The 62,112-nt window shown below is 39.4% G+C and overlaps 3 protein-coding genes across 10 annotated transcripts; 1 reads left to right on the plus strand and 2 right to left on the minus strand.

Annotated features, from left to right (window-relative positions):
- Positions 1 to 1,102: 1,102 nt before the first annotated feature.
- Positions 1,103 to 14,628, minus strand: NEK3 (NIMA related kinase 3). 4 transcript variants are annotated; one of them, XM_072850281.1, is made up of 16 exons: positions 14,467 to 14,628; positions 13,144 to 13,373; positions 12,246 to 12,339; positions 11,932 to 12,029; positions 10,839 to 10,922; positions 10,114 to 10,181; positions 9,908 to 9,994; positions 8,731 to 8,785; positions 6,753 to 6,953; positions 6,333 to 6,402; positions 5,690 to 5,736; positions 4,693 to 4,792; positions 4,184 to 4,327; positions 3,009 to 3,143; positions 2,224 to 2,350; positions 1,103 to 1,242 (listed from the first exon to the last, which is right to left on the minus strand). In XM_072850281.1, the coding sequence occupies exons 2-16, from the start codon at positions 13,258 to 13,260 to the stop codon at positions 1,176 to 1,178; spliced, it is 1,494 nt and encodes a 497-aa protein (XP_072706382.1). In that variant the 5' UTR covers positions 13,261 to 13,373; positions 14,467 to 14,628; the 3' UTR covers positions 1,103 to 1,175. The 4 variants fall into 4 exon arrangements, with proteins under 4 accessions (XP_072706382.1, XP_072706381.1, XP_072706383.1 ...); XM_072850280.1 differs by having other exon boundaries at positions 4,184 to 4,330; XM_072850282.1 differs by lacking the exon at positions 9,908 to 9,994 and having other exon boundaries at positions 4,184 to 4,330.
- Positions 14,629 to 15,843: 1,215 nt separating this feature from the next.
- Positions 15,844 to 35,370, minus strand: CKAP2 (cytoskeleton associated protein 2). Of its 4 annotated transcripts, none has more exons than XM_072850287.1 (9): positions 35,231 to 35,370; positions 33,007 to 33,094; positions 24,518 to 24,593; positions 21,943 to 22,763; positions 20,726 to 20,912; positions 19,372 to 19,539; positions 18,747 to 18,819; positions 17,628 to 18,018; positions 15,844 to 16,750 (listed from the first exon to the last, which is right to left on the minus strand). In XM_072850287.1, the coding sequence occupies exons 1-9, from the start codon at positions 35,289 to 35,291 to the stop codon at positions 16,513 to 16,515; spliced, it is 2,103 nt and encodes a 700-aa protein (XP_072706388.1). In that variant the 5' UTR covers positions 35,292 to 35,370; the 3' UTR covers positions 15,844 to 16,512. The 4 variants fall into 4 exon arrangements, with proteins under 4 accessions (XP_072706388.1, XP_072706386.1, XP_072706387.1 ...); XM_072850285.1 differs by having other exon boundaries at positions 17,628 to 18,024; XM_072850286.1 differs by having other exon boundaries at positions 24,518 to 24,596.
- Positions 35,371 to 35,525: 155 nt separating this feature from the next.
- VPS36 (vacuolar protein sorting 36 homolog) lies at positions 35,526 to 54,467 on the plus strand. Of its 2 annotated transcripts, XM_072850288.1 has the most exons (14): positions 35,527 to 35,737; positions 37,004 to 37,072; positions 40,597 to 40,667; positions 41,959 to 42,073; positions 43,535 to 43,624; positions 45,006 to 45,092; positions 48,695 to 48,727; positions 48,838 to 48,915; positions 49,329 to 49,463; positions 50,406 to 50,471; positions 51,038 to 51,102; positions 51,564 to 51,648; positions 54,147 to 54,223; positions 54,307 to 54,467. In XM_072850288.1, exons 1-14 carry the CDS (start codon positions 35,642 to 35,644, stop codon positions 54,398 to 54,400), a joined length of 1,161 nt encoding a protein of 386 aa, XP_072706389.1. In that variant the 5' UTR covers positions 35,527 to 35,641; the 3' UTR covers positions 54,401 to 54,467. The 2 variants fall into 2 exon arrangements, with proteins under 2 accessions (XP_072706390.1, XP_072706389.1); XM_072850289.1 differs by lacking the exon at positions 48,695 to 48,727 and having other exon boundaries at positions 35,526 to 35,737.
- Positions 54,468 to 62,112: the final 7,645 nt, after the last annotated feature.

Raw genomic sequence — 62,112 nt, forward strand, 5'->3', positions numbered from 1 at the left:
ATACCTGCGTGCGCCCAGTCGCCTCCGGAGCCCCCGCGGCCAGGAGGAGAAGCCCCCCGCGCTCCGCGCCGCGCCAGCGGAGGTGTGGCGTTTGAAGCGCTGCGCCGGCAGCGCCCGCGGCCAGTCCCGGGGCGGCGGGGGCCCGTCGGGAGCAGCGGGAGCCTTATTTCCCGCACGCAAACCGCACCTTCTTCCCGTGACGAGCGTCTTTCGCTTTGGGTGGTCAGTAACGTGCCCAAAAGAAAATCTAACCAAAAGTAACAGGTGGCCCAAAAGAAAATCTCGACTGTCTCAAGTTCTTGAATCCTTGGCAGAGCCTCGAGTACCAGCCTATGTGCAACACGGGAGGTGCGGTATGAAATAGCTCCGTACCAAATCTACAGATTTCCTAGAGCTTTTCGTATTTATTATTCTCCAATAGTATTTATTACATGGACACAGTCCAGAACAGCTTCTCCAGAACTCTGCTGAGAGCATTTCCGCGCTCCCCTGCCATGCTTCTTTCGTAAAACGACTAGTACCCACTAGCCAGCACAGAGGCCAAACATGACATTGCCCATAACACTTTCTGCAGCAGAAGTGTGTCTCCTTACCAAAATCGGAACATTCGTCCTTATTTATGAACAAATTAACACACAAATGGCATATATAAAAACCTTTTCGTGGAGGTAATTAAGGCAAAAGCTCAGACTCGGGAGTTTTCGGAGGATTAATAATTGCATTAACTAAAGCCTCACATATTCAGCATAGCTAAATGTTTTCCATAATATGCCCTTCCGACTAGCTCAGTTATTCCTACTATGTAGTATTTCAGTATGTAGTCAGGAAGAAAAACTTGACACGCTCTCATAGCGTTAACCATCTCTTTGAAATGTGACAAGGGGGCAATGTGAACAATGCTATTAGCACTAATGCTTTTGGATGAACATTTCTACAAAGCTATTACCAACTCCAAATATATTTAGTATCTAGACTTGTTTAGTTATTTGCAAGTGTTCTAGCTAAAAAAGTTTGTCATGCATTTTTCACACTCAGTTTCGTGATACAGAAAACATGCACACTGAGAATTTTTTGACTTAAATAATTTTATTAGTAACTACAACTATTAACAACAATTATTTGGATTATAAATATTGGTAAGCCTAACTTCAGTTATTGTAGGTAAATTCAAGTTTTCAGTTGCTGTGTTTCAATACCATTTTCAGTTCCGACACCCAGTCTGGGTCATCTTCCTCGAAGTCCCTAAAAATAGATTTCAAAATGTTATTTTGCAAAGCAAAATACAACTTTATAAATCTTTGTTTGTTTTTGTTTCCCTAAGATTACTCTACAGCTAGGAGAAATTATATTAAAAATATCAACATGAGAGACTTATTTCCTGCACCATTGTGATTAAGGAACTAATAGGGTTTCTCTTTTGAATTTACCCAAATAAGTTTTATCAAAAGCAAAACCGGATGCATATACTAAGATACTGCAGATGTATTGATATTAACAGCTTGCAGCTGAACTGCAGTAATACATGCCTAAGTAGTTAATCTCCAAGTCCCACAAAAATAAACAGTGACATAAACTGAGATTCTGAGACTCCAAGAAAACCTCCCAAAACATACACACATCTGTAAAACACAGTATTTCTGTTCCAAATGTGTTGATGCACACTCTGCTCTTTCAAAACCAGGAAAAGTGTGTCACTAACGTAAACAGAACATGGAAGTTAAAAAGTTTCTACAACTGTATCTCAATAAGTAGGTACCAAAGTGATTTCATTGCGCTGTGCATGAAAGGGTAGTAAGAATAGTAGACAAATACAGCAAACATACCACTAGCAAGCAGTTTTACCACTGGTTATCTGATTTCAAGGTCGGAGTACAAAGATGTTTCATGCAAGAAAGTTTTGCACTTTACTGTGGCTCTAAGTTCATCTCATGCTTTCATTTTTGCAAAGTCATCAGCAAAAACATTCTGCTGATAACAAGCAACCTGTTTAATCTCAACACCATCAATAACTATAAATACAGCAAAGAAAACTTGATATCAAACCAGATATCAGATATCAAATAAGATACCAAATGTTACTAAATTTTAATATCATTATGTAAGAGAGGGATGGATTTAGATGCTGAGAAAAATACTGATTTTTCTTCAGAGGAATGTCTTTTTGGAAAAATCACTTTAAGGAACCAAAGAAAACAAAAATACAAGGATGTCATTTGGACATACGTGTCATCTTCATCAGATCTAGGCTCAAGTCTCTCAGAATCTATGACAATAGCTTCATGTTCACCATCTACTTCATCAGATGCTTCAGTTTCACTGGAAAGTGGACCTCTAAATATATTTTCAGAAGCTTTGAAAGTATAAAAATGAAAATGTCACCAAAATCCTTTCATTTTAAAAATACAATTATTAAGAATATAAATACAATATAGTCTTTCTAATTTGTCCCCAGTTCGAAGCAGATTCCAGTACAAGCTGTTACCTATTTTAAGTGGGGAGATAAACTAATAACGCAACTGAATTGCAGAACAAGTATTTATGACTGTAGCTGTGCACATCTACGGACTACGGTTATCTTTTGCCGTGCCATCTTACCATCCTGTCTTCAAAATAGGGCGCTACTGATTTAGTGAAGGTGGATTTACCTGATGGGGCTACAGCCTATTTATTGCACCTCCCTAACGCATACACCAGGCCGCTTAGCAGGATGGAGACTGCACGGCTCGGCAGTCGCTGCATTTATGTCACAACCTCATTCAGCTATTGAGCTGCAAGGGAAAGTTCTTCATAAAGAGATGTAGTGGAGATGTACAATCACTCATGAATTCTCAGATTGGATTTTTGTAATCCCACATTTCATTTAGCAAACTAAAAAAACCGAAACAGCCTGTTATGACATGAACTCAAGTGCACAAGCTCTATACATAGGGGCTATGTATGTAAAAAAAAAAAAGGCTTTATTGATAAACCTGTTTGCAAAGATGTTTGCCTGCAAACTGGGGATTTACCTGGTTTATAAATTGTGTATGTTTTAAATGCTAAACTGACGTCTGCATTACTGAGAATGTCCATCAGGGTCTGAGGAGTTTCCTTGTTCCACTGCTTACGTGGCTTATTTTCACTGTAGTTTATAACACAGCCACCTAGGTATAAAATCATTAATAGATACTACTTAGACAAAATTGCATTAGCAGTGTAGATTACAAAGATCACATTCAAGAGAGAAATCGGGAAGAGTCTTTATGTTTCCATCTGCAGCACTGCTGACCTCTCAACATGCTGAGGTTGACACTATCAGCATTAAAAGGAAAGAAAATTATAGAAGGCCACAGTGGAGCCTTCTGCTAGCAGGGAGCCAGCAGAAACTGGCTGAGGGGTGTGAGGAGTCAGTCTCCGCAAGCTCATTTGGTGGCTCTATAAATCTCACAAAATGGAGCCTGTGGCCACTTTTGTGCCTTTTGGTAGCCGAACACCTAAATACATGCATTCTTCTGTCCTCTTGCCTTGCCCTGCATATAATTATCATGTCACGTTCCTACCACAGCTTGGGCATTTTCTGACTACTCATATCTTGATTATTTATTTCAATAGCATCTATTCACGTTTACTTAGAATATATGTCCATAATCACATGAAATAATTATAACAATCACATACAGCGTGGGGCATTTTAAAATTGAAACATTTTTCAGAAGAAACCCCATGTTAAGTGATCTAGTTGATATGGAAGAAGAACCTCTGCCTCACATCTGAGGTACATCATTAATAGTTCTTGTCACTGGCATTACCTGTATGTTAAATGACAACAGAAGTAAAGGTACGGTTCTTATATGCTCCCAATAGTATGCCATACTTGAAAGACAGGCAGCTGCATTCTGCATCAAATTAATTCCTTGGTGTTACCCCCACAAACAGCATATTAAGAGGAGGGCTGGTAGGATAATTTCTTAGTGATGACTATAATTTTAGGGTTGCTAACATTATCTGTGGCTTTCATCACTCTTTGCACAAGACCACTAAGAAATTCTCTTCAGCACAGTGGACTTTCTGAGTGTTTGTTAATAAAATATTTTAAAATTATTGTTACATCATTTTAAATATGCTCTGTAAAGTTTTGGCTTTTCAAATCTGTAAAGAACCACTGATATTACTTGAATTAAAACCACGTTTAATTAAATCTTACTTTTAGCCTCTTCAGATGTAAAACTGGAAGAAAGCAAGGATGCATTTTCCAGGACATCCACTACAGTACTGGATATCCTCTTTTCCCATTGCCTCCTATGGGGATGTGGCAAATCAGTAATTCCTGGGAGGACGTTGTAAGTTTCTGCTGTAATTGCAACAAAAAAGATGATAACCAGCATCTAACTTGATTCTCTGTCCATGCAAACTAGTTCTAAGCGTACAGCACTTCACTAACAGTGACATTTGATTCTGTGGGTACAAGTCTGAAGGTAAAAGTTCCCCATACCTTTACTGTATGCCAAATGTTTTCAAACAGTCATTTTTTAACACTTTGCCCAAGATTTGTTTTTTATCAATAATCAGTATAATTGCAGAAGTAACAGATAGTGGCATGGTTTTCTACAGGTGCAGACTTGTATGCTCTACCTGTTGAAATGGCCGGATCATTGACATTTAGATATCACTACACAGAAGGAAATACATCAGCCTTAAAACTACAGAACTTACCCTCTTCATCAGATTTCCTTTCTTCCTTTGTGCTTTCACTCAAATGCTTAGTAATATTTTTCCTTTCTAAGGGGCTATGCTTGCTTTCATCTTTACTTTGCTTTAAAAGAATAAAGACTGTATTAATCATTATCCTTGCTGTCGAGAAAAACAAAGCAGTAATATTAACATGGCATTAATTATTTTAGTTTTGCTATTAAATGGCTGGCCTAAAGATCTGAAAACTACTGACACCATGAAGCCAACTGCAATTGCACTGCATCTATTATTGCACTGCAATTCACACTGCGTGCCCTTTTTTGACAGACAATCTCAATTTTTGAAGCGAAGCACATATGTAGGAACTTGATGCAATTTGTGGTTTTATTTTTTTACATTTAAGAACAGTAGCGGTGTAAAGATAAATGAGTCATATTTCCAGGCAAAACAAGATGCACCCAAATATTAAGCTTCTCAGTTTGACAGGTCTATTAAAAGAAAAAAAATAAGCCCTACTGGCAGCATGTTTTGAAAAATATACTCAATACAGCTGAGCACGCTGTGCTATAATGTGCCCATAGGTGACTTCTTGGCCACCTGTGACTTAATTCTCCTCACCTGAAATCTCAACATGGGCCCTAAAACCTAGTGAGAATTATGTCCAGACTAGACTGTTTCCACAGCAGCCTGTTCAAAATGTGTCCCTAAAGCAAAGAAAATGCATCAATTTTTGCAGTATCCCAAAACTCAGAAAAACAGGAGGCGGGGGGGTTGGGGTTTTTCTTTGACAGGGCTATAAGGAAATCCACTTTGGAACTAAACTAAATGTGGGAAGCATCGAAAAGTTACAGTGGTGGGAAATGCAAAGGAAAAGTCTCCAATTTGAACACAGATGACAGCTGACCTAGTAGGCTGATCTATGGTTTAGCATACTAATATTTCCATATGAACCTTTCTATAATACAGAACATTCTAAATTACTAAAATACAAATATTATATTTATATTTGAGTACTTACCCTATTTTCTTTCTTATTATTTGAGCTTCCACCAGCCATGACATTACCTGATACATTAAGGAACAGGTTCAAGAGTTAATACCTTTAGCAAACATTTGTGGTAAAGTGGTATTCCAGAGGTAAGGCAGCAACACCACTGAACCAAGCAATGAAAATTATGTGAAAGCATCTTCACACTTCTGTCAACATAGCTCATTCTCAACAGGGAGTCCCTCTACCATTCAGTTCCAAATGTGTACAAATTTTGGTGTAGCTAAATTTATGCAGAAGAAAAAATCCAACATTCTCTCTAAAAATTAAACAATGAAAATAACTTGCTTCACCATATTCTGGGAAAGAAAGCACTGTCATATTTAAAATATATGCAACAGCTAAAACTTTTGCTTATTTTAAAATTGAAAGGTTTAATTCTAGCACAAGTCTTAAGACTTACAACGTATGTATTGCAGCTCTGCACTGTACTTCTGGAATATAATTTACGCCCTTCAAGCATTTTTCCATACAAGTTCAATAATACTAGATTTTGAAATAATTAAAAGTAGATTTGAACATATAATACTAATGTTTTATAGCTGTATTTAAGATCTTAGAATTCCTAGTCATTTTGTTATTACTTACATCAAGAAAAATGTTGCTGACTTACCCTTTGGTCTTGCTGCATTGCCTTCATGTTTCTTGGTTTCCTTTAATACCTGCTCAAACTCATTTGTCATCTGGAAGTGTGTATGAAGAGATGCCAGTACTGTACCATTTTAAACTTTCTCAAATTATTGTATATGCTATTTGTTAAAAATAGACTTACTATACAAAAGCACTGTTACAGCTAACAGCTAACAATATCTAATTTTAGCAGCATCATCTCAATATTCAACTTTTATTTTCAAAACAAACCTAAAACTCAGTTTTCTCAGAAGTCTACAAATGTATTTATGGCTTTTAGAGTAGGACCTACACAACACTACATTTTGTATCATTATACACTGACAAACTACAAAAGAAACTGATTTATTATCTAAAATGTAGATACTATTGTTTAAATCTAGAGACAAAGAATATACTGTACCTCAGAAGGCAAATGATTTTTTATAAGTTTGGTTAAGCAGCCTCTTGCAAGAATGGTACTGGCTGATGGACGATTCTGGGGATTTCTCTTAAACATCTGTTTTATTAAGTAATGAAGTTCATAGGAATAGTGAGATGGTAGTGGATTGTAGGACCCTTTGCATATCTTAAGGATGAGATGCTTCCAGCTATTGGCTTGAAACTGCATTAAAAATAAATTAACAGTAGAGCATGGAGTTTAAGCATATGGTAAAGAGAAGCTGACATAATTTAAGAGCAACTTTAACATTTATTATATAAAAATGCATGGTATGTGTCTATGTAGGCCCCCTATTACCATACTGATTTGGTGCCCAGTTTGACATTTTCAGAGCTCTGATTCAGAGGTGTGGAATAATGACCTTGAGTGAACACATCAGTAACTTTCCTTTACATTTTGTAGGGCTATTACATAGGCATTTAATTATGTTAACAATGACAGAAATATAATTTGCTGAGAATGAAAACATCACAGTTTGCATACAAAGTTTGACTAAAACCAGATCATAACGGACATTGCAAACAATAACTGTACAATTGGAAACCAGGTGGGAGTTACTCCTATAAATTTAGGATTGTTCAAATTTTATTTTTGTAGGAATATAGCATTAAGAAAATTTGGATCATCTTAAGTGTCCTTTACTTCATATACTTGAGGTCAGAACTTAACTGTTAATCAATCTTCAGCCAGGAATTACTGCTTCAAGTACAAGTCATCGGAGACTGCAATGTCAGCGGGGACAACTATAACCACAGATGGAAACAGCCTGAGCTAAAATGGCTGAGAACTTCTATCTCCATGCAAAACCAGCTTTCTTTTGGAACACACCACTGGCTTGGCTGCAGAGTAACAAGCATCCGCGGCATGTGGCATACTTTTATATCACCTCTGATAGATTATGCAAGAACATATGTGACCATCACATAAAAACAGATTCATAACATTTCACTGCCGCTAAAAAGGGAAGAATGCTCCACTCCTTGGTATCCCAGCTCTGAGTACTGCTGGAATAGTTGTGACACTGCCAAAGCCTTGCTGCAGACCTACTTAGGCTAACGCGCCTATGCACACACGCCTTTATCACTCAGTCACGTACAGTATAAACTTCTTAACTCATGTACTGCTAGCAGTTGCAGCTGTACCTTGCATTAGCTCAATGAAATGAAACTGCTGCTTATAAAAAACTAAGACAAAATGACCTTAAATTAGGATGATCTCATTTTCTTGCAAAACAAACATATCCTGATAAGGGCTCTCGTGTTAGCCACGTATCTGTATATAGAAGCCAGAGGAAGTAAACACATAGGAAGTATAGCATCAACACTGTAAAAGACGGTGTCCTAGAAATAACAGAGAGACAGAACCATCCATCAAGGTTCCCACTGTCCCAGTGCTTGGACTTTGATTTGAAGAATAAGCAAACAGGTGTATCACTGATGCGAGGTACAAAACTGCTTATCGCTTACTATATTTTGCTATACTTCCATACAATATATGCTCTTTAGCAAAGATTTTGCGTGTCTTTGCCTCCACCTTTAGTGATCATCTTGATCCTGTAAAACACAATGCTCGTTGCAACATCCCTGCAACTACTTGGAACCAGACTGGCACCTGCTGGACTCCTTAATAAGCCCCAGATCACCTCACTGATATTGAGGAAAATGAACTAAGAAACAAATAAAAGATTTTTTTCCTAATAATTTAGAAAATTGAGTGTTTCAGTGAAGGGTCCAATAGGTCCAAGAGCTGCTGAAAAAACAGAAGGCATGTAGTGGAGGAGAGGTGGAAAGGGTGGAACAATACTTCCCTCTTTCAGAAGCAGCAGCAAACACATCAGTCAAATAAATAATTGGCTGTAAATCTATCAAACTACAGCTAACTGCTAATTAAATTTTAAGGAATTCCAAAACTTTTCTCATAGCAATAAAGCTATACTTACTGGATGTCTGAGAGTGCACAGCTCATATAGAATACATCCCAGAGACCATATATCACTGTAGGTATAGAGAAAGATGAGAAATTTTCAGCCAAAAATTACAATTTAATATCCTGCCTAGAAAAAGTGAAATTCATTATGTGTACATAACTGAACTGAATAAACTAAAAATAAATGTAAGTAACCATAAAAGACAATACAAATATGTGTTTAACCTCTCCAGTGGAAATGATCTTGCTTATTTTATCCCACCCTGATATAAAAAAGGATGACTGTCATACAGTTGTAGTTGGCTTTTTATTCCCAGAATGACTCCTAAGCAGTTTGCTGAAATAATATTTATCCTTCCACACTTCAAAGCCTTTGTATTCCACGGCCCTTAACATCAGATGGCAGACACACGATCCTCTTTCTGAGAGTTGGAATTCTGGCCTTGTCTATGAGAATTCTCCTACTGAGAAAAAACCCATCATCTTCCACCCAAAGTGAGTACTGTCACCTGCACAAGAAGCAACTGATGCCTTTCTTGCAAGAGGAGCAGAAAAAACTTAAGCACTAGAAGGTTTCTTCCTTCCTGTGGAAAATGAGTCCCTTTTGGTTCAGGTACAACTAGGGTCACAGAACAGATCTAGGGGAGGGGATATAAAATGACTTAGTATTCTGGAGCCTGGCAGGAAGCCGTAAACATCATACTATCAAGATGTTCTCAGAAGTTCTTGCATAAGGACCAGAATAACTGGGCTATATAAATCTAAGTCACCAGTTCTGTAGCCATTATCCCTACATTATCAGGACTGGCAAGAAGAGCTTAAAAAGAAAGACCAGCCAAAAAAATAAGACCAGCCAAAAGACACAAACACATACATATGTATGTCCATACATAAATACAAACATACATGTATGTTTGTATTTATATATTTACTCTCCCAAATGCACAGAGAGGTCTGCACACCAGTTTTCAAACTTCTAAGATTAAAGATATTGTACACTCAGTTACCTAAGTAAAGAGGAATTTGGGCCTTTTCATCTTAAAAAAACTGTAATTACCTCTTTCTAAATATTCCTCAACTCAATATCTTCTCCAAACCAAACATGGATAAACCACAAAGCCAGATTGAGACAACAATAAAAAGACGTACATCAGTCAGGCATTATTTGTGACCACTGAAAACACAAATACCTTTTGTTGTTGTATGGCATGCTTTCCCATATTTCTGGAGGTAAGTAATAAGGAGTTCCCACATATGTGCAAGCATATGACATTGGACTATTGAAATGACAAAGGAGAAACGCCAGATGAAAAGTAATTATTTAAGAGATCTGCACTATTTATCAACGGTAAAATAAAACTTTACACCACTGAGATCAGTGGAGATATCCACATACTGTGCAAGAAGGCGCGCAGATCCAAAATCTCCCAATTTGACTTTTCCATTTTGAGTGAGGAAGACGTTCTGCATTTCAAGAGAAGGACATTTACATACTTAAATATTCTTCTAGGAAACGTTTCTGTAGTTTGTATATAGAGAAAACACAGTGACAATCACTTCTGATATTTTAATCTTTATATTGTCATTTACTTGCTTCTCCTAATACTTCTATCAAAAAAGTTAAGAACTATGTTGTGTTTAAAGAGAGATGGAAAGGTTATATGGGCCTAAAGCCCCAGCATCAGTAGCAGAGGAAGAATCAGAGCTTAGAAATGCCTTAATCTCTGTGCTGTACTCAAACTACTAAGGTCACATTTTCTTCTGAATTTCTATCTTTCTGCTAGGAAAGAGTAAAAAGCAAAAATGAGAGGCAAGATACTTACAAAGAGCATACTCCATACATGTTTTATACTTCTGTTATTGTTTTAAATTATATGCAGCCTGTCACAAGAAATTGGTGCCATCAGCAGCGTGGATATGAAGGGTATAGCTATACTTAGATCATGTTTACGCCCACAATATTACATCATCCCATACACTCAACATTTTCATTTACCTAATATTCTTAAGCCTAAATGAAAAACATAGCATGTAGCAGTAACAGGAAATTATGAAAGAGGGAGCTGAACTTTTGCATGCAGAAGAGAGTTTATTAATAGCAACAAAACTTGCTCTGTTCACCTTGGATTTGATATCCCTGTGCAACACACGTTTATCATGAATGTGCTTCACACCCAGGCACATCTGCACAAACCAGTGAAGGATCTGAAAAGAGTAACTCAGAGTTATAACAGCTCAATGTTGTATATAATGAATACTTAAGTAATAGATAAAAAAAGTCAGGAAAGAAAAAAAAAAAGCATGTTCAGAATATCTGGGAGTTAAAAGTAACTCTAGCATGATGGCCTCCAGTCAGCATGAAGGACTGAATTCCTTAAGGTATTTTAACATGGCAGAAGGAATGTTTGCTACTTGTATCTAGAAAACACTAACAATAAATAATAATGAAGCTAGGCAGTCACTACATGGCACTTTATCTGATGGTCATTTTATAAACATATCAATTACAATTTCATAGTAAATTATCAAATTAAAAAACAAAAAAACCACACTGAGATAACACACTGTTTCTATAAGGAAACATATTCTTTTTAAAAGTACAAAATAAAGTTCTTAGAGATGCTTGGCCAATCTAAATATTAGATTAGGTGAGGATTCTGGTCCTTTCATTTTAACTAAGATGATGCTTCTAACTGTGGCAAGAAGTAGTTTGGACCTTCTCCTAAGTAATTTTATAGCCTCTGTGATAAAAGGAGTTAATGCCTGCTGAATGGCTTAAACATTTAATTGCTACACAAAATGCAAGAATTTAGTCTCCTGGCTAGTTTCATTTATCTTACCAGAGTGCTTTATTTACCTTTCATTTGCAGTACCTCTTACTGTGCTTTAAATTCTGGCTGAAGTTTGTGCTAAATTCTTACTTAATTGCATAAATTTATGCAGGCAAACTTGACTCTGTTTTTCACACTGCCTGCACAATTCTCAGATACAGACAGCAATTTCTTTTTTATTCCTTTCAGTCCAATTCTCATCTTGTTCTGGTGGAAATTATCAAAGAAATAATGCTTCTATTCTATCTATAAGTGTCTTTGTTTCATTTAAGGTATTTCAAGGTGTTTGTGTATCTATAATTTGTTTTATGCGATGCAGGGTGCTTCAGTTTACATGAAAAAGGATTCCTAGGTCCTTAGTTCAAAACAAGATCTTTTCTTACCGTATCTTCAGGGAATAACTTTCCTCTTTGGTGTTTAATCTTTTGCATTAGATCTCCATCATCACAATATTCCATCACTATATACAGATGTCCATCAGCTAAATTTTATGTAATTTAAGAATAATTAGTATTTTCATTAGCAGGGTAAGTATATTATTTTTACTATAAAGCTCCAGCTACATGCTATGTATTATATATTACAACAAACATGGTTTTTGTTTATAACGCATTATAAACAAAAAAAAAAGTAATCTTGATCCCTCAGGAGTATGCAACTTTAAACAAATAAAGATATTTTAAGATTTTATATTTACCTTCAAATGATTCTTTATAGGCAACAATATTTGGATGTTTCATTTTAGCCAAAAGAACTGCTTCCTTCCTAGAGTTCTCTACATCAGATGAAGACTGAAAATGTAAGTACGCTTATATAAATGTCACGCTAACAGATTTTCATATATGCACACAATGCATCTCACTTTCCAAAAGGAAAATATGTTTAAGAATTGTTCTTCAGTTAAGAAGTCATTTAGAAACTTGAAAACCCCATCATTTTTTAATCTATGGTTTATTACTAGCTGAAGACTTCTTCGTTTTTTGGGAGCTTTGTTTTTTTTTTTTAATTTGAGAGGATATTTTCCTACTTCAGTTAATGACTGTTTCTATTTAAAAAATGCAGAACTATGTAACAAAGCAGCACATACTGACTCTGGAACAGCTGACAGTCTACACTACATGAACTTGGTATAAGCCAACTGCCCAGGTATTAACTGAGCTTCAGCCCCGATAAAGCCAGTGTCTCCCATTTTGTGATTTTTTTATTAGCTAAGTGCAGACAAGGTAACCAGAGTATCAGCAATAATATGAGGCTAATTTCCTCATTAGATATCGCAGATGAAATCTGTGTTCTACTGAAATCAACAGGAATCCAGCCAAGGGCATCAGGGGATCAGGGGTTTCATTCTAAGTGGCTTCCTATGTGCTACACTTCCCAAAATGTAATCACAGACTTTCTGAAACAGATCAGATTTTGCTACTTTACTTATTATCAACAACAGACTCAGACACAGTTATAAAGCAAGCATACTGTGCAACTGTCTAATACACAAAACTGTCAGCAAATGTTCAGCGTTTCAAAAATATATCCAGAATTATGATTTTTAAAATATTTTATTTAAGTGGTGGGGGAGGTGATGTATGTGTCACGCTTACCATAGGAAGTCTTATTTCTTTCATTGCATACTTCTGGTCACTGATTCTGTGATGAACTAGGAGAGCTCTGCCAAAGGATCCCTCTCCTAGTACTTTCAACACTTTGTATTCTTCCATGCTTTATAAGCCTAGGTCCAACACCTCTCTTCAAACACGCTCTTTCACAGGATGATCTTCTAAACTTTGTCATGACCTTGATTCATTTTTTTGAAATTTATTGTTAATATAATCTGCATGAGAAAAAAAACCCCACAAAATAACAAGAACGGGTGATAAATGTGGGTACCTACGAATGTTCAACATTACCATAAATACAATTCCAACCACTGTTACTGTGATTTTCCTGAAAATGAGGCCTTCAGAAAGTTCAACTCAAAGTATTGTACAGTGTATCTCTGCAACTTTTTTATTTTGAATGCTAAAGCTCTTTGAAAATGTAAATTATAGTCCTACAACTTAGCATCTTCTTTTTGTTACTTTAACTTCTGTAGGTGGTTTCATAACGCTAAACAAAACTCACAGGCACAATAATATAATCAATAAGCTTCAAGCTTCCAGTGACAGTTCTCACCTAAAACAGCGTAAGGATCAAACTGGAAAAAGTTACTGGTGCTCACACGCAAAGACTTCAATGACTGACAGATTTAGAATAGAATAGTTCAGTTGGAAGGAATCTACAATGATCATCTAGGCCAACTGCCTGACCACTTCAGGGCTGACCAAAAGTTAAAACATGTTAAGGCATTGTCCACATGCCTCTTAAACACTGACAGCCTTGGGGCATCGACCACCTCTCTAGGAAACCTGTTTCAGTGTTTGACCACCCTCTCTGTAAAGAAATGCTTCCTAATGCCTAGTCTAAACCTCCCTCGGCGCAGCTTTGAATGATTCCCACGCATCCTAACACTGGATTTACAGACTATGCGCTTTCTTTAAAACGTTGGTACTTTTAAGTTAGTTATCCACGATTCAAACATCACTTTATGTATAAACCTGTGTGCACTCGGTGTTTTAATGGGCTGATAAGTTATTTTTAGAAGGCATCTCAGGGCTTGTTTCTGAAAGGATAAAATGCCGATTTACTCAGAGGCTGAAAAATAAACACGTTTATTAATTTACTTGAAAACTCTGAAAGCACCTAACTCATTACTAAAGATGGCGTTTTTCAGGAGAACGGGCACATTCGGTGTGTGCTTCACGTTAATACCAGTTACACCTGGTAGCTACGGCTCTGTTTCCCTGAAGAGAGGAAGCCGAAGCCCGCCCCGAGCCCCTCAAGCCCTGCCGGGCCCTCAACGCGTGAGGCGCGGAGGCGGTACTCACCTCAGAGTGCCGCGCAAACAGCGCAGGCCTCCGCCCGGCGCCTGACGAAAGGCCCTCGGGAAGACCCGGCGCTTGCTCCACGGCCGACCCGGGGAGCACGGCCAGCCTCCCCACGGCGGGCTGGGCTGGGGGCGGAGGGTCGGGAAGGAGGACGGCGCTGCCTCAGAGGCCGGGCGGGAGCGGGGGCGCGGGCGGGGCGAACGCCCCGCCCGCGCCCCCGCTCCCGCCCGGCCTCTGAGGCAGCGCCGCGTGGGGTCATGGCGGCCACGTCGTCCATGGAGGCTTTCCCGCTTTTGTTCCCGAGAACAAGCAAACGGCGCTTATACCCGGTATTTATTAACAATAAACACTACCCTCCCCACCCCGCCCCGCACCTCAGCACCGTTAATACGTTAAGAGTCTCTTCAGACTCCATGTTGCACAAAAGTCGGGGTACAAATCCCTATTGATAGTTTCACAATCGGTTTCTCTACTGTAGCGGGAGACTGATTTGTGCCAGAGGTTAGCACTAGTGACTGAAGTAAATGAAGCCTCAGGCCACATGAATTGTACTTTAGCCTTGGTTTTTACATATAGAAATGTAAGTGGTAGGTAAGGAAGTGTAAGTAAAATTTTAACTACAGGATATTCTGTAACAGAAATGTCTCAAGACAGACAAAAACAGCTAAAGCTGCTTGCAAAGCATAGAAGTCAGGCAGTTCAGTTAGCAGAATGATTTCCACCATTTTGTTTTCCATGCTGGAAAAAGCATTTCCACTTCACGGACTTTCAGATTAAAAAAAAAAAAAAAGTCACCCTGAGCCCGACTCCATGCAGTTCCAGTCATGACAGAGCAGAACTGGCATGACAACGATGCCCTGGTCAGCACATGAACCACAAAATGCAGCAGAGTTAAATCCTCCACAACAGAGAACCAGAAGTGCCTGCCTAGACCATGTCCTGACTGGGACATGTTTGATCCTGTGTTACTCCTTGTAGTACTACAAATGGATGCTTGGACTTGCTTATCAGTGATCAGAAGGGTTCCCTGAAACGCAGTGCAATAGTACACTTAAAGCTTGGTTTCTTGTTAGATGCAAAGAGCACATCCCTTCTGCAACCAGAAGATTCTAGCTAGCCATAAGGACACCAAGGTGTGTTTAACACTGAAATCTGAATGCTCAGCTAAGTTTTAAGTTACAGTTCACGTAAACTCTGCATACTGAAGATATGGAAACACTCAGCTTCTACTGAATGTGAAAAATTTCACGATGTTCTGCTCTGACAGTTCACTTCCAAGAACAGACTAAAATAATTTTCATAATTCCAGTCTCAGGCCTATAGCCATGTTCTACAATTAGTTTCCAGCCTAAAGCCCTAAATAAAGAACAAATACAACTCAGTTAATTAGTTTAATACGTCTACCATATTACATAGTAATGCAAACCAACATTAGAACAGTCACATAGTAATTAGTGTATCAAACATCATCTAAGGGAGATTACTTGGTCATGAATAATCCCGGTAACTAAAGGGATTAAACTCAGTTTTGTTGAAATACTCCCTAAAAAAGGATACAACAGTTTAAACTTAGTGTATACCTTACTAGCTGGTTTCAGTTTTCAAAACTAAATGTTGCTGTAGTAGACACTGCCTTATTGGAATGCTTATGTTATTTTTGTTTCTTAAACTAAAAGTTAGATTGTGCAATTCTAAAGAACTTAAAGGAATTACAACAGGAAAACAGTAGATATTAGCAATATACTACAATCAAACTGTTATATAAAGTGTTAAACCTAGTCCTTAATTAAATATTTAAGGAATCATATTTAACATGCAGACACTGATGCTTACAAGTACTAAAACAGACCAGATTTACCACAATTTTGAAAAGGCAGAAACTTATAAATTCAAAAGTTTAGTGACCGAGGCAGTCAAATTTCATCTTAAGCCATCCACGCAAGTTTTAGATAGCTCCTCTCTCAAAGCTTCTAAAAACAAACACCCCCCTAAGTCTCCCTAAAAAGGATCCAATCTTTAACCCCCATGTAGCATTAATGCTACTTTTTACTCTTCTACTTCAGCACTTTTTTCTTTGAGCGCATTGCTCTGTTTGTGGATAAATGCAGTGGCTTTTGATTCCAATTCTCCCAGCTGTTCAAATGAAGAGACACATGGATCTTGATCTTTAACAGCACCCGGCAGCTTGCACATCTTCTCCCGAATGCGTTGAGAATATCGCAAAGGGGTTACAATTGTCAGGTCTTTAGCACTGGCATCATCTGCCTCATGGTGCAGTTTCACACTTAGGAAAGAAAAAAAAAAATAAAAAAATCACTAAACATAGGCACACCATCATACAAGTTACCTCTGTAGCATCTAGCAGAAACAGCAAGTCATTATTCCTATTCAACTCTTTCCCATTCCCATAGCCAAAAGAAATGGGAAACAGGCCCTTTTCGCATTCATACAGTTAAAGCCAGAGGTACAACTCTTTTATTGGGCAAAATATTTTAATCTGGAAAACCTCCTGAAAAGAGTTTCCAAAGGAGGATTCCCCCTCATTCCATCAGAGGGAAACTGTTCTTCCTGGGACAGTGGACAGCTGCCAGGAGTCCAGCTTCATCAGATGCCAAAGCTGAGCACAGCTTTCCTAAGTCTGCTATCTTAGAAGAAACCTTGTAGCAAAAAATAATTTAAATGTTATCTGTTTTGTCCTGAGATTACTACCCAGATTTTTGCCTCAAGATACAAATAAGTTAGTCTTTACAGGACAGTTACATCTTGTCCACTTCTTCTGTGTTATATGACATACAACTACATCTACATTTGGAAAGGGGAGTACTGGAGACACCTACTTTCTCTTTACCTAGCTCAGTGTAGAACTGCTACTGCCATGTGGGCTGTGGGAGAGGATCTTAAACCCGAATTTATGTCTCTGCCACAAAGAAGTTTGATTACTCTGTAGTGAGGCATTCAAAAAGCAAAACAGTTTGAGTAAATAGAGTTTATTTAAAAAGACTTCCTTCTGAAGGAAGAGGAAGCAATCCTAAAAAACTAAGTTCTCGAGAGCTTTTAACTAGGTAGTCACAGATGCAGAGCTTCCTTATTTCAACAGGACACAAACATTACTGTTGTCCCAGACACTGCAAACTTTCCATAGTTAGCTGAAGTAATCTTACCTTTCTGAGTATGATGTGGTAGAAGGATCATATCTCATTAAATAAGATGTGTCATTCTTCTCAGGAGAATTAACTGCTGGGGCTATATCTTTCACCCCATCCCCATTCTGCTCTTCTGTTTCACATTTTCCTTTCTTTTTTGTACGTTCTTTAGTCTTGTGCTTTTTATTCTTTTTTGGCAAAATCTCTTCTTTTGGTTTCAAGTCTAAATCCATTTCTTCTTTTTTGATCACTTCACTGCTAGTCTCTACCTTCTTGTCATCACACTCTGCTTTTTGGTCATCATCAGAGCCAAGATCCTTGAAGGGCTCCTGAACTTGCTCTACAGATGAATTTGGTTCCTTGCTGACTTCCACTACCTCACTTAAATGAGGTTCTATCACAGTTCCCCCTACAATTGAAATAATGAAGAAGGTACAGCTGTGATTAGTTACAATTAAAGAGAAGTTAATGTTTTAAAGAGATCTCTGAAATCTTAAAGCTTCACATGAGAATGAAAGTTAAGTATGTGTTGCATCTGAGCCACAGCAATTTAAGTTACTAATAATTTTAGTCACCTTCAAGAACGTGCAACCTGAAAACTCAGGCTAAGTACATCCTGAGAAGTCATTCTCCTCCTTCCCAAGCACAGCAGCTCTGAACAAGTATTTCGGTCAGTTTCTGGGATCAAATACTTGCCAGGTTATGTTATATTGAGCAGGAATGTATATGGCTACTTTGCTTCCAAAATTGGAATATTTACCACCTTTAATTGACACTATGCCATAACACGACCATGCATCTGCCAGTGAAGGAGTTTGTGTCTGAGGCAACTGATTTTTAGCTCACATGAATGTTTTTATTTACTCTTTGATTATCAGGCTAAAATAGCTGGACAACATTGCTTTGATAGAGTTTAAGTAGAAAGTTTGAACATGAAAGCATCTCCACTACTCATTTTAACATACCCACAATTAAAAAGTATTAGTTTAGTCAAGGTTCTTTTCAAAGACAATTGAGTACAAAATGATCACAGAGAAGTTTCCATGAAACAGAATTTAATATAGGCACAAATAGTTTAAATAGTTAGCTGGTGTTGCCTGTCAAGGCATTTAACTAGAATAGAGTACTCAGACTTACCATCCTCAGACTTAAAAAGGCTTTCAGTATTTTTCAGAGTATCTATTAGTGTGTGGCGTAGTTCATCTTTAGGCTGGAAAAAAGTTGTATTGTTTTAGAAAAACAATTCAAAAATTAATCATCATTTCAGCTTATTTGGTATAACAGTTACAGGGAAAGTGGTACAGACTACATGATGTTCATGTTACAAACCCTTTATTTAATACTATTCAGACATAAGTCAGAACACAAGTGAATCCTGTGTTTTTTGTATTTGGTGCACTAAGGCTGTATTTGATGCCCTGAAGTCTTGCTGATATTAAAGCGCAGGAATTAATTCCATCAGTAAATGTAAAATTAAGTTCTGTTTTGGGTTTCTAGTGATACTAGAAGTCTCAGTCCTTACTTTCTTGTAGGCGGAACATCATATGGTATTTTGATGATCCTAAACCTTTCTTCTTGAAAGTAGTAAGTATCTACAATGGTTACAGAGTAAACCAAATCCAAGTTTTTATGTTCAAGTAGGTCAGATGGCTCTCTTAGTACTATAAAAGGATTTATTAAAATCAGAAGTAGTTGTATTTTATATACTATACTTCCATGCCTTTATATTTGTTAATCTCAAACTTCAAGACAAGCTGCTTACCATGGCTCCTGACAAAATGGCCTCCTCATAGACAGCAATAAGCTTTTCAAGAGGGCCCATCTGTTCAAGACGCATACAGCAGATCCAGTATTTTGCAAGCTTTTTAGCCCCAGGAATGCTCTGTGTCAGATCTTCCAACATGGCACGTACTTCATCGCCTTGACATCCCTAAAATCAACACAAGAGCAGAGATTTAAATGCAGTGAACACTTCGAGGTGCTGTATTTTAGCTGGTTTTGAACTAGAAAGCAAGTATTTTTTTCTTTCTTTGGAGAGTAACCCTGAAAGTTGAAGATGGCAAGTATTTCCAAGACTGAACTATGAACTTGAACAGAAGAACTGTCATTCACCTATTCTTCCAAATGAGAATTATTTATACAGTATTTTAAGTGTCGTGGTTTAGCCCCAGCTGGCAACTAAGCACCACGCAGCCGCTCGCTCACTCCCCCCACACTGGGATGGGGAGAGAATCAGAAGAGCAAAAGTAAGAAAACTCATGGGTTGAGATAAAAACAGTTTAATAGGGAAAGCAAAAGCCGCGCACGCAAGCAAAGCAAAGCAAGGAGTTCATTCACTACTTCCCACGGGCAGGCAGGTGTTCAGCCATCTCCAGGAAAGCAGGGCTCCATCACGCGTAATGGTTACTTGGGAAGACAAACGCCATCACTCCAAATGTCCCCCCTTCCTTCTTCTTCCCCAGCTTTATATACTGAGCATGACGTCATATGGTATGGAATAGCCCTTTGGTCAGTTTGGATCAACTATCCTGGCTGTGTCCCCTCCCAGCTTCTTGTGCACCTGGCAGAGCATGGGAAGCTGAAAAGTCCTTGAATAGTGCAGCAACAACTAAAACATCTCTGTATTATCAACACTGTTTTCAGCACAAATCCAAAACATAGCCCCATACCAGCCACTATAAAGAAAATTAACTCTATCTCAGCTGAAACCAGGACAGTAAGTAAAGGGATAGAAGGTATAGTAGAATACATAGACATCCTCAGAACTACTTAAAACAGACTTTTTCAGAAGTCCAGGCAAGTTTCTGCAAATGCAAACTTGTTTTAGATTAATTACTTCATAGCTACTCTGATTACATTATAGCTTTTCTACTTTATTATCTTACCATTATTGCCTAATCTTATTGGGTAGTTCTGTAAGTTAGTGAAGCTTAAATGAGAATTTAATTTTCTTCAGGTGTCTTAAATTTCTTCAGGTGTCATCAAAAAGCTATGATATTTCTTAACTTGGGGAGCCATTAGTCCCTGCATCTGATTCACAGGTCCAGCACGCCTGTAGGACTTGCATGTTGTAGGGACCTATATGATTAGAACTTGGTAGGCAAGGGACTGAATACCTGTTCGGTTAACTGCAGACATTCTGCGAGAGTCTTGTTGACCTTTTCACTATGTAATACATGCTCTAAAGAATCACCAGAAGAGAATTCTTGTTCTTCGCTTTTAGACTGGCGTCCCAGATGCACAGATATAGGAGGTCTCCTCATCACTTTTCCTCTAGAGGCCCTCCATTCATCCAGGCGAGCTCTGCATTTAAAATATTATTAGCTGAAGTGACAGATGTTTTATCATTTTTTACATTTACTACACTAACTAGGGTAAGTCACATAAAGATGTACTTTCCAGACAGTCCTCAAATCCTCTCCCTTTAATCCTAAAAGGAGTACAGCTGCCATTTAGACCTGCATGGAAATTTCAGAACCATGCATATCACTACCTGCTTTAGGTATCCATCAGGTCAGAACACCTTAATCTCTCCCTTTCCAGCAGCAACAAGAGACTTGGGCTACAGACCCTTTTTTTCAAGGGAGGGTGAAAAATGCTTCTGATTTATTAATCCATGCCACCTCTTTTCCCTAATCCCACTTCAAACCAGAAAACTAGAAACGATCTCTAAAGACACAAAGCAGAGAGCAGCCCAGAACAACCCTATCACACAGCTTTTAAAATCTGAAACTGATGTACATGAAGACTGAATTACACTTATATATTTCATTTCAACCCCATCCGCCTAGACCACCAATTTTTAGTAAATGTGACTTTCTACAAGGAGCTCTACCAAGAATACTAAATAACTTTTAGATTATGAATCTTCATCCCATTGTCTAAGCTGCACTCACCAAGCTGAAAAATGCCATTGACATATTCAGTCCATAAACATGCTCACTTCTATATACATCCTGCATCAGGCAACTTTTTTTTTTTTTTAAAAGCAGTGGCATGCATGTGCAATTCTTTTACAGGATTATCTGTCATGCTTAAGGCTGTTCACAACACTTAGCCTAAAAACCAGAGAGCTCGAGCAATATACATTTTCTATTTATAACCGCACAGAACAAGCTGTAAGCCTGAAGAGCTGCTGCAATTAGTCTGAATCCTGATTTATCAGTATTAAGTCTACAGTTTTAGTCTGCTGCCCTTGGGAATCAAGTTCAAACACTCAGTTCTCTTGTTTTTCAGCACATCTACAACAAGAAATAGATCAAAATAGGTATTCTTAGAAAGAAGGTCTAAATGCCTCCCAGGACCAAGCTATGACAGCGAGTAATTCAGTTACCTTCTCTCTTCTGCTGACTCTTTTGGCAGAACAGATTTTCTGTTGCCATTAGTTTTAGAATCCTGTCCCGACTTTGTACCAGGAACAACAGAAATTGGTTTTGCTGGAGCTTCTGATCTTGCATCTTCACAAAAATCTGCACATTTCTTCACTCCTAGTGCTCTGCGGTCAGAATTGTTAGAAGCAGCCTTCGATGGCTGTGGTCCCCTTCCACCGATCGTTTTTTGGACTGTTACTTTCTTTGGTGCTACAGCAGATGTCGGTTGCCGTTTCTTCAGACTGGACTGTGAGTTAATAGCAGCTTTGTCAGATGGTTTGCTCTGGGACTGGAGGACACCATTTGGTTTTACAGAATTAGGGTAGTTTGTGACTTTGATGGTCTTCAGAACTACACTACAACTGCTTGTGGACAAAGAACTTGCTGCTGGTTTGGTGGCAAAAGGAAGAAGCTTCTTGTCTGGCAAAGAACTCTTTTCCCCCTCACTTTTTGGTGCTTTTCGGAAGGAGTTTATCTTGGATTGGATAACTTTGCCACGATATGTACCAAGCACTGGTTTCTTTGGTAGGCTGACACTCGAATTTTGTTTTTCTGCAATCAATTGCTTCTCTTTTATGCTTTTTATTTGCAAGAAGGACTTGCTAAGTGACACATGCCGAGATTTTATTTCAGTGACTTCATCCTTGGAAGCATGATCTTCAGGATTATAGTTTGTGCCTGATATGGAATTTGTCAGTGTGATTGTGGAAGAGTTAACAACATTTTTTTCTGAGGTTCCACTTGATTGGTCCCATGACAGTTTATTAGCATTCTCTTTATTTTCCTGAAATCAAAAGCATATCCATGGAGACATTAGCAGTACATTCATGCTGCACATTAGAGGCTTTCACTCACTTACAGGACTAAAGTGATTAACAGTAAATGACACTTTAAAAATATCTACAAAAGTAGTGTATATATACTGAGTAGAATATTTGTCGACAATTATTGCAGAATTCACATAAAAAAAATCTGATAAGGTTTATTTAAACTCTGCCTTGGAAGTGAGAAGGCCTAACCTGAGGGCTACACTCTTCTTACAGAAACAACTCTCTTAAAGCAACTGCTGGGTTTTAACCGCCAAAATCACCTTCTAAGAAGAGCCATAAAGTAGGAACTTGCTTTAGGCTGTATATAGTCAAAAGCAGTATCTCAGTTTGCATACCCCATTACTTAATGGCAGCACCATTCCCCCCGCATAATGTGGATAGCCTACTAATGCAAGGTAGTGAGTAAAGCCTTTAATTATAGCATTAGGATATGTTACCAGAAGAGGAAGAATTTCTCTTACTAATGAGCTGTAGGATGCTGTAGTTAAGAATAGACTACTCCCTGAAACTCTCAACTGTATGTTCTCCGTATAACCCTAGCCCAGAGGCCATGAGAAGTGGGACCTAGTCTTTTCCTCCAAAGAAGATGCTCTACAGCAACTAATTCAGCATTGTCCAAGTAGCAGCTTATGGATGAGTAAAAGATCTAGAGGCAGGGAAAAAAAAAGAAGTGAATGACACATGGAAGTCTGCAGAAACTGATACTCTTCTCCTTTAAGGAAGATGCCCTCGAATTGTAAGAAAACTACACTGCATCTCATTTCCTGATGTGTCATTCAGGCTTAGAAGTTAGATTTGACCAAGCCAGTAACTACAGCTTGAGTACAAGGGCTTCTGTTTAAGGAAGCTATGTAGTTTAACTCAACTTTAAAATCACACAAGACATTTAACACAGACCAAAATATCTCCCTTCACGAAATTTCTAAAAAACCTTTGTTCTCACTTTTGGAATTTTTCCCCGCAACACTCAGTTTTGAAGTTTTAAGGTTTTTGCTTTCCTCCTGCAGGTCTCTCAAATCTTTTGGAACCCAAACTCAAAACCATCTAATATGAACATGGGTTTTGTGTCTATTTTTTTCCTCACCTTTCCCTGAGAACAGGTCTGGAGAAGAACCTGTATTTTGCTATTTCTAAGCAGCACAACCATGTGCATCTTAATTCTGGAAAAGTGACACAAAATTATATAGGGAAAGCATTCCCTTGAACTCTGATTAGGTACTAGCATCTACTTCTGATTACATTAGATTTGCCAGCATCACCACACATTCAAAGTTAGTTTTGTTAGTAGTTTGTTTTTTTCCCAAGTAGCAGAGTGCAATAGAAGAATTCTCTACTCTGACAGAAGACCTTGCTCAGATTTTAAATAACTTCCCTGAAGACTGAAAACATATCCAAAAAGTTCTGAGAGTCTCAAGAAAAGTTGTTAAATTTTGATCATTATTTCAGCAATAATAGTATCCTCTTTAACCCCCTCTCCAGTCAGGTACAAACAGTACCAATATGCACCATTACATACAGTAATGCGACAGCTCTGTAAAAAGCATATATTAAACAGTCGCTGAATGAAGTTTTAACAAACTGTGCCTCTGCACCTGCAAACTTCTCATGCTCTGGAAGTTGTATAACTTAAATACAGTTTAAGTGAGTGGAATGTTGTAGTCACAGAAACAGAGTGCCATTGGTATTTGAATATCAGTCAAAAACTTACCATTTCTGGCTTTGGAGATGTTGAGAGCTGTATTTTGTCTTGCAGTTTATTGCTAGTTGCTCTCCTAGTTCTGCTGCTGCTTAAAAAAAAGAAAAGACGACATCTTAAATCATCCTGCAACATAACAAAGGAATGTATTTTTAGAGTAAGTTCACATGGTTCAGGTGGCAGTCTGCAGGCTGAATTCATGCTGAAGCATTTCTGTTCAGCTTGTACTCTTCCTCCAGAAAAAATAAATGGCTAAGCAACCACTGATCAGTGCCCAGGCTGCAAAACATCCCTGCTTGCACCATAAAGAGCCAGCTAACAGGGAGGAAGAAAAGAGAACAGACCCTATTTACTGCAGTGCCATTCTCATGTTTAAGCATGAGCACCAACCTGTCTGGCCTGATGCATCTGCTACAGAAGGCCAAGTTTCTAAATGCTGCAGTTGAGGGGGAAGGGGGAGCAGCACAAGGAGTTGAAGCTCAGCTACTGCAGTCATCAGAGGCCAGGCCATTTGAGGCGGGCCTGAACAAGGATACATAGTTCCTACCATACTGACAGGTTCCAAAACCTGCAGTCAGGCACCAGAAGCTGGCATCAGACTAGGCAGTGAGTAACAAAACCACCAAGACCAGTATTGTCTCCTAGCAACTATGGAAATGTATTGACAGCTCAGAAGAAAAACATCTTGCTTTAAAGTTACAAATGCAAATTCTTCCTCAAATGCTTCATGATGCACTCACATATGAAACATGTGGCACTATTGCACATGACTGAAAATTAACATTCCCAGTTAGCAACTGGTATCTGCATCAGATGATCTTCTGGAAGCTAGCTGAGTTAAAAATGAAGGTATGGTAGTGAAAATGATAAAGATACATTAGTGACTTTGAAAAGCTGGAGAAAGCAGTCTGCATCACGCTATCACCTCCGTGTCACCTATGATAGAGAATACATGTTAAGGGATCTGATCAGAAGTCAACAGTGTGGAACAGTGATAGCTTCACAAAAGGGAAGTACCTGCAAAATAAAAGCATTAGTCATACCCACATACATGATGGCTCTAAACAATGAGTTAACTGAAGACTATGAAAAGCCCTGGAATTTAATAGCCAGAGAAGAAACAGAAAGCAAGGAAAAGTAAAGTAGATCAAATGCTAAATTAAGAGTATTTCTACAATGAAAGTAGTTGCCACTGATTTTTTTAACACAAGATAGCTTTCGACAACATGAAAGCACTTGCCTTTTCGTGCTACACAGAGCAAATCTTTGACAGATTATATTTACCCTTGTCATTTATGCACATTTTATATTCAAAGGTCATTGTTCACTTAGATTTGTACTACCAAGTAGTTCTGTGCTGTTAGACATGGGACCATGCCACCTCAAGTATAAAAAATGGTAAGCAAGACTTCCCATTTAGATGGGAACAAATTTCAGACAAATTTACCATTTGCAAAAACATTAAAATAAGTGACAAAGCTACACCATGAACTAATGTTAGAGCTAGAACTCTGTACTCCTTCACACCACTGTCTTCTCTAGAGAAACTTCTGTTGCTTATTGGAAGGTGTCCTAGTTTTGTCTGGGATAGAGTTAATTTTCTTCCTAGTAGCTGGTATAATGCTGTGTTTTGGATTTAGGTTGAGAATAATGTTGATAACACACTGATGTTTTAGTTGTTGCTGAGCAGTGCTTACACAGAGTCAAGGACTTTTCAGTTTCTCATACTGCCCTGCCAGTGAGGAGGCTGGAGGTGCACAAGAAGCTGGGAGGGGGCACAGCCAGGACAGCTGACCCAAACCGGCCAAAGGGATATTCCATACCACATGATGTCATGCTGGACAAAAAACTGGGGGGACTTGGCCGGGGGGCATGGCTGCTGCTCGGGAACTGTCTGGGCATCAGTCAGCAGTTGGTGAGCAATTGCATTGTGTGTTACTTGTTTTGTGTATTCTTTTATAATTATTTTCCCTTCCTTTTCTGTCCTATTAAATTGTCTTTATCTCAACCCACGAGTTTTACTTTTTTTCTGATTCTCTCCCCCACTCCACTGGGGAGGAGTGAGCTAGCAGCTGTGTGGTGTTTAGCTGCCTGCCAGGTTAAGCCACAACAGTCCTTTTTGACACCCAATGTGGGGCTCGAAGGGTTGAGATAATGACAGATCTGACCAGAGCATGTTAAAACAAATTTGTTATAAGCATTCATTATTAGGTTAATAGTCGCTGGTTGCATTGTTGATTTATTTGCTCTCAGAGTTCTTGTGCTTGTTCTCAGAGTTGTGTTATGTAGCACCTTACTTGCTGTATATGCTTCCTGTTGTGCTGTTTATCACCTCTTGGGACTAGATTAAGGTTATCCTTTTGCTGTACTGTGTAACGCTGGCTTATGATATGATAAAATTACCAGTGGTGAGACTAATCTGGTATTTCTTCTCAGCATTGCCATCATCTCTGTGCTTTGGGAACCATCTCTTGGAAACTTAATAATTACACTCTTTACCTTTTCTCCTCGGAGAGCCAATTTATGGGTGACACAAGGGAGGATACTTTCCCCCACTCCATCACCTTCCCCTTCTCCTCCAGGCTAACTACAATAGCTCTTGAGAATTTTGAATATCCTTGGGATGTTCAAACCAGCATGTTCCTATTGCTATGTCTCCTGAATGTGGCTCAGGTCTTGTTTAAGGTTAAACAACTATTTAAGAATACCACCCAGAGACATGCCCCAAGGCTGGATAGTTATGAGTGGCAGGGTGTGTGGGATAGTATGGGCAAGTACCTAGGACAGTGGGCACCTCCAATGTTTTGGAACTTCACCCCTGAACAAGTGCAGGATCCTGAAAAACTAGTAAAATATTTGGAAAAAGTATGTTGTCACCCTGGCAATTCCAGAGACACACAAATCACTGCAACGTGCTTGGGCCTGGCCCATGCCTACCGAGCCCTGTTCAACACTATTCAGTACCCTCAAGGGGAAGAGAAGGTCTCTGGATCTGACGACAAAAGGACAGGCACTGCGGCTACTCCAACGCCCGCAACAGGCACTGCAGGCTGAACCAGAGAACCAACTCGTGCTGGTATCAGTCACCCCTATACACAAGAAGAAATCTTGGAAGTGAAAGTCAGCTTGTTTAGTAAGGGAAGAAACTCCTACTAAGAAGGGGAAGGAGGAAGGAGTGGACAAGGCAGGCTACTCTGAAGCAGGGCCATCACAAGAAGAGGAGGAATAAGAGGCAGAACTCATAAATGAGGCAGTAGCACCCAATCCCTATGCCTGAGTGAGCTGCGAGATATGTGAAAAGGTTTCAGCTGTCGTCCAGGCGAGCACATTGTCACTTGGCTGCTCTGATGCTGGGATAACAGGACAAGTAACCTGGAATTGGAGGGTAGGTAAGCCAAGCAGCTGAGATCCCTTTCTAGGGAAGCGGGCATTGACAGAGCGATTGGAAAAGGGACACAAGTCCTCAGCCTCTGGAGGTGACACCTGTCAGGCATGAAGGAAAGGTATCCCTTCAAGTCAGATGTTGTATGTCACCCAGGCAAGTGGACCACCAGTACCTGAGGGGATTAGCTGTGCTGGAGGTGATTTATGATGACCTGGACAACAAGCAGTTATCCAAAGATCCAGATGAAGTCAAGTGCACACGACACACGTGGCAGAAGTTTGTACAGAGCACACCATCATCGTATGCCAACTTGTTGGCAGTAATGACCTGGAAAGACAGAGAGGGGCAAACAGTGGATGAATTGGCTGGTCAACTCCAGCAATATGAAGAAAGTCCCTCTTCCTCCCTACGGGCCTGCATCTCAGCTGTGGAGAAGCTGTCCTGGGAGTTCCAGCAATTCAAAGAGGATATGCCCTACTCCCCACCTGTATGGACCAGTATCTCAGCTATTAGGAGTAAGCATTCCTCTGCTCAAGAGAGACGATATAGTGCATACACACCATGGGTCACCCTATGGTTTTACCTGTGTGACCACAGAGAGGACATGAGGAAGTGGGATGGAAAAACCTGCCTCGACCCTAGAGGGACAGGTAATGTGAGGAAAAACAACCACACAACAGGATTCTTCCAGGAAAACTGCTGTTCCAGTTTCCAGTGGGCAGTTCCCCAGAGTAGAAGGGCTGATCTTACTTCTGATCTTAATGAAGGGACTCCTGACTCATATCTACAAGTAGTGCGTAATGACTAGTATGCCCTGGAGTAGGGGGACCCTGCCTCCAGCCAGGTGGAGGAAAGGGGACAGCCAAGTTTATTGGACTGTATGGATTCGATGGCCTGGCACATCAGACCCACAGGAGTATAAGTCTCTACTAGACACCAGTGCACAGTGTACCAAAATGCCATCAAGCTGTACAGGGGCAGAATCCATTTGTATTTCTGGAGTGACAGGGGGATCCCAACAGCTAACTGTACTGGAAGCCAAAGTGAGCCCAACTGGGAAAGAGTAGCAAAAGCACCCCATTGTGACTGGCCCAGAGGCTCCATGCATCCTTGGCATAGACTACCTCAGGAGAGGGTATTTCAAGGACCCAAAAGGGTACCAGTGGGCTTTTGGTATAGCTGCCTTGGAGGCAGAGGAAATTAAACAGCTGACTACCTTGCCCGGTCTCTTGGGGGACCCTTCTGTTGTGGGGTTGCTGAGGGTCAAAGGACACCAGATGCCAATTGCTACCACAACGTTGCACTGGTGGCAATATCACACCAACCGAGACTCCCCGATTCCCATCCATAAGCTGATTCATCTACTGGAGAGCCAAGGAGTGATCAGCAAGACTCGCTCACCCTTCAACAGTCCTATATGGCCAGTGCGAAAGTCTAATGGAGAGTGGAGACTAACGGTAGACTATCATGGCCTGAATGAAGTCACGCCGTTGCTGAGTGCTGCCGTGCCGGACATGCTAGAACTTCAGTACGAACTGGAGTCAAAGGCAGCTAAGTGGCATGCCACAATTGGTATCGCTAATGTGTTTTTCGCAGTCCCTTTGGCAGTGGAGTGCAGGCCACAGTTTGCTTTCACTTGGAGGGGTGTCCAGTACACCTGGAATTGACTGCCCCAGGGGTGGAAACACAGCCCTGCCATTTGCCATGGACTGAGCCAGACGGCACTGGAACAGGGTGAGGCTCCGGAACACCTGCCATACATTGATGACATCATCATGTGGGGCAACACAGCAGAAGAGGTTTTTGGGAAAGGGAAGAAAATAGTCCAAATCCTTCTGAAAGCCAGTTGTGCCATAAAACAAAGTAAGGTCAAGGGACCTGCACAGGAGATTGTTTTTAGCAATAAAATGGCAAGATGGACTTCGTCAGATCCCAATGGATGTGATCAACAAAACACCTATGTCCCCACCAACTAGCAAAAAGGAAACACAAGGGTTTTTTTAGGTGTTGTGGATTTTTGGAGAATGCATATTCCAAATTACAGTCTGATTGTAAGCCCTCTCCATCAAGTGATCTGGAAGAAGAACGATTTCAAATGGGGCCCTGAGCAACGACAAGCCTTTGAACAAATTAAACAAGAGATAGTTCATGCAGTAGCCCTCGGGCCAAGATGTAAAAAATGTGCCCTACACCACAGCTGGGGAGAATGGCCCTACCTGGAACCTCTGGCAGAAAGGACCAGGGGAGACTCAAGGTTGACTCCTAGGATTTTGGAGTCAGAGATACAGAGGATCTGAGGCCTGCTATATTCCAGCTGAAAAAGAGAGATTGGCAGCATATGAAGGGGTTTGAGCTGCTTCAGGAGTGATTGGTACTGAAGCACAGCTCCTCCTGGCACCCCAAGTGCTGGTGCTGGGCTGGATGTTCAAAGGGAGGGTCCCCTCTATACATCGTGCAACTGATGCTACGTGGAGTAAGTGGGTTGCACTGATCACACAACGGGCTTGAATAGGAAACCCCAGTCACCCAGGAACCTTGGAAGTGATCCTGGACTGGCCAGAAGGCAAAGATTTTGGAATATCACCAGAGGAGGTGGTGACGCATGCTGAAGAGGCCCCACTGTATAATAAACTACCAGAAAATGGGAAGAAATATGCCCTGTTCACTGATGGGTCCTGTCATATTGTAGGAAAGCATCAGAAGTGGAAGGCTGCTGTATGGAGCCCTATATAACAAGTTGCAGAAACTGCTGAAGAAGGTGAATTGAGCCAATTTGCAGAAGTAAAGGCCACACAGTTGGCTTTAGACATTGCTGAATGAGAAAAGTGGCCAGTGCTCTATCTCTATACTGACTCAGGGATGATGGCAAATGCCCTGTGGGGGTGGTTACAGCAATGGAAGCAGAGCAACTGGCAGTGCAGAGGCAAACCCATCTGGGCTGCCGCATTATGGCAAGATATTATTATTATTTATAGCTTGGTGGGCCCATGACAACTCAGGCCATCAAGGAAGAGATGCATATAGATGGACTCATGATCGAGGGGTGGACTTGACCATGGACACTATAGCACAGGTTGTCCATGAATGTGAAACATGCGCTGCAGTCAAGCAAGCCAAGCGGTTAAAGACTCTCTGGTATGGAGGACGATGGCTGAAATAAATATGGGGAGGCCTGGCAGGTTGATTATATCACACTCCCACAAACCCGACAAGGCAAGCACCACGTGCTTACAATGGTGGAAGCAACCACCAGATGCCTGGAAACATATCCCATGCCCCACGCCACTGCCTGGAACACTATCCTGGGCCTTGAAAAGCAAGTCCTATGTCAACATGGCACCCCAGAAAGAATTGAGTCAGACAACAAGGTTCATTTCCGAAACAACCTCAAAGAGACCTGGGCCAAAGAGCATGGCATTGAGTGGGTATATCACATCCCCTGTCATGCACCAGCCTCTGGGAAAATCAAACAATACAATGTGGAAGGATGGGGAAGTCCTATGTGTACTTCAAGGGGATTTGATTTTGGGCAAGAATAGCCAATGATTTGAATTGTGTGATGTTAGTTGCTATATAATACTGTATGTCATCACTACTATGGTTGCTATATGCCATATCAACAGTATCCCAGTAAGAATCACCCAAATGAATGAAGAATGAATTTTGATGAAACCAAGAAAAGTGTGGTGATGATAGAACCAGACAAGCACAGCAGTAATGGAACCAGAACTGGCTTCAGCATGCAACAATCCAACACCACACACCATCTCTCCTGCCCTGAAGCACTGTTATGACAGATGGACCCCAAAGTCATGGACTAAATGAACTCAATGGACATTTTAGAGGGATGGCCCATAGACTTAGGGAATGATATCTGTGTGTATGTATCAAAAGACAGGAAAAGTGGTGGTGAGTAATTGGGATGTATTGGAAAGCAGGCATGATGTAGATGGTATAGAATAAGGGGTGGATATTGTCCTGGTTTTGGCTGGAATAGAGTTAATTTTCTTCCTAGTAGCTGGTATAATGCTGTGTTTTGGATTTAGGATGAGAATAATGTTGATAACACACTGATGTTTTAGTTGTTGCTGAGCAGTGCTTACACAGAGTCAAGGACTTTTCAGTTTCTCATACTGCCCTGCCAGTGAGGAGGCTGGAGGTGCACAAGAAGCTGGGAGGGGGCACAGCCAGGACAGCTGACCCAAACCGGCCAAAGGGATATTCCATACCACATGATGTCATGCTGGACAAAAAACTGGGGGGACTTGGCCAGAGAGGGGCATGGCCACTGCTCAGGAACTGGCTGGGCATCAGTCTTCAGGTGGTAAGCAATTGTGCATCACTTGTTTTGTATATCCTTTTATCATTATTATTTTCTCTTCCTTTTCTGCCCTATTAAATTGTCTTTATCTCAACCCACAAGTTTTACCTTTTTTCTGATTTCTCTCCCCCATCCTGTTAGACAGGAAATAAGTGAACAGCTGTGTGGTGTTTAACTGCCTGCTGGGTTAAACCACAACAGAAGGTCTTATACTAAATGTCCAGACTTTAGACAACAGCAAGAAGATTTAAGTAAAAGTCCATAAAAAGATGCACTACTAATTGGTGATAGGTGCCTACATTCTGTTTACAGAACATTATGCCTACCTGCTGGCCATCACACAGGCTGGGTTTTATTACAGTATATTTGCTTTTAGCAGAAAATAGCAAATTAATAACTATAAAAATACAATTAAGCTAGATTGAGTGGATTGTGAACACATGTAGCACAGCCTGAGTAGAAAGAGCGGAAAAAATGTTATTTGCAGAAGGAGGTTAGAGGCAAACAGCTAAGTGGCATCTGAAATAACAGCTCCGCCATGAAGGTATCCTGTCCTGTCTGAGCCTCTAGAGGGGCAGATAATATACTTCATGAATTGCATCCATTATGCATTTGCTTAACAAAAACTTTTAGTATTTGCTGACAATAAAAGGACTTTAGGAAATACATATGGTCACCAGTCTCATTGCATAGTCTCACCTTTTGGTTGAGGTTCTCTGCAAGAGCTGCTATTTATATCTTTCCCACCAAACATGGATCTTTCTAAAGGAATGTAAGCCATAGCAGAAATACTACCTGATCGATGCCTGGTTTTCTTGAATGGGCACACCAGAAAAGGTCTTTTTTCTTGATAGATATTCTTCAACTTTTTGTCGTCTTTGTTCTAGTGGGTTTAAAAAAACCAGACATTACGTTTTCAGCTAAACTAGTAATGCCAGACAAACTTTGTCTCTGAGAAAAAAGGAAGTGCAATTAGAAAAGCATCAAGACATTATAAAACAATATAGACACTGTACATTAAGAAAGTCTTTAGTTTAATATTCACATCTTATGATGTCTTAAACATTCATTTCTTGAGAAAGGCTATATTCAAGAGATAGTTGAATGCAGTTTCACAGCTATACAAGATGGTTGTTTTGCTGCATTAAGCTAAAAGAAACATGATTTTGTGATCTGAAGAAATCAGGCTCTTTCTTTTACATTTTAGATGCCTGTCCAGTATTTCACATACTTACTGTTGGTTCAGCAAGCACACTTTTCACTTGTGACAGTAGCAAGGTAAGTATAGCACACATGAAAAACACCACACACGTGAACCCAACTGACCCTCTGTAAAATTATTTGCTTCTCTTCCATTGTCGTCTGGACATCTGTACAAATGTTGGACCGATGGGAGTGTTAATAACAGCACAAAATGATCCTGAAAAGGTCTTAAGCCAGCTGTCACTGTCTTAATACTGAAAGTTGTTCCCAAACAGAATACTGTTTCCCATGTTTTCGCTGGTTGACTGCACCCCAGAGACTTATGTCCTTCATAGGACTACATTGTTGATCTTTTTCAGAGACCTTTCCTTATTTGCATAGGGAGCTAGTGACCTTGGCTTGCTGGAAGCACCTGGGATAAGACGGTCCTGCCACATAAAGCAAGCTCAAGCATCCATGTAGCCAGTCTGGACAGTTAAGACTCCAAGTCTTACAACTGTTTCACATGCAGTAGGATGTGAGAGCAAGAAGTTAAAGCGTCATCTTTGACTCAGAACAACAATTCCTTTATGGCATTCAGGAACTCATGGCATTGTGCCATCCTCCATCACAAACAGGCTCATTCAGCAGTGGAAGTCTTCAATGAACTCACATATAAAACCCAACTTCTGCCCCTCTTAGGCAGGCGTAAGTCCCCTTTTTAATCTGTTTGCACGTGTTCTTTATCTTTCATATTTTATCTTGCCCATTGTTCTTGAGAACACTTCAGAAATCTCTGCAAGGTCCATCAACATGTTCCTTCCACGCTGAAGTATTTCTGTATTACTGAAGTTGAGACAGTAGAAGTTGCTAAGACATTACTTCCTTTGAGGACCTGAATGTTAATCCTGAAAAGAAGTAGGGGCTTGATTGTGAACACCTCGTGGTAAAAAGTTGTCATCCCACAGAATGGGGTAATTACCCTCAGAACCTCCTCCTAGTATGGGAGAGCTGAAAAAGGCAAGCCCTTTCTCATACACTGACACACCAAAGCCTGAAACACACAGCCAGCAGAGTGGATTGAGACTTAGGCTTGCTGCAACACCATGTTTCACTTGAGATACAGTGCTTTTTTAGCACAGCTGTCCAAGCCCACGCTGAACGAAGCCTGAGAGGCCATGTATATCACCGGCTTCTGAAGAGGTGTACACCAGCTAGTACACCAGAGGTGTACCTGCCAAGAGATGCTGCACGGCAGCAAGCTCAGCGTGCATCCTAGAGCCTCCCAGGCACCTTCTGCTTCAGTACTGAGGTCCCACCGGCTCCAAACAGCAAAGCCCCATCAAAGCAATTCAGTTCGTTTAATGTGCAGAAGCCAAACCGGTCAGACAGTAATAAACGGAAGAGTGCAGGCCTAGATGGAAGCATTTGCTTGTTTCAGTAGGATGCTCTTAAGTTGAGACGTGCCTTTTATCATGAAGGAAGGCTTTCACGCCGGAAGCCCTGCCTGGGGGGCAGAACACCAGCCCCGGCACAGGCCCCAGCCCTGCGAGGGGAGGGTGAAATCTCATCGACCCGCTCGCAGCGGTCAGAAGCGTTAAAGCCACGATTGCGGGCACTGCTGCTCGGCCTCCGGCCCCACCTGAGGCGCTTGCCCTCGCCTCCCGCTTCCCAGGAAGAGCGACCAGCTCCCCTCTCCCACCGGCTCCTCCCTTACCCGCCGCTGCGCGGGGCGGTAACGACGGACAGCCGCGGCAGCGAGCCTCCCGCGGCCGGGAGCGGAGGACGGTTCAGCCCCTCGGCGCTTTGTCTCCCGGTGCCCGCCCCACAGCCTTACCTCGGTACGCTGGCTCGGACCTGCGGCTGGCCGGGAGCTGGGGAGCGGAGCACGCCGCCATGGCCACTCGCGATATAAAGGCGGTTGCGAGGGGTTCCGCGCGGCGCCTCCGCCGTTTGAATCACCCGCTGCATAGCGCCTCCCTGATTGGGCCGGCCGCGGGACTTGAACTGGCCAATGGCAAGCGGGAGGGCGACGCCGGCTGCGCCTGCTGCGGCGGCCGGGCCGGCAGGGGGCGGGCGTTGGAGCGAGAGGCGGCGGGAAGATGGCGGCCGCTTGGCAGGCCGCCGCTAGAGGGCGCGGAGCGGCCGGGGATGGGGCCTGCTCGCCTGCCGGCTGCGGGCGCGGAGCGGCGGCTGCGGCCTGGGCTGCCGGCGGCGGCGACGGAGGGGAAGGGGCTGCGCGCCCGCCATGGACAGGTTCGCGTGGACCAGCGGGTTGCTGGAGCTGGGGGAGACGCTGGTGGTCCAGCAGCGCGGTGTGCGCCTCTGCGACGGGGAAGAGAAGGTGACGGGAGCGGCCCTGCGCGGGGCCTGGCGGCGCGGCGGGGCCCGGAGCTGGGGCAGGGGAGCGGGGGGAAAGGGCACGGCTGTGGGCCCCAGCCAGAAGGGGGGCGGCAGGGGACGTGGTTATGGGTGGTATGGGACAAGGGGTGCGAGGGGGCCTGGCTGGCGGGGGGAGGGGGCGAGACGAGGAGTGTGAAGGGGCCTGGGCTGCAGGAGGAGCATCGGTCAGAGGCGTGGGAGGAGGAGTACGCTTTGCTCCAGGGTCTGGCAGGGTTTGGTTCTGTGAGAAGATTGTTAGGGAGGAGGTCCAGGCTTTGTGGGAGAAAGGCCTTGGACGGTGTGTGCCGCATGGAGGGAGGGTTGGCATCCCCACAGGGCGTGTGCAGCTGGTGTCACTGTCACGAAACTTGATGGCCACTGCTTGGGCTGTCACTTCCTGTGTCCGGGGCTAAGCACTCCCCCGTGTTGCTCGGCACAGCAAGCTGTGCTCTTCGGCTTTGATGCCATGTACAGGGCATGCCATACAATTCACACCTGAGTCATTCTGGTAGCTGTAAAATGCTCTTTAGCTCTGGTCGTGAAGGCTGCTGTCTTGCCCTCTGCTCTCATCTGAGCCTATTCAAGTATTGTTTTGCATCATAGCTGGTGTAACTCTTGATCTCACCTCATTTTTCCTCGACAGAGTAGGTGCATACCTTATAAAAAGCTGTAAAAACGTGCCTCCAGTTTTACAAGTAGGAAGCAATTTGCTAACACAGATATTTTGCAAATACTGATGGCTGTCTGATAAAGAACTTTTCAACAATAAAATGAATAGAAGCAGTAATTCTTTGTGATAGGCCGGAAGATTTCAGACTGTGCGTAGCATTTTCTTATTAGGTTGCTTTGCTTTTTTGTGTAACTTTTACTTTCTTTGTCAGCAAATAGTGTTCCAAAGCCAACAGCCCTGTTTAAAATATTATATTTAGGAATGCCTGTATATCTTGCACAGCATATGGAGGGAGGATCCTTCAGGATTTCCTGGGGGAAAGTTTATACAGTTGAAAAAGGAAGTTTGTGTATATCCATCTAATCCTTTTATACTAATTTTCTCCATTGTTTCCTAAACTTCATTTATTGTGTTTTCTGAAAAAAGAGAGTTTTCTCAAAATACTGGCTTATTGAATCTGATTGCTATGTTGTGGTAATGTGTAATGTTTCCAAGATCAGTATTTATGCAACTTACTGGTTAAATTTGTTGTTGATCTGTTTTATTTTTCCCATTTAGGTGAAATTTGATAGTGGAGTGTTACTGCTTAGCACACACAGACTAATCTGGAGGGATCAGAAGAATCATGTAAGTCCCACTTTTGTCTCTTTTATGTCATTCAATTGTAAATTCCATAATAAACAACAGGTAGCTTGCAATTAAGATACTGTACACAGAGAGGAGTCTTTCCTTTGTGTGTGTTTTGTTTTACAAGTATAGTCCATTTTTTGTCTCACAGTGGAAAGAAAATTATGTACAGGAATGTTCTTTCACCCAATTCTGCTTTAATAAAATAATCATGCAGAGATGAGGAGCGGTGGGAATGAATCATATAAATTTTCCTTTTCTACGGCACAAAAATAGAGGAGAAAAGAGTCTGGTATCATGCGCTAAAAAAAACATTGGTTTGAGACTGAAGTTGAATGTGGCAGGCAAATCATAATGTGAACTCTTCTCCCATGCCCCTTGTCTAGCAAGACCTCATTGTTTTCAAGTCCAAGTTTCCCTGTCTTCTGCTCCCAGCATATAGCCCCAGACCATTGTTTGATAATAGGATGTGTTTGGTGGCATTATTATTTTGTATGAGTCTTACCCTCCCAACTGCCCATTCTTGTGCTGAACCATCCCTTCAATAAGCCAGAACATTTGTCTGTACTGCTATGGAGAATTAACTGAGAGGTTAAGTGGCAGTGCCAGAACTACAGTATAATACTGCTGCTGAAAGCTTTGTATCATCAAGCCACAGCCTGAGATTACAGGCTAGAAATGGGTGAGAAAGATTACAAACACATACAAAGCTCTAAGCATAGACTGTGGCAACGTGCACTGCTTTGCAGCTGCCATTAAAGAAGACCTCCTCAGAACCAGGTTGAATTAGGCTCATTTTGGACACAATGTTTTAGAAGTTTAGCCTTAGACAGAGCATGTTCAGATGACAACTTTTCAAAGGCCTATTATATTCCACTGGACTAGTTTTGCACAAGGATAGCTGAAGCGCCTCTCACCCCCAAAGGCCATTCCCTACCAAATACCACATCCTTGCTCTAAAGCAGGCTGCTACTAAGAGAATTCTAAAGGTAAGGTCACCGAGGATGTTCTTAATTTGGCAAAGCAATATATTTTTTCCTTAGGGCTTGTTTGCAGGAACAGCAGAACTATTTTTAGTACAAATTTTTCAAAATGTTTTGAGACCTAGTCCCCAGGGTGGGGTTACTGTTAAAGAAGTCAGGGGTTGATTGTCTAGATCATGAACTATTCTGTATAAATTAACTTTTTTTTGGCACAGTGTGAGCTAATTTAGTTGTGCTAAACTATCTGTGTAATTCATCTCTTATTTCTTCATCAGCATCTTTTCTTTGCAGGTGGGCATGTACTGCAATGTGCACTCCTTCTAATCTTCTCACTTGGACATTTTACTTGCTTGGAGTAACATTAAGTGTTATGGCTTCAGCAAGTCTAACAACTGTCCATATCCCCATTCTCTCCTTCCCAACAAAAGGATGACATTCTTCTCTTGTCCCTGACTTCCCCTGCTCCTAGGCTACTTGATTCCTTGTATCAAGATCATTGAATTTGCTAAATCAGCAGAGAAGAAACTCAGAGAATAAGAAAAATAGTTTTCTTTTAACAAATTAATTTAATGCAACAAAGATTCTGACAAGCTCCAGGCTTGATTAAGAGAAGGGGCAGAAACATATGGGCAAGAGATGCACAAAAATTACCCAGTTCTGATCTAATAGAGACCAATTCTGTCTCAGCAGAGCCAGGTTTGTTTTTTAATTTTAAATCTATGGTACACAAATTACTTTGTTAGTGTGGTAAATGAAGCTGATTCTTTCTCACGCTCTTAGGATTGAAATATGAGGAGCACAATGCCCTTTTATTTTCATGGTGAGTTGTTGGCTAAGCTCAGCTGTGATATAGCATCAGCCTTAGAAACCTTAGCTAGCTTATAGAGAGAGTCCCCTTTTATTGTATCAGCAAACTTTAGTAATAAATGGGACAGTTGTCATTAGGTTAACATAGCAAACCTCTTTACAAAACCAGACAGCTGTGTTTTATAGCTGCTGTTGTTACATACCATCTGCAGTTAAACAGTAGAGAAAATACAGTGATTTGGAAAGGAAAAAAAAAGTAATTCTTTTAAGTTTGTTACATAGCTAGACTTGTACGACATTTTAAGTTATAAAATCATGCATAATGTGAGCATGAGACATTAGAAAAAAAAATCCAAATAAACTCACAGCATTTTTAACACCTCTCTCTCTTTGTATCCCTTCCTCTTGCTTCTCTCACCAGGAAGGGGTGATTCTAAGTCTTTGTGCTTACAATAAGTTCATAACTTTCTAACTGTGAAGTAAATGAATCAATCATTTTGACAGTGTACTTACTATATATAGTTGGACTCTTTTGTCATTTTCAAAAACTTTTTTTTTTTTTACAGAAGTATCATTTTGCCTATATTTAAAGTGTCCAGAGCTATGTGGGCATTTTACAAACACTAACCTGTTCTATATAACGGCTGCAGAATCTGAAGCCGTAGGAGAATCTAAATAGCTTGCATTAAGAGTTTTTAGAACAGGAAGTACAACCCCTGTTTTTTCCCAATGAGAGATTTACTCATTAGTTGGAGTTCCTGCATGTACTTCCCTAATCTCCAATTTAATGAGTATTTCATCATTTCATACAAAGAGGAACAATTTTGGTAGTAGGGATTGAGAGGGCCCCGTGTTCATTGTAACCTGGTATTAGGCACACCCTCATGGCAGGTGGAAGAGAGGTTCAAAGAGGGAATGTAACTTGAGTTTCCTGTATTCTGGGTGACTGTGTCAATCACCAAGCTATTGTGCAGAAGACAACATTCACCAAAGGACACTCACCAGAACAAGACCAGGGACCTAATTAGATGCTTTGAATTGCTCCCTTGAGCAATTTCTGTCTCAAATGCATATAGAAAGAGTTTAGCCTGGGTAGGTTAGTCTCCCACAGATGGAGACAGTCTTGTTTCTTGCTCTGCTTTGTTTTGTCTAAAGCACAGTCCAATAAATGTGTGTTGAGATGCATCAACTGCTGGATTAAGTCCTTGGGTGTGGGATAGATGGAGAAATTCCTGTTCCACTCAGAGGATAGTTTAGTTTTTTAGACGTTCAACACTTAAAAGACTGGTGCTTTTGGTTATTGTTTTAGCATCCAAAGTAACATCAGTGGAAAAATGTTAAGAACCTGTGAGCTTTGTGCACCTACAGGGATAAGCTGTAGTAGCGTGGAAATTTTAGTGTTTAAATTTTGAACTTTAAATACTAAAGATTTGTTAAATTCCTGAGTCCTTCTATGAATCTAGCTTGAGGTGTCTAAAGTCAACACATTGACACTTAAGTTTGGTTTTTTGGTTATCTAGAACTCAATTTCAACTTCGTATTAAGTTTTCTACTTATATTTCTCTCTAATAGATTGTTTCTGTTGTTACTATCATATTTCAGGTGGAGTGCCTGAGGCAGCTCTTGTCGAAATCTGTACTGTTTGTGAAATGGAGAAAGAGAACACTTGGGTTTAGAGAATGAATAGTCAGGATATGGCTTTAATTTCACTTGTATTTGCATTGATTATTCCAGGAGTGCTGCATTGCTATACCTCTGTCTCAGATCGTCTTTATTGAAGAGCAAGCAGCTGGGATAGGAAAAAGGTAAGGCGATAGTAATTGTCTTTCAGATGGCTAGATTGCCCATGCATGTTATGTGAGGTACCCAAGATTATATATTAATTCATGGTAGATTCCATTTGCAATCCAAGTTTCCAGATTGACAGCCACAAGGATCTGCTTTCCTCACTTGAGATCAAATGGCTAAGAGAATCATGACAAAGCAGTGTTTGATGTGATTTATTAAATAACTGTCTTGTAATCACTAAATAAGTATGTGTTCTAGCTTGCCATTTTCATTTGATGACTCATAAATGACAACAGTGATTTTGCTGGATCTAAATTTGAAAGTTAATTTTAGTCTTTTGTGCCACAGAACTGGTTGGGGATAGAAACTCTGCCAGACCCCGTATTATATAACTTTTAATCACCATATGATTGATTTTGAGCATGGAAATGCTAGCGATGGTTAGAAGGAACTCAAGTGTTTCCACTCACTTGAATAACTAATTCAGTATGGTATGTGTATAAAGAAGTTTCATGAGAAAAAGAGGAAAAAATATTAACTGGAGAAATATATGTGTAGTTGACATCTGTTTGCAGCCTACCATCAGATGCGTAAGGTAATATGCTGGGGGTATCCAGAAGAAATCAGGTAACTCACTAATGCTGGAGAAGCCAAGTAAATAAAGACCCATGAAAAGAGTATCAGTAAAATGAAATGGGAATGGTGGACTTGCAGTCATGCTGTGATAGCAGTCTGTTATGTTCCTAAAATAATGCTATCTCAACATTTGTTTTGGTGGTAGGTGTCATTTTAGACTGTTATTTCCATGCGTGTTACCTTTGAATGTTGGTTTTGGACAAATTCACGTACAGTGTTCGCAAGTGACATATACAAGTGGGATAGATTAAACATAATATTGAGACCTTTTGTTTTCCTGTGACAAAGATAGTGTATTTTGGCAGTAGTTATTGCAAGTCAAAAGCCAAATCAAATGACTACTTGACAATTAGTTTTTATCTTAACTAAAAGATTTTTCAGAAATTATTGCTTGCAATGTTAAAATTTGTTCTGTTTCTTAAGAATTGATGCTGGGTACATTTTTAATTTGTAAGATGTTGCTGTTTTAGAGGTTATAGTAGTTTTTGTGCAAGATCTACTATAATATTGAGTCAAAATACTGAAATGTAAAGCATTATTTGATGTACTTTAGCTCTTGCATGGGATAAAGTTAATAGAGGTTTTGATTAAATGGTTAACTTTGATTGTAGAAATAATTTTTTAGAATATTACAGAAAGCTGCCTTTTCTCTTTCCTTTAACTTTTTCTTAGTGCCAAAATAGTAGTTCATCTTCATCCTGCTTCTTCAAACAAAGAGCCTGGTCCATTTCAAAACAGCAAATATTCCTACATCAAACTTTCTTTCAAAGAACATGGGCAGATTGAGGTAAGTTTTGTACCATGCAAGCCCAGCACATCAGATCTTTGGCCATGCTTTTCTCCTCTTGCTGTGTTAGTGATAATTTTCCATGATCTTTCCATGTTTACTTTTCAGGTGGAGCTTTCTCAATACATCCTTTTTGAAGACAAACACTATGAGCCTTCAGGGTTCTACACTTTGGTTAAATAATGCAAATAGACTTCCAAAAATGTCAAGAGGCATTATTAAGCTTTGTCCTAATTTTAGTAGTTTTAATATAATCTCATACTTCCTTTTTTAATCTTTTAAATTGAACACAGGATTTTTCTAAAATGCTGTCTCTGAAATCTGTTAAATGTTTTACAGAGTAAAAGATGTTTCTTTGTAGCTAACCCTCTACTGAACAGGAATCAAGTAACTTATTCATAATCATCTCTAATTTTGTTGCTGAACACTTTTTGTTGCCTCAGAGCTTTGTTTCATTCTATGTTTTATAAATCTTTATTTTTTTTGCCTACACCAAATCTCAAAGGCTTTGAGCATTCTAAAAAAACATTAAAAGAAGGCTTATCCTAAAAAACAAAGAAATTGCACTCCGTAAAGAAATTTCACAGTATGAGATCCTCACTTGAAGAGACTGAGAACTTTAACTTTGGACAATGAAAAAAGCCGTACCTGTTCACTGCAGAAAATCAAATTTTCAATTGAATTAGTTATAAATGTCTTATAAATGCATGTGCTTGATCAGACTCACTTTGATTTCTTTGTGAGCAGTTTTCAGCTTAGGACAAGTGTAGATTTATGCCCAGTTATAATTGTATAGGTGTTTTGCCTAATTGTAACCTTATTTATTTTAGTGTTACTGTTTGTGTCTGAAATCAAACCTACTATGCTTACTGGTTACCTAGCATATCAATTACACTCCAGATCTTTTCTTTATGACTTCAGAATGCTTTCCTGTGAACTCTGAACAACCATAAGAATGGAATAGATTTTATTTCTGGATTTTGGTCAGTGGGATACACTTAGTGTTAACTAATTAACTAATGCCACCTTCTGGTACTGGCAATAAACAAATAAGTGTAATTGATCTGTGTGGTTGTCTTTATATTGTTGAATTAACAGATCAATAGTAATTGGATTGTTCAACATTTCTTCCTTTTAAAAGCATGCCTTTGAGCAAACCTTGACATTTTTAACTTTAGCATGTTTTGGAATGTTTTGAATATCTGAAAAAAAAAAATTACAATAGAAGGACTCATGCGAGTTGTAACTAGTAACTACAAGGCTCCTCCTCTAATGTGTATATTTTTGAAGATTGAACATTAAGAATTTCCAGATAACGAATGTTGTACTGTGGATGTGTAGGTGTTACCGTGCTTTGTCTTACAGTGAAGTTTATTTCGTCTACCACCAAGATGCTAAAAATACCAAGAGGTATTCTGCACAGTTTATGAAATGTCTGTTGTCACTCTTTAATGTTTGCAGTTCTATAGACGATTATCAGAAGAAATCACACAAAGGAGATGGGAGAACATGCCTACTGGCCAAACCATTCAAGTTAACAAGGATCCACAGGTATGTGCAGAGCTTCTGAGCAGAATCTGTATGTAATCTCTTATTTCCACTTCTTGCTGCCCCCATATACTGCATCTGGCATGCCTCTCTAACCAACACTGTGGGTACATGTGGGAATTCAGCTTTACTTTGCCAGTTTCTTCACTGGCATGGATTAGTTTCTCCTTTGCAGTTTTCACCTAATATAGAACACTGTGGCCTCTCTTCCTTGAATGTGTTTAGACTTGACTAGTTGATAGAGCTCAATTTTTTGTGTGTAGTCAGACACACACACACATAATTATGCAAATATTATATATATCTTTGCATATAATTTTATGCAGCATGAGAGATCTAATGAAGCTGAAAGATTTTTTGGTCTTAATTGTGATTTCTGTTTTATTTTTTGTGGCTGGAAGCCAAATATACAACATGTAACTTTTATATAACTCCTTGGAACCTATATATGTTTGATTTAAATGTATATCCTAAATGGACAGTTGTTATGGAGAATGTCTTTGTCATATGTTAGACCACCTTCTTTATCTGTCCGCATACTTCTAGGTGATAAACTGATAAACACATAGATGTTGTTTCTGTATATGAATATGTTGAATATATGAATATATTGAACGTATAGGACTATATGAATGAAATAAGATGATTTAAAGATTGTTCAGCGTCAAATCACATAAGTCTTCCTTTGTAAATGTAGTACCTATAAACTTAGTTGCATTTGGACTAATGGGGAAGCCTGTACCCTCTGTCAAGAATCACTTAATGAAAATGCCTTACCTCCTGTTCTTATTTTTAAGTCATAGCGAATCATTAACACCAGTGCTAAGCTTTGCAGTCAGAGATTTGAGGGCTGGCCCCACTGCCACTTAGGTACCAGCCTTTCTAAAACACATATGGCATCAAATGAAAAGTTCACCATCACCTCCATTCTGATACTTCTCAGCAACATAAATTAGACTGCACTTAGCATTGTGTTTCTGTGGCGATGTTTCTTCAGGCTAGATTTCTTGAGGTAATCATGTTTAGATACACTCATGCATTTTCACAGCTCTAGTATAGATGTTCACATGGACTCGGGAGGCTTTAATTGAGATGAGCTGAATGCTCAATGTGGATTCGGCTACTAAGCATCTTCATATTAATAGCTTCAACATAATAATCTTATCTGTCTACTACAGCAAATTCATACATGCTTTACACCTACTGTTTTTTTTTTTACACTGGTTTAAAAAATACTTTCAAGAAATATATAAAATATTGTATGCATGATATCAGCTCTTTGGGTGAACGTTTCCTGTCTTCTAAAGTAAGGTTTTTCACAGTGAGGCGGATGAGAAAACTTAGCATTTCCTATTTTGATTCCTTTCGTTATTTTCTTTTGCAGGCAGGAAGAATAAGGGCTGTAGGAATTGTAGGGATCGAAAGGAAATTAGAGGAAAAAAGAAAAGAGACGGACAAAAACATTTCCGAGGTAAATACTACTGAGGTTTCAAGGTCAACCACCTGTATGAGCCATTTACATTCATTCACACTTTCTTTTAGGGGCAGCTGAGACTATTTATTGTTTTTTGTTGAGAAGACTGAATTGATTAAGAGTATATAAGTTACAGTTATTTACTTTGTTTAACTGGCTTTTCAATATGTGTAAAGGTACTTCATTTAAATAGTTCCTTTCAAGAAGACTGTTCTTTGAAACTAATGGTGTGTATTTATAAAATTAATTTTGGTAGAATTAGAAATCTGAGTTCAGTGACTTTGCATCAGGGGAAACAGAACACAAAGGCATCTGCAGAAAGAGACTATTACAAGTTTGGGGTTTTTTTCCTTTGTTTTTTTTTACACCTAGTTTTGGTTTCAATTGAAAATTTAAATAAGTATTAAGAAGAATACACTGATCTAAGTGTCTGCACATAACTGTGGTGAAGTTAGGTTTTCATCTTATAAATATTGAGTTTTTAAATGTTAGATTTAGGCTTATAGTTACAGTAAAATGTTCTGCAGTCCAGGCATTGGCAAGTATCTCTGCGAAATATCTGGGCTAGATGGAGACCATCCCTTTCCCCAGAAACAGCACAATAGTTGAATTCCAGGTATCAATACTGATGGACAACAGAGGCAATTAACTTCTTTGTATATACCTGGGAGCAATATCCTCAAAAATAGTCTGGTTCTGTCTTGGTAGTAGAGATTAATACAGAAGTACTCATAAACTACATGCAACAGATTAGTTCTTGTGGCAAAACTTCATGGAATTCAGTGTGCCACAATAAAAAAGGCATTCACCGCTCTGATACATAAGAAAATTATACTACCTTTGCAGGCTGCGTGCTGTTTCAGATACTGGTAGCATTAAACTTTTTTCTTTCTGTTTATGAGGAACGTAATGAATGAAGTTCTGCATGTAGTTCAAAAGGTATTGTGGTTCCATGCGTGTGTATATAGTTCAAAAGGTATTGTCTGGTTATTTTTTCCTTTAGTAGCTTTGTCAGAGAGTAAAATAAATCCATTTATATGTGTTGTATGAACGGAGGAGAACCATGACTTGTAAAATCCTGCCTTCCTCCAGCTTTAAATGTTATAAATGACTTAATTTAAAAAATGGTGCCCTGGCTTCCAGGAAAAGGCTTCCTGCATCTGCTGTTCACTGCTGATAAGAATCCAGTTCTTTAGCCTTTTGTTTATCTGAGGAAGTTCCTGTTAGGTGTGTGCACATTCCCCTTTGTTTCCAGGCCTGCCCTCGGTGAGTCAGGCAGAGGAGGAGTTAGACGCAGCATGCTGTTTTTTAAGCTAAATCAAGGGTTCTTTGGATAAATGATGTTTTCATGCAGGTTATAGAGATTAGAAATAAGCTGGGAAAAGCCTTGTTAGAAAACTTTTTGTTGATATCATATACGAGTACAGTAGAAGGACTTTGATTTACACTAGAGATTGGGGAGAGGGACTTTTTACAAGGGCATGCGGTGATAGGACAAGGGGTGATGGCTTTAAACTGAAAGAGGGTAGATTTAGATTGGATATAAGGAAGAAATTCTTCACTGTGAGGGTGGTGAGGCACTGGAACAGGTTGCCCAGAGAAGTTGTGGATGCCCCGTCCCTGGAAGTGTTCAAGGCCAGGTTGGACAGGGCTTTGAGCACCTGGTCTAGTGGAAGGTGTCCGTGCCCGTGGCAGGGGGATTGGAACTAGATGATCTTTAAGGTCCTTTGCAACCCAAACCATTCTATGATTCTATGAAAACTATTGTAACTTACTGAATTTGGCAAATCAGGAAGTAAGAAAAAATATTCCAAAGAGAAGCTTTCATTCTGATAGTGATAGATTATTGTTATACGGTGTTATATTTTCTTTTCTCCCCTTGGACCTAGCTTTGTCCCACTTAATTTTGGATACCTAACTTAGGCACCAAGTGTTAAGAGGCTAGATATCTCCAGTCAATGGAGAAACACTGGCACCATTAGCAGGGATTCAGATGAAAAGCACACTCTGTCCCTTCCTGGAGGCATCTCTTTCTCTTCTTTGCATGTTGAATCTCAGACCAATAAGCTTCTACGTAAGGCGCCTAAATGTAGATGGGAATAATTGTGTCTTCCTGGGCAAATTCTGCTAAAATGTGTCTTTCTAGTGGGGGATTAGTCAGAATAAGCTAGGAATCACACAGAAGCAATGGCTAGAAGCTGTAGGCAAGATGTATCTCTGATCATTTGACATACTGTAACTGAACAACCTTCTTTACTTGTGGCTGGAGGGGTCGAGTGGTGCTGTCAGGCAAGCTTTAGCTGAAAAGTTTTGGGAATTTTTCTCACACCAGTTGTTCAGAAAAGGTTGAAAAGCCTGACCACCTGGGCATGTTGTCATGTATTTGAGAGAAGTGAGTGAGAAGGCTGAACGTGTGATGCTGAGGATGGCAGAAATTAGAGTTGCTTTTTAATATAGTTGCATTAATATAGTTGCTAAGTCTTTTTTTTACATTAATTTTTTAATGCTAGTTGGTTATCATTACTAAAACTTTTGAATTTCAGTATACCTTCAGCTTTTTTTAAAGTATGTTTTATTTAAGCTTAAAAATGCCCTTTTTAGGTTGTTGTAGAATTGTTGTATTTGAGATCGTAGCAGTTTACTAAGCTTAATAGACTTGATATAATTGTGGTCCTATGATGGATGTCCAGTGTATTACGTATTTTTGTTGTGGAAACAAAATAAAAGGTTTCTTAGCCTAGAAAAAAACTGGTTTGTACAAATAATTTTTTCCCTTGTTCTAGCAGGTATTTTGGGTTTTAGGTCCAACAACTAGAGTTTTCAGAGGATGCTTTTTATCTAGTTTTTATCTTAATTTATTTAAATCTGACAATTTGTCTCGTGGACATTATTCATTTTTTTAACTGTTTTTTGTTTATTATAGTAGCACCACTGTTCCTATGTATGTGATACTTAAATGAAGAGATATTGCCACACATTTTCAGAGGGTTTCTCTCTTCAGTTAAGCATACACATGAAAGCATATACCCTCTTCCTTGCTCATTTGAAATGACTGTTTCTTACTAACTTAGTAACATTTACTGATTTTACAGTAAAATTGTCTTGTCAGGAAGAGTACTTCTGTAGCTTTACAGGTGGCTTGCTGCTGGCCAGAAACAATACATCTCCTTGAGTGAGGGTTAACTGTTGGAAGAAAACCTACCATCAGCACCAAGAAACCTTCCCCCAGCTTTTAGGAGAGCAAAATAAACTTGGACAGTTTAATCTTTTCTGGGCCTCAGTATCTCATTGTTCCTTCCTGTCATATGGACTTCATAAATCATATTGAACTAGTGTTCACATACTAGGAAAGTGTGCAATTGTTTGATTCTTTCCTTCATTCTTTGTTGTGTATGGATCGTATAATTTTGATTTTAAGACCTGATGGAAAACAGCTATATCAGCCAATTATATATAATATCTCACCTTGTAACTTACTGATCTAAAGGGATAACAGCTCTTACAAATAGCTTGGATAGGTGGGCAAAGGGAGCTCACTGTATCCATGAAACTGAATGCTGTAATTATACTGATGTGCAGCATCTGCTCTTCCATTTCAGGCTTTTGAGGATCTGAGCAAACTAATGGAGAAGGTATGGCATGTGTCACTTATCCAAGTAGACTTATGCTTGTTTTCTTAGTCTTAAGCATGCTTTTCTCTGTTGAGCTGGAAGTTGACTTATCTATGTGTCTTTCTTGACAGGCTAAGGAAATGGTGGAGTTATCCAAGTCAATAGCCAATAAGATTAAAGAAAAACAGGGTGACATCACTGAGGATGAGGTAAATGCATTTTGTTTTTAAAGTCAACAGAAACGTTCCTATGCAAAGCAAAAAGCTATCCGTTTAATACATGTAACATTAATAATAACACTTCATGGTTGGGGTTTTTTGTGTTTTAATTCTACATAAAGTAAAAGTGACTTATTTGTTTAGTGTTAGCTTTTCTTTTGACCCTTTCTTAAAAGCAAAGATTTTACTGTCTTTGTGTAAATTTTTGTATTTTTGACCTCTGCTGGTCAAAAATAAATTGTACTAAGTCTTGCTTTGTCTTTGGTAGTAATTGACTTTATTGGTAATAAACTGAATGGATTTATTCACCAAAACTGTCTTATAGTAATAAAATCAAAGACTTTTAAAAACCAGAATCATTCATTAGCTGATGTACTTTTAAATTTATTTATTTATTTGTTTAGACTATTAGGTTCAAGTCCTATCTACTGAGTATGGGTATAGCTAATCCAGTTACTAGGGAAACATATGGATCTGGTACACATTACCACATGCAACTGGCAAAGCAACTAGCTGGAATACTGCAGACACCATTAGAGGTAAAGTACATAATTTTGCACCAGCATTTTGCACCAGCATGTTGATGTAAATGTGTTTTGGCTGTAGTACTGTGCCTCTTTTTAAAGTCTCTGATTTTGCAGCACAGCCTTATATTCATTTTTTATGGAAGGAATATATATCCTCTTTCTGAATAAGAAAGTTTAAATATAAGTAAGGATTTTTCTTTGGAGTAATGGCATCTCAACTTCTAATTTGCGAAATATCAGTGATACTTAGAAAATCATACTAGCAGTCTTTCTTCTATTTGAATAGCCCTGTATTCATCCCTTGCTGCAGAATATTACTTTTTTAAAGAAAGAGTGAAACAACACTGACTTTGAAAATATAAGTAGTCAGTCTTTAAACTGCTTAAAAATTACATATTTTGCAAACATAGAACAGAGTTATCACATAGATTACCCCCCCCTTAGTAATATCTCATATTTTAATTTATCTGAAGCTATGACAGAATTCAGGATTCTCACCAAAAAGTTAGATTTCATGTTGCAACTTATAAGGCTATGCGTCTACTAAAAAGCGTACATATTACAGTATTTTTGTGAAAGCTGTGTGCTACCTACTATGATCAGAATGGAAAACAGTATGTCTGAAAAGCAAAAATGGTAAATTGATTGATAGATTTAATATATTGAAATTCCTTGTTCCTTTGATTTATTCTCTGCTTTAAAATTGAAGTAATTCACAGTCTTTGGATGTAGTATCAGTGTTTTGCATTTTAAAATGATTAGACAAAGATCTAATAATTATAAACAACTTACCTCTCATGCTAGAAATACATGGTATTGCCTGGGTAGTTTTTTTTCATTAAGGCCCATCATTTAGCTTCTCTGTTTTACCTGTTTAATCAGTCAAATGTAAGTTGAGATACTGTGTTTACTAGATTAATGCTGTTTCTCTTACCAGTCTTGTGCTTAACGCAGGAGCGAGGAGGGATCATGTCACTTACGGAAGTGTACTGTCTGGTAAATCGCGCACGAGGATTAGAGGTGAGAAATTGGTCTTATTAAATATTTTATAAAATGTACTTCAGTGATAAGGTAATTAAAGAAAAAGGGTAAAAATGTTCCCTACCAATTGCTCACTCTACCTGTCTAACAGCATGAAGTGATCAGCCCTTTATTAAGATTAGGGGGGTTTACCTTTTTCCTTTCTCCTTCTTCCATGTAATGTTTATGTATCCTCTATAACTTGTCATAATGTATGCTGTTTTATAATACCATATAAAAGGGAAAATCCATCCTTATCTGGAAAGAAAACTGAAAGGACAGAGAATACTAAAGAATGGTGATTTTTATTTTTTTTTTTTTTTAACAAAATACATCAATTCTTTCTGTAAACAGGGCAAGAAGGATTGTTATAGAACACATAGTAAGGGAATAGAAAGGAGCGTAGAAGCCAAGAAAATAAACTGGACAATAGGAAGGAAGAAAATTAACAGTATTGTGTAGCCTGATGTATTTTATGGCTGTAGTTATTAAAACTGTTTGTTTTGGTGTTATGCTGTATACTTGAAATGCAAGCTGTGAATAAATATGTTTTACTATTTTAATAGTTGCTGTCACCAGAAGATCTAGTAAATGCTTGTAAGATGCTAGAGTCGCTGAAATTGCCACTAAGGTAAGAGTTTTACAGATGTGTTTATAAAACATGGCACTTGCAAGTCAGACCATGGTGCTTGGATGACTTAATATTTTACCTGCAGTAGATTTTTTTTTTTTTTTTGAACAAAGTCATCCTTTGCTTAAAGGATGCTGCTGTAAGCACCAACATCGACTCTACATGAAAACAGGAATTTTTAACCATGGTTCACTTTGCTAGGAAGACAGTATTCTTTTCACTTCCAATACAGTTTTTTCAGACTGGGAGAAGCATTTAACTAAGCCCAGACATATGCCCTGCTCTTTTCAGTCTCTTCAGATGTTGAAGATGCTTTTAATGTTAAGTTCATTTTACAGAACTTTTTTTTTTTTTTTCCTTTTGTAATGTGGTTAAAGGTGTGGATGCATTAGAAATGTGAGCATAGGTTAGGTGATGTGCACAGGGTTTTTAGTTACTTTGACTCTGTCTTTTGATTTTAGGCTTCGGATATTTGACAGTGGTGTGATGGTGATTGAACTCCAGTCTCATAACGAAGAGGAAATGGTAGCTTCTGCTTTAGAGACAGTAAGTGTACTTCATTTCCTTCAGTGTTCTGACTGTGCTGAGGAAATTTAAACACATTAGGTATAAAAACTTGAGGTACAGGATTTCCTTTTGAGGTTTTGAAATACAAAATATTCCACTTCCAAATCTTCTAACAGTAATACTTAAATAGCACTTTTCATCTTCAAAGTGCTCTGCAGGCAATAATCTTAGTCATTGCTTTCTCCTTAAGGAATAAATCACTTTTCCATCTCTTTTCAAACTGTTAACTTCCAGCCTTCCTCCAAATTTTTTGCACCATAGAATGAAATTAATGGCATGTATTAAGTACTTAATTTAACAGAAGTGGACTTCAGACACTGTACACAATGTGCTTGAAGGCAGTGAACGTAGCTCTTAAATGTTGATATAGGCAGTTGTTTGGTTTGGGTTTATTTCATAAAATAGCACATTGTATGTGTAACATCTTGTACTGAGTTTGCTGCTGTGAAGAGCGCTCCGTTGGAGAGTAGTGCATATAGAATTAAGCTAGCTTCATCAGGAAAAAAATAGTATAAATTGCTCAGTGTGGTAAACCTTTGTGGTCTTGCTACTTCTGGACTCTTTAAAGTCTTGCTGTCCCATTATTTGATGCATTTTCCTGTGTCTTTTTCAGTGGGATGTATTTTTTTTTCATAAAGCTGAGTAAAGGCTGATTCAGTGTATCCAAAGTTAAACATCAAAGTCAAAGGGGACTTTGACTTGGGCAGTCAAGAAAAAGTAGAGCTACCACAGACACCTTCTCACTTGATAGATGAGGTAGACTCCTCAGTGCATTTTGCATGATTGTCACCATGTAGCTTTCTCTCATCAAAAAGATTTTTAGATAAGAGAAATCTATATAGCCGTCTAAAAGATTCCATCCTGAATTATCGAAACTAAAATGCTTAAATCTTTCAATATATTTTAATCCTTTCAGTTTATTTTCTTACATTTACAGAAAAATACCTAGTCCATTTTAGGTTTTTTTCTGATTATTTTTGTTTTCTAATTAATTTGTTGCCTTCAGTAAGAGTGCTTATCTCGTTGAAAGGAAAGGAAAAACCTTTTCTTGATAACAAATTAGGTCAACTGCAAAAAGCAACAGATGGTGGATTTATTACTAAAGTGCCTTTTTTCTTTTATTTTCATAATATGAGACTTTGACTCCATAGAAAAATGTAAGGGAGAGGCTTTGAATGAGGAAGGCTGGCCCATAAGGGAAAGGGAAGATGAGATCAGACTTGTGGCCAAAAGCACCCTGTACTTAATGTATAATGTACAGTAACATGAAACTTCTGAGAAGAAGTGAAAGGAGGTCACAGGGTTTCAGACAGGAGAGAGATGTGGTTTTGAACGGCTGGTGAAGACAGGAAATGACATGGAAGTCAAAGGAACCCAAAGTCCCTCTTGATGAGAGTAGTGGTTTGGGAAGAAAAGATAATTAATCATCCATATGCATATTAGGTTGTATAGGTGACTTCCATTACTCAGATTTGAGCACTTAGCTTCATAAATTCTCAAGCTAGGACTAATTTAATCTGAGTTTCTGTAAAAAGGCTACTGCTGAGAATGACGCAGAATAGACCCCTCCCCACCCAGTTATGTGGGAAGCAGGAAATGGCAACTACATCTGGATTTACAAGTTTGCTTGAATATGAAGCAATGGAGAAATGGAAGAATTATTAATCTGTAGGGAAATAAAACATGTTTATCTGGGAAATTCAATGCAGTAATAAGTCTGGACTTCATATCTAATATTTTAAGCATCCACATATCCAACCTGTGTGAGAAGGCTTCATTTTAGCATGTATTAACTAGCGTGGTTGAGACAATGGGGCCAAAGTTTTGAGTCCCAAGACTGAACCTATCTTTTGTGTCAACTGAATGTCATGGTGGCTTTTACTGATCCCTCTAGTATACTGTAATACAGGGTGGAGTACTAAGGTTTGGGGATTTTTCTATAGGCAGTGGGGATATTTTAAATCCCATTAAACTCATTCTCCACTTCCATCTGAGATGACTTAAATTTCTAAATCAACAACCTGCCTTGAACAGGTCTTTTATTTCCTCATTTAGGCTTCACTATTTGCAGAATCACTTAGTATAGTTGGGCTGTGTAAATACTGATTGTGACAATATACTGCTGTCTAAGCTATTCTAATTTTTCTGCTCATTTTGTCCCAAGGCATCTTTTAAAAAAATCTGAAGGAAAGGGTACCATGTGATTTTTTTATTTTATTTTTTTTAACAGATTTAACTCTTTTCTATGTTCCTTTTTTATACTTGGCAATTTTCCCACGACACAGAAGAGGTATTTTTAAGGGGAAATACTCATAATTATTTGTACTTTTTTAAAATGCAAACAAACTAGTTGTCTTCACAAGGGATTTGTTACCAATTTATCACTTCACAAGGCTAGACCTGATTCAGTAGCTGAGGGAACTTAAATGTTCTTTGAATGCCATAGTTTCTTTATTTGTGTGTTTGGTCTTTGACAGGTATCTGAAAAGGGTTCTCTCACAGCTGACGAGTTTGCTAAGCTGGTGGGGATGTCTGTTCTCTTAGCCAAAGAAAGGTAAATAATAATTGCTGTGTTTAATACCCTCGTTATCATGTTGTCCTCAGGTAACACAGCATGTCTTCTTTTGCTTTCTCTAGGCTGCTGCTTGCTGAAAAGATGGGCCATCTTTGCAGAGATGATTCAGTGGAAGGCTTGCGATTCTACCCAAATTTATTTCTGACACAAAGCTAATGTAGTTTGTGTACAATTTGTTATGTAACAGTTGAACAAGAGAGCAGAGGGCAGAACCCTTCCAACAGCTGACTTTAAAGTTTTTATTTTGTTTGTCAACTGCAACATTGATGAACATTGCAATGCTTTACAGTTCTCAGGTATTTCAAGTGCTGAATCCTCTTACATGGAACTGAAAGGAAATAGGAATCACTAAGTCAGAAGCATGTTAACTGTCTCAAGCTAGTTAGCTCATGCTTCAAGTTTTATTTGATGTGCTCTATAGTTTCTCATACCAAGAGAAGTCAGATGAAGATTCCACACAAGTGAAAGTGGAGAGAATATCCCTGTAGTCTGCCATGAGGGTCAGCACCCAGAAGACAGGTTACTGCATGCTCCAATTTCAGTTTGTTTATGTCTAGAGCAACAAAGCAGACAGATGTATCCGTAGTGATAAGAAAAGTGACTTTGGTGTGTACTGAGGTATAAGGAACAAACCAGTGTAGAGTAACCCCTTCTCCCTGAAGTGATGAACAGTTTTCTAAGAGAGGATCTTGAGGTTCTTGCATTTTGAGACAGAAAGAACCTGCTGCAGGAGAGATTAACATATGTTACGTGAATCTAGAAACACGGTGTTTATTTTTTCATGTCTTATGCTAATATCTCAGATAGAAGCATTGTTAGCACAGACTTCCTCCCTTCTCTTTCCTTGCCATCTTCCTTCCTGTCCCATTATGTTGCACTTTGGGTGCCCTTTCTCTGTCATCTCTTTACATAGCAGAGTCCCGTCACTCTACCAGACTCTGTGCTTTAATGTGCTTGGTTTTTATCTTGTACTTCTAATGAAAGATCATTTATTTGTTTCATCAGCCTATTATCTGTTTTGGAGAGACAGTTCATTTGCTTGTATCTTGTATGCGAAAATTAATATGCTTTCAATATTGAAGGAAGGAAGACGACTATCACCCTGTGCTTAATAGTCACGAGGTATCATATTGTTTGGTATTCCTCACCCTGTGTTCACACTGAATGCAATTTGATAGTCTCAGTTTTCATAACTCCAGTGGAGTTGTTACATTACTTGAAGATCTGTTGTCATGGTAATAATGGTAAGTGGATGTTTACTATCCACATCACTTAAATTTTTGGTGTTTTGAAGTGACTGGTTTTAATAAATAACAAAATTCATTCAAGGTATGGGCAAGGACAACATATAGGTAACTGCATTGTGGTTGTAATGGCCAAATCGACATTACAAAAAAGGAGAAAAAGGCTTTTAGGAGCCTGAAAATATTTTCAGAACTATTTCAGGGTTACCATAGCCTAGACAATGGTTAAGAGCCTGCCAATAAGGAGTTCAGTGCAGTTCAGTGATGATGCTTTTGGTTCGTAGGATGCTCATTTAGATCCAGGGAATTGCGTCCTCTTATCCTTGTCACAAGCAAACTTTTATGCAGTGCTTTCTTTAGGGCAGTTTTCCTCTGTTTCATGAAGGTGCTAAAACTAACATATTTGACACAGCTGAAGGAACTGGTTCCACACTATTCTTACTGTGTTAACCATCTAGTATCATCCCTTCAGGAGCCTTACGGCTTGCTGCTTTTCTTCATCCTCCCCACAACCCACAGAAGAGATCTATGCAAGGTACGCCAAGAATGACATATCTAAGGAGGGACTGAAAAGTGAGAAATTCAGAAGCAAAAAGCTGGTTTATGACAACTGTTTCTTTTGCCCGATACCCAAACCTGTCAAGGGACACCCGTGGTTTATGGGCCTGAACCTCTCCCCACAAGGGGGCATGTTTTCTGCAGAAAGAACAAAACCAGAAAGGCAATGCCAAGTGTAAACTTCCAGCCTTCGTTGCTCCAACCCTAAGCATTTCATTATCTTAATTAAGCAATAACAATACAGCCTATTTGGAATGATGGTACTTTCTCGAGCTTTTCTTTCCCAAGATTTTTCCTTGACTTTTTTTTTTCCCTACAGGGAAGAAATCTATAGGGTAATTTGCATAGCTGGTTTAGAATTTAAACATACACATGAGAAAATGACTACTAGAAAGTAATAAAAAATAAAAGATTTTCTTAAATAGACTGTTCTGTTGGGTTTTTTTCTTCCTAAATGTTTTGGGCAGCTTTAAAATCTTTGAACATCAAAATCTTGTGGTTTCATGGGGCACATTTTTAAAGCACATCATATTTTTGCTGTCTCATTTTGTACCTAAAGGGTGCACGAGAGTTTTGACTTAAAAGGCAGAATTAAATGTACTTAGAATGCCCTGATTCTGTTGCTGAGTAGCCTGTGACCCATCCCAGCCAGAATCGCAAAACTATAGATGTCTACACAAGCACCGGTCTCATGAGGGAACCAGTCTTGAGTCTGAGCCAAGCATATATCCTGTGCTAGCATTGGAAAGGCATTTGACACATTCAAATGTGTTTTCCCAGCTGAAAGACAACAGAAATAATTTATCTGATACCATACTGAGAGCCAGCTGTTGGGTGAACAAATGGAGTGACATGTTGACGGGTAGTACATCGCACTGTCCCAAACTGTCATTGCCCAGTCCTGTTTCCATTGGTACTACCAGCAAAAAATCTGTTGGCTCTATTGAAGCAGGATTATAGGAGAGGGGACAATATAGGAGTTGCCATTCTCACAGATAATTCCAGTTTAATGCAGAAGGTGCCTATATGAACCTTTAACGTTTTGATTATTCCTAGAATATTTCTGTCATGATACATGAGCATTGTATCATTTTGCTAGGGCTGCCCAAGTATACAGTCCTTTGAACAGAGGTTTGTAATGGAGGTCTGTTCAAAAAGTGCTTGTTTTTTTTATGGAGCAGTCTTAAGTGATGATTATGTTTTTCTCATTTCTCATTTCAAAACACGGTCCTTTTATACCTCTGACAGGAAAAGAACACTGCTCAGGAATCTCTGCAGCTTTTCCATTTCTCCTTCGCCTTTGTTTTCAGGAAAATTATATTAAGCCTATGGAAACATGAATCTAATCTGAACCATATTTCTGAAGTGCAAACATTTTTTTTTCTCTGAAAGATATGTATGTATGTGTATTTGGAAGTCTTCAGAAGTGTATCTTTAATAATCACTACTGGCTGCATATTGATTAGCTAAACTCTTCGATGCTCAGTTCTTGTAACAGGACTTTTACAGTTTGTCCAAAGGGTCTGACTGTGCTTCTTGTAAAATTAATGGAAGTATTGTCACTGAATTCATGAGGACAGTAGTAGGAGCCAGCGGGAGCCTGTTGCCAACAGTAGAAGTTCCTGGTTCCTCAAGCCTGGGAGGCTCTCATTTGCAACTGCATAGTTCTTTCAAAATACACACTGAAAAGGCAGGAATGGCTGATTCAAAATTATTTGTGCATTTGATAGGAAATCATTGTTTTCTTTGGGAGGAACCCCCTCTCCAATGTTGTTTTTTCTGAGCTAGATTCACAAATCTGCCAATTAAGTTGCTTCTCCTATTCTAGCAGTTCCCATTTCATCCTAATTCTCAGTGCTTCAGGCATTCACATGAAATGCAAGACACTCTAGTTCCAGGTCATCTTCTGTTGGGAAGACTTCAACTATCATTTTGTTTTCCCAAGAATGAGCTGCAAGTACTCATGCTAAGAGGATATTCTGGGCATGTCTGTTGGTGACATTCACCTTTATTTTAAGGAAATACTTAAATACTTTTTGGAGCAGAGGCCCAAGTGTCATACCTCCCAGGTAGTTGTCCTGGCCAGCAGGCTTGAAAGTAATTTTTCTTTGTGGTTTAGAATTAAAGTATTATTCAAATATTAAAAAAACACCAAAACACAAAAACTTTAGGAGTGAGTGAGGAAACCTCAGTTTCAGAAAACCCCATAGCCTGCTATTTAGCACACACTCGTGAGAGGTAGACCTGATAGAAACCACCCTGTTTCATATCCCTGCTCCAAACCAAAGACCAGGTTGGATCTTGGGTCTCCTGCTTTTCCACCGGACTGTGAATGCCATGACTTCAAATTCCCACTGATGAAAGAGCGCATTAAACCCTGTTCTGCCATGCTCACAGCAACGATGGACAGCAAGTTCAAGGTAAAAGGGGCTGGTGCTGCTGGAATAGTCACAGCACTTTTGTGAATCTAGTCCTGCTCTGAGCGTAAGGCTCAGACTATTTAGAAGTTTTGCATTGTTTTGTTCAAAGTATTTTATGTACTTGGAGGGTTTCACTTAGCTGATGATGAATTATCATCAAAATGATCTCAGGGAGTAAGTAAAGGAGGGGACTGATATGATCTAAATGCTGTTTCACTGTATTTTTTGAAGTCAACAGTCAAACAAATCGGTGCTCCTGTGTCCCTTGCTTCATACATGCAGAACACTTCCAGAAACTCAAAGACAGGACTTGTTATTTTCTTTTAACCAAAAAATTTGCAGGAGGATACATGCTGTGTGAAGTACTCCTTTTTGCAAAGAACAATAAAGGCAGCACAGTTGCACAAAATAAATTGGTGTCTGTTGCTGGTATGGCATTTGTACTGTGGCTATTTAATGATTCACTTCATGTAGGTAGAATTCTTTTCAAATGTTGCCTAAACATAATAGTATTTGACACAGTACATGAGAAACGTCTGTTCTTTTACCCAGACTCAGCAGTTGTGTGCATGCGGCATAATTCCTCAGAGTTTCACTTCACATCGGATGGAGAATTTGAGGTGCGTCCTTAAATTACAAAGGTACTCTGATTTGATCCACCCATTAAATGAGAATGGCAAAACTTCCACCAACTTCAAACACAACCTTTGTTATAATTATCAAACGTCCACTAGTTAACAGCTCTGAAAATGGGTGTATTGGGTATGGCTGAGCTCTGACAGCAAGAAGGAAGAGCTTAAAAGACATTCTGGAATAAGATCACAAAATGTTTTGGTCTCTTCAATAGAAATACCGAACTAGGCACAACTGTTTCAAAGTGACTATTTCTGATCTTTCTGCATTCCTATTGTTTTTTCCACAGTGTTTTGGGAAAGCCCGAGATAAGGGTAACTTTTTTCCCACTGGGACGCTGATCTATTTATAGGTTACAAGGCCAGAAGAGACTATTACGACCATCTTGCTTGACCTCTCGGGTAACAGAAGCTGTAGGACTTCCCTTAGTTATTTTGTGTTTGAAGTAGAACTCCTCTTTTAGGAACGACAAGAGATTGCAACTTCTGGGAAATCCCACCGCAGCTCTTGGCAAATTCCAATGACTATTACCTGTTGTAAAAATGTTTTCAGTGTACATAGTCAGAGTTTGTTCAGCTTTGGCTTCTAGCCACTAGACCTTATATTTAGTAAATCCTCTATCAAGGGTGAGTTCCCTTCATGCCAGGTGTCCTGAAATGTAACTGTTTCTTAAACAGATAAATCATTTGGAGTCCTTCTGTGCCACCACATTGTCCTATTTTCTGCTCTTCCCAAGGTTTTCCATAGTTACCTAATAACCACCTTAAACTGTGAACATCAGCACTGGCCCAAGAAAAGCTATTGCAAAAGTACTAACTGCAGAGGTAATTTGTTTCCCAATTTTTATGCTCCCAGCCGTCACATATAGACTGCATGCCCACGCTATCAAACATGTGCTTGAACCTACGTTCATCCTCAGTTTGCTCCCCATCCACACAGCTCAGTTGCGAATGGGACTTAGATGTCAGACTTCTGCTGGACTCTCATTCCCGTGGGTATCTTAAGAAAGAGGGAAAGTGGGGTCTGAGGGTGGTCTCCTGTAAAACTGCAGTAGACTAACTGCACTGCAGCCTGGTTTCCCAGTGGGTGTCCAAAGCTACACTTTTCCTAAGCACAGTATAAAAACTATGAGCCTGAACCACAATGGGGTTATTAACCAAAAGCATAGATGGAAAGGCTCAGGGCTTCGTCTGATTAAGCCTGCCCTGCAGCTTCCCCGGCAGCTTACAGATGCTTTCCTGCAGATTTGCTTCCTTAGGGGTTGTCCTTCGTGCTATGGTTGTGTGATTATTTCTCATAGTGACAGATGAATTTCACTTGATCATCTCTTTATTTTGGTAAGATATCAATGGTAGCTACTCTCTCCACAATTTTCCTATAAGTTTTGTGTTTCCTCACAGCAATTTGATAGAGGTCAATATTTCTTGTGCTTGGTCATAATACTTTCAGGTAGGATAGTGGCAAAAGACTTGTAAAAGTAAGGTGACATCTTTCTCTGCTCAAAACCTGTGGGCAGCAGCACAAACTAACTGATGTGACAGTGGGAGCTCAAGATTAACTAACAACTCAGTATGATCTCCAGATCTTTGTAAAGTAATGAGTACCCAGGAGGGAGCTGCACATCCTATAAAGCATGTCCTGCATGTTCCTAGATATGTAATTTTATGGGAGCTATATTAAAATATGTATCGATTGCTAAAGCCCAGTTTACTCAGAGATGGCTCAGTGGTAGTGACCTGTCTTCAGGACTTGCCATTCTCCCAGTTTGTGTTACCTGAAAATTTGAGCAGTAATGATGTTACATCCTCTTTTAGGTCTCTGATAAAAAGTTTTAAATTGCTAAAGCCTAATCCATGCTTAAATCTTTAGGTAAATATGTCCTGCATGAAGACAACACATTAAAAGGACATTTTGAGACCAATTAGTCAACATTTAATCCTTTCAATGCATGCTGTGCTAATTTTGCAGAAGTGTCCTTGGTGGAAATGTCAGGGGCTACCAAACCAAATGTTCTGTGGAAATGTAAAGTATTATTACGCTATAACATTGCTACCTTTACTCACCAAACTTGTAACTTTATCTAAAATACATTCTCCACCAACCTCTGTCAAGGGGCATTGGTGATGGTACTCTCCCTTTTTATTATCAGCTTTTCCATCCCTGTGTCTGGAATCAGGGTAAGGCTGACAGGTCTGTATCAGCTGGGGCTGCTCTCACTTTACAAACCAACCAAACTAGTAAAACCCCACACATGAGTAGTCATCCAGTGGTCTGAAACCTCCACAGCATCTCCAGACTAACTGATTGGAAAAATAATATTACAAATTGTTGGATGCAAGTTTATCCAGAGCTGCTGATTTTAGGTTGTTTAACTGGAGCTGCTCTTATTTTACATTCTCAGGCTTGCATTGGGACAGAAAGTATTTTGTTACCATCCTGGAATATGGTTCTGTCATCCGTTTTCCACCCCAAAACAGAACAGAAATATTTATTGAACATCTGTGTTTCTTTTGCATTCCAATTGATAAGTCAAATTTTTCACATAGATCAGTGGAATAGCTACCATTCTTTTGTTTCAAATATATATTAAAATCAGAAAAATCTTCATCACTCAATATCGCTGGCTGCAGATCTCATCTTCTTTTAAGTTCTTTACCAGTTTTATGCTTCCGATTTCTACCAATTCCTGACAATTTTACCCTTTTTCTACTTACTTTTATTAATCTAAATGCCTTCTGTAGTTAAAATATTAGTATTCTTGTCAGTTCTCCATTCAAGACTGTAGTTTTTTCAGCTAATGCAACCTTTTTTTGATAGCTTGAGAAATTTTATTGAACAATGCAGAGGTATCATTTCCAAAAGGACACATTTCAGTTTCTCCCTGTTTCCAGCTTTCTGAAGTTTCCCCCTAAACAACAAAACATTTATACTACTGTTTTGGCCCTCACCTTGTTCATCTGTAACAGATAACTAGCTTGTATCCCAGCCACCACTACTTTGGGGGTTTCACAAT

Source organism: Ciconia boyciana, chromosome 1 (genome assembly GCF_034638445.1).
Source record: "Ciconia boyciana chromosome 1, ASM3463844v1, whole genome shotgun sequence".
Lineage (NCBI taxonomy): Eukaryota > Metazoa > Chordata > Aves > Ciconiiformes > Ciconiidae > Ciconia > Ciconia boyciana.

Bases quoted from the DNA above. Each gene is read 5' to 3' on its own strand.
- NEK3 (XM_072850280.1), bottom strand. From the start codon at position 13,260: ATGGAAGAATACAAAGTGTTGAAAGTACTAGGAGAGGGATCCTTTGGC. The intron at 12,030-12,245 runs GTAAATATAAAA...CATAAAATTTAG, and splicing joins CTATAAAGAATCATTTGAAG to CTGATGGACATCTGTATATA. The intron at 4,331-4,692 runs GTAAGTTCTGTA...TTGCAATTACAG, and splicing joins AAGGAAATCTGATGAAGAGG to CAGAAACTTACAACGTCCTC.
- CKAP2 (XM_072850284.1), bottom strand. From the start codon at position 35,291: ATGGCGGCGTGCTCCGCTCCCCAGCTCCCGGCCAGCCGCAGGTCCGAG. The intron at 33,095-35,230 runs GTAAGGCTGTGG...TAAACCCACTAG, and splicing joins GTCCGAGCCAGCGTACCGAG to AACAAAGACGACAAAAAGTT. The intron at 20,913-21,942 runs GTAACTGAATTA...TTTTAAATGCAG, and splicing joins GAGTCAGCAGAAGAGAGAAG to AGCTCGCCTGGATGAATGGA.
- VPS36 (XM_072850288.1), top strand. From the start codon at position 35,642: ATGGACAGGTTCGCGTGGACCAGCGGGTTGCTGGAGCTGGGGGAGACG. The intron at 35,738-37,003 runs GTGACGGGAGCG...TTTCCCATTTAG, and splicing joins TCTGCGACGGGGAAGAGAAG to GTGAAATTTGATAGTGGAGT. The intron at 51,649-54,146 runs GTAAGTGTACTT...GGTCTTTGACAG, and splicing joins TAGCTTCTGCTTTAGAGACA to GTATCTGAAAAGGGTTCTCT.